This window comes from Neomonachus schauinslandi, chromosome 9 (genome assembly GCF_002201575.2).
Source record: "Neomonachus schauinslandi chromosome 9, ASM220157v2, whole genome shotgun sequence".
Lineage (NCBI taxonomy): Eukaryota > Metazoa > Chordata > Mammalia > Carnivora > Phocidae > Neomonachus > Neomonachus schauinslandi.
The window spans coordinates 71421148-71487820 of NC_058411.1; the positions used below are offsets into that span (position 1 = coordinate 71421148).

The 66673-nt window shown below is 51.1% G+C and overlaps 5 protein-coding genes and 2 non-coding genes across 16 annotated transcripts in view; 3 read left to right on the plus strand and 4 right to left on the minus strand.

Annotated features, from left to right (window-relative positions):
• Window positions 1–4919: 4919 nt before the first annotated feature.
• TRNAR-ACG lies at window positions 4920–4992 on the minus strand. The gene has a single exon. It is a non-coding gene; the product is annotated as a tRNA-Arg (tRNA).
• Window positions 4993–5275: 283 nt separating this feature from the next.
• PRMT5 (protein arginine methyltransferase 5) lies at window positions 5276–14259 on the plus strand. 7 transcript variants are annotated; one of them, XM_044918439.1, is made up of 17 exons: window positions 5276–5457; window positions 6152–6270; window positions 6586–6671; window positions 6839–6973; window positions 7359–7471; window positions 7617–7666; window positions 8734–8897; window positions 9377–9538; window positions 9713–9790; window positions 9883–9941; window positions 10029–10151; window positions 10238–10413; window positions 11340–11449; window positions 11696–11789; window positions 11972–12088; window positions 12299–12363; window positions 13722–14259. In XM_044918439.1, the coding sequence occupies exons 1-17, from the start codon at window positions 5348–5350 to the stop codon at window positions 13869–13871; spliced, it is 1911 nt and encodes a 636-aa protein (XP_044774374.1). In that variant the 5' UTR covers window positions 5276–5347; the 3' UTR covers window positions 13872–14259. The 7 variants fall into 7 exon arrangements, with proteins under 7 accessions (XP_044774374.1, XP_021550961.1, XP_044774375.1 ...); XM_021695286.2 differs by having other exon boundaries at window positions 5333–5457; window positions 13719–14259; XM_021695288.1 differs by having other exon boundaries at window positions 5425–5543; window positions 13719–14259.
• Window positions 14260–15555: 1296 nt separating this feature from the next.
• On the plus strand, window positions 15556–32454 carry RBM23 (RNA binding motif protein 23). Of its 3 annotated transcripts, XR_002480606.2 has the most exons (15): window positions 15631–15713; window positions 20142–20217; window positions 20812–20912; window positions 21603–21650; window positions 21771–21947; window positions 22206–22259; window positions 22408–22525; window positions 22623–22775; window positions 22861–22998; window positions 23403–23468; window positions 24949–25144; window positions 25235–25354; window positions 25447–25531; window positions 25615–25877; window positions 32429–32454. XR_002480606.2 is itself a non-coding variant. In XM_021695352.1 (14 exons), exons 2-14 carry the CDS (start codon window positions 20152–20154, stop codon window positions 25616–25618), a joined length of 1326 nt encoding a protein of 441 aa, XP_021551027.1. In that variant the 5' UTR covers window positions 15556–15713; window positions 20142–20151; the 3' UTR covers window positions 25619–26644. The 3 variants fall into 3 exon arrangements, 2 of the variants coding, with proteins under 2 accessions (XP_021551027.1, XP_021551026.1); XM_021695352.1 differs by lacking the exon at window positions 32429–32454 and having other exon boundaries at window positions 15556–15713; window positions 25615–26644; XM_021695351.2 differs by lacking the exon at window positions 32429–32454 and having other exon boundaries at window positions 25447–26644.
• Window positions 32455–36685: 4231 nt separating this feature from the next.
• Window positions 36686–40312, minus strand: REM2 (RRAD and GEM like GTPase 2). Its single transcript, XM_021695575.1, has 5 exons — window positions 40210–40312; window positions 38624–38965; window positions 38328–38401; window positions 37458–37665; window positions 36686–37054 (listed from the first exon to the last, which is right to left on the minus strand). The coding sequence occupies exons 1-5, from the start codon at window positions 40310–40312 to the stop codon at window positions 36759–36761; spliced, it is 1023 nt and encodes a 340-aa protein (XP_021551250.1). The 3' UTR covers window positions 36686–36758.
• A 4216-nt stretch (window positions 40313–44528) lies between these two features.
• Window positions 44529–50170, minus strand: LRP10 (LDL receptor related protein 10). The gene is made up of 7 exons (XM_021695301.2): window positions 49561–50170; window positions 49107–49151; window positions 48446–48581; window positions 47390–47580; window positions 46253–47270; window positions 45796–45925; window positions 44529–45666 (listed from the first exon to the last, which is right to left on the minus strand). Exons 1-7 carry the CDS (start codon window positions 49592–49594, stop codon window positions 45079–45081), a joined length of 2142 nt encoding a protein of 713 aa, XP_021550976.2. The 5' UTR covers window positions 49595–50170; the 3' UTR covers window positions 44529–45078.
• A 4929-nt stretch (window positions 50171–55099) lies between these two features.
• On the plus strand, window positions 55100–55203 carry LOC123325769. The gene has a single exon (XR_006540627.1). It is a non-coding gene; the product is annotated as a U6 spliceosomal RNA (small nuclear RNA).
• A 7249-nt stretch (window positions 55204–62452) lies between these two features.
• The window catches only part of MMP14 (matrix metallopeptidase 14), a 9993-nt gene continuing 5772 nt past the window's right edge, over window positions 62453–66673 (minus strand). The window contains exons 5-10 of one of the 2 annotated variants that reach the window (XM_021695783.2): window positions 66237–66398; window positions 65729–65889; window positions 65413–65551; window positions 65130–65280; window positions 64535–64650; window positions 62453–64188 (exon numbers count right to left, since the gene is read on the minus strand). In XM_021695783.2, the coding sequence (XP_021551458.1) occupies window positions 63854–64188; window positions 64535–64650; window positions 65130–65280; window positions 65413–65551; window positions 65729–65889; window positions 66237–66398 (1064 nt within the window). In that variant the 3' untranslated portion in view covers window positions 62453–63853. Of the gene's footprint in view, window positions 64189–64534; window positions 64651–65129; window positions 65281–65412; window positions 65552–65728; window positions 65890–66232; window positions 66399–66673 lie in introns of both variants that reach the window. The other variant, XM_044918461.1, reaches the window with a different exon arrangement.

Below are 66673 nucleotides of genomic sequence, written 5' to 3' on the forward strand. Positions count from 1 at the left end.
AGAGAGAATGAGAGAGAGGGAGTACATGAGAGGGGGGAGGGTCAGAGGGAGAAGCAGACTCGCTGCCGAGCAGGGAGCCCGATGCGGGACTCGATCCAGGGACTCCAGGATCATGACCTGATCCGAAGGCAGTCGCTTAACCAACTGAGCCACCCAGGCGCCCCAGATGATTTTATTATTACAAATTAAATCATATATTTAATCACAAACATGTATACACATATAACTGGTCTGTTTCTGGGCCACTGGTTTAGCTCTTTTATTCTATCCTTATACCAACTGAACGTTGTAGCCCTTTATTTATATACTGCTTATTTCATAAAAGGTTTAAGGTAAAGGGCTTAAAATATAGAGTCAGTTCCTTCTCCTTTCTCCTCTTTTTTTTGAATTTTCTTTACTTTTCTTGTCTGATCTTTATTGCAGATGAACAGTAGAATCATTTTATCAAGTAAAAAAAGATTCCATTAGAGTTGTGATTGAATGTTGTAAAAGCGAGAAATTAATTTGGTAAGAATTAACATCTTTATAACATTCCTTTTTTTTTTTTTTAAGAACACGGCTTGTCTCTCCATTTTCTTCATTGTATCTCTCAGCAAAACTCTGTAATTTTCTTTATATAGGTTCCTCACATTTTGCAGGAAGGTGGCCAGCTAAGCATTTTATAGCAGCATTATTGTTACCATTGTGAATGAGAAAAAACTAATCACAGTACCAAAGGCTTATTGTGTGCAGGGTAGGTTCTCAATGTTTTACTATTTTTAACTAATTTAAACTTAACTAATCCTCCTAACAGCTTTATGAGATAAGAACTATCATTTACATTCTCATTTTATAGAGAAGGAAACTGAGGCCAGAGAGATTATGTTCATGTAGTTAGTAAGTGGATGAACAGAGCTTTAACCATCTGGCTCCACAGTCCATGATCTCAACTATCATGTTATTGGGATATTTTTATTAATTATGTCTTCTGACTGGTTATTCTCAGCATTTAAAAGGTTACAGATTTATATTGTATTTGTCATGTATCAAGTACTTTTCTGAATTCTATTATTAATTCTCATCATTTTAACATTGATTCTCATGGATTCTCTATGTATACAATCATATCATCTACAAACTGATAAATTTGTCTCTCTCTTTCCAAAAGTTATAACCCCCTTTTAAAATTTCCAGCCTATTGTATTTGATTTTTCAGACTAATACTAAATAACACAGTGATGAGACTAGACATTCTTGTTTTTACACAAATTGTTGACTTCATATATATACATGTGTTTATATATGAAGAATATTAAGACTATTAGGAGTGTTTATAGCAAATGGAATTGACTTGCCACATTCTCTTTGGTGACTATTAAAATGATCAGATGTTTTTCTTGTTTGGTTTATTTTTGACCTTTTATATAAATAAATTTCCTAATACCTAATCTTGTCTTAAGTCCCAAGATTAAACCCTAGTTGGTTTTTATGTAATTATTATATTAATATACTGCTGTCTTTTATATGTTAATCTTAAATATTTTAGGATATTTACATTTATATTCATAAGTGAGATTGGTCTACAGGGTTTTTTGGTGGGGGGCTTCTGCTGACAGGTTTTGATATTCGGTATATTCTGGCTTCGTAAACAAATCAGGTAGTTTTCCATCTTTTTCTGTGTTCCAGAACAATTTCTACTTTCTATTCGTTTTGACAGATAAACACTGTATAATAGAGCTGACAAGGAAGAGAATGCAAATCGGTACAGATTATTTTGCCTCAGTAACTCTGCCACTTTGGTAGCTGCAGGACAGCCTTGATTGCACAGAAGCAATTTGGAGCAGTAGGAGGGTCAAACGGGCCTTTATTTTGGTGTGGAAGTCTAGCTGGCTGGGCAGGCACAGAGGTGAGTGAAGGGGCGCTGGGGAGGGAGGCAAGTGCTGAGGGAGAAGTGGAGGACCAGAGATGAAGGGAGTGTTTACAATGGGCTGGAGGTGTTTAAACAAGGTCACAAAAACAGGATCAGGTAAAAGAACTGGGCCTGGAGGTGAGGAATGTGAGGGGAGGGGGGTTGAGGGGCAAGGGAAGAATTATCTGCGAGAGGATACTCTTTCCTTTCAGAAAAGTTTCCAAGGTTCTGCCTGTTGGTCACTGGTTCCTGTTGAAGAAAGTCCCATTATTTGTCACCCAGGGTATTTGACCCTCTGTCCTACCATCTCCTATCTTTTCATCTCAGCCAAGGCTTGCATCCAGTAGGCCTTCCATCAGCAACTTACATGCTTCTGAGCACGAGTTCACCATGGAGGGCAGAGCAGAGGGAGGCCAATCAGAAGACAGACTTCCCCAATTCTGACTTTATCCTTAGGGCCAAGTCCTTTACAAGGTGCTCTATTTCTTTTTCACTCCTTCGCTTCTGCTTCTCTCCAGCTCATATAGGCAGCCCCACAGTACCTGCTGTTTTTAGAAGTCACAGGAAAGTGCTGTCGGAAAGGCGGGGAGCATGGTGGTACAGAATTACTGGGAACTGTTCAGCATCATGCTTGCCATAGAGCTGAGGCCCATTCTGAATGACAAAACAAAGGCATCACAGACAAATGAAATTCAGCCATGTGAAGTTATTTTAAGGTCAGCCAGAAATTCCAGGCTCTTTTTGCACAAGTTCTTTTGAAAATTACTTTAACCGATGGCAAAACTGACATTACTTTTCACAGATATTCCTCTCTCCCTCTTACCCATGGATGGGTTAGTTAACAACCAACAGAGCAGCCACCAGCTTGACATCAGGAGGAAGACGCCAGGAGCACAGATGGTCCACAGCCCAGATAATTAGCTTCTGAAGAAGAAACAACATCTAGTAAGTCTTCTCCGAATGGAGAGTTTAGTTGGGCACAGCTGGGGCAGAGAACAAGCTGGCCTCCTCAAAATTCTTTTTTACCTCTTAAAATGTCGGCGGAGCATTCACCCACTTCCTGTGGACAACCATCTACTCATAAGACCTGCAGGGAAGAATTCCAAATAAATATTGTTGACACTCCACCCTAAAGGAGGGTAAGCATAACTCCCTACTCCTTAAGTGTGGGATGCACATGGTGACTTCCTTCCAATGAGCACAGGATGGAAGGGCGTGGGGAGAGTATAATTTTACAATGGAGGAACCTGATAAACACTGCTTTTGCCAGGTGATAAAGGTCAACATCAACAGTCATAAATTGTGTTGATAGTATGTACTATTGATATGATAGTATGAAAATGACACTTTGTGATCTTCCTCCCCAAACCCATAATCCCAGTCTAATCATGAAAAAACAATCAGACAAATTCCAGTAGCGGGGCATCCTATAGTATGCCTGACCATTTGTTCTCAAAACTATCAAGGCCACGAAAAACGAGGAACAACTGAGAAACCTGACGCAGTCCAGAGGAGCCTAGGAGACATAACAGCTATATGTAATATGGTATCGTGGATAGGATCTTGGAACAGAAAGAGGATATTAGGTAAACACTAAGGAAATCTGAATAAACTATGGACTTTAGTTAATAATAATGTATCAGCATTGGTTCATGAAGTGTAATAACATTACATTAACCATACATGTTAAGATGTTAATAACAGAGAAACCTGTGGGGAGCTATATGGGAACTTGCTGTACTATCTGTGCAAATTTTCTGTAAATCTAAAGCTGTTTTAAGAAATAAAGCCTAGGGATGCCTAGGTGTCTCAGTCGGTTGAGTGTCTGCCTTTGGCTCCGGTCATGATCCTGAGGTCCTGGGATGGAGTCCGCATCCGGCTCTTTGCTAAGTGGGGAGCCTGCTTCTCCCCGACTGACACTCCCCCTGCTTGTACTCTCTCTCTCTGACAAATGAATAAAATAAAATCTTAAAAAAAAAAAAGCCTAGTAGTAGTTGTTGTTGGTAGTAGCTGTAGTAGTAATATCTGCAAGAATCAAATGAAGACTAAGATGGGACAAAAGCACTTCCAACCCCTTTAGGCTTCATAGGCATTTCCTTAAGTTGTTTGGCTTTCGGACTTTCATCCTTCTGGAGCACTTACATTGCACCCAGGGTTCTTTAGAGCTTATCCTATCCACACACTTACCATGTTTCCAAGGACTTTGTCCCCGACGGGCCAGGATAATCTCATTCAGTCTCGTGGCTTCTGTCACTACCTCTCTTCTGGCCATTTCCAAATCTGGTCTGGCTCACCTCACTGCTCATCCAACTCTCTATTACACAGCGCCCCCTAGGCGTCCAATTAATTCAGCATTTCCAAACCCGAACTCTCTCTTTTCCCTAAACCCACTTCCTTCTTGTTTCACTCACAGAGAGGCCAGAACCCAGACTCCTCTTTCTTACGGCTCCCTGCCAGGCAGTCCCTAAGTTCTGTCAACGCTTCCTTCTTTGGGCCTTTTGTACTGTGTTCTCCTTTCTATCCCCGCTGCCAGGCCCTCAACACCTTTGGGCTCTCTGCCTTCAAGTATTCCCTTTCTCTTCCCTGTGTCTTTCCTTGCTTCATTCCTCTCCTTCCGTTCCGTCCCTCTAACAAGAATGAAGATATTTTCCCAGGCCTCCGCCAGGCAGTTCATCACTCCTCTCTGCTGTAATGCCTCACTATGAATGAATGTGTGTGTATGTGTTTATTTACCTTTTGTGTTTGAGATACAGCATCATGAGGAATTAGTGGCTGAGTTGACACAAACTATTTGTAAATATACTAAGGCCCATACAAAGCCCATTTTAAGAGCACCAGCCACTCTGAATTAGTTAACGGAAAAAGCTGCCATAAGAAGGCCGCAGAACTCAATGAAATTAAGACCTGAAAAATGAAGGCGTGAAAAGATAACAAGGAAACTTCCGAAAGTGTAAGGAAAGGAAGGGAGACTTAAAAGATGCTGCTTACGACCATATAACCATGGGATGCAATAAAGAAGCTTCAGTCCCACCGAGCCAGCCAGGAGTCGAACCTGGAATCTTCTGATCCGTAGTCAGACGCGTTATCCATTGCGCCACTGGCCCTGAGACGAGTACACGGTTCTCAGTGATGATACTTCAAGCTTATACTGCGGGGTTTCATGGGACGTGTAGTCCCTTAACGGAGGTCTATGAGTGCACGAAGCATTATGGGAGATTGAAGTTCGTCGAGAACCAGCCCCTGAGATTGGTGGATCTTCCGGAGGCACGTCGTACGTCACTATGCAGCCCGCGGATTGGCGGGAAGAGCCACTCCCCACCCCTCAGTCTCCTGCTGTGAAGCCGTGGAAGACGCTCTGGTTGTTAGGGCGACTCATCCCGCCTTCCGGGGGCTTTTTTCTGGTTTTGTGATTGGCTGCTAATATCAAGGAATCCCGGCGTGGACAGCGCGAGGGAAAAGATGGCGGCGATGGCGGTCGGAGGTGCCGGTGGGAGCCGCGTGTCCAGCGGGAGGGACCTGAACTGCGTCCCCGAAATAGCTGACACTTTGGGGGCTGTGGCCAAGCAGGGGTGAGGGCCCAGACCTCCGCAAGCGGAATGCGGGCTCCGAACTCGGGGACGAAGAGGGACAGACTAGTCATCCCCGAGAGGCAGGGGTGAGGGGGTCGGAGTGGGTAAGATTAGGGCGGGAGAAACCATTACTCCTTGGGGGAGGATGGAGAAGCCTTAGGCCCTGGAGCGTGAGAAAAATCAACAAAACAAAACAAAACAAAAGAAAACCCAAACAAACAAAAACTTGCTGGGGCGTATGGTCGCTGAGCCCCAAAGTCACGGGAGTTGTCAGGTAAACTCAAAAAGGACTAGAGACCTCTAAGGCCCCGGAGAGCGGGATTATAGTCTGAGAGTGGGGGGGAGCGTTAGAGGGTTAGGGAGAGAAGAGATAAACCTTGAGGGGGAAGGCATGGGCGGTACTGGGGCAAATCTGGATGTAACAATCTTGGAAAACCGGTGACAGCAGAGTAGAAAATCCACTTGGCGTGGGTTTTTATCTTTTCTCCTTTTCCATGCCTGTGTTTTGGGGAGAAACAGGCACAGTACAGCGGAAGTGATAGGCCCCAAGGTGGGCTGAACTCAGCAGTCCAGTCAGATGACTGATGGCAGCTGAAAGGGTTGTGCAGAATTGAGATAGCCTAATCCAGTTGCTTGGATCTTTAGGCACTGCTGCTCTCTTTACATGACGATTCTGGGTCTGTCGCGGTTGTAGGTTTGATTTCCTCTGCATGCCTGTCTTCCACCCGCGTTTCAAGAGGGAGTTCACTCAGGAACCTGCTAAGAATCGGCCTGGCCCCCAGACACGATCAGACCTACTGCTGTCAGGAAGGGGTAGGGACCATCCCATATGCCCCTTAATTATTAGAGGCAGTAACAACTTCTGCTCTAACAGTGCCCTCATTCTCCTCCTTTCCTGACTTGGATATATTGGTTAGTCCTGGGACATAGATAACTCTTCTTGTTTTCTTCTTGCTTACCTGCTAAAAAAGCCTTAGCCTGTTTTGCATCAGGCTATCCCACATCTGTGATAGAAAAAGTCTTTGTCGCTCATCTCTACTCTCTGTTCCCTGTTAAGAACTAGAAATTGAACAAGTAAAGTGCTGAACCTCATTTAGTCTTTGTCTTTCTTGGATGGGGGGAGTGCAGACTGGAATACGCTAATTGTGGGAAAGCTATCTCCATGGATTCGTCCAGACTCAAAAGTGGAGAAGATCCGCAGGAACTCCGAGGCGGTAAGACTGTTTGACCTCTCCACTGGATCTTTCTAGAGATCAGGTCCGTAACCCGGCTGGGTGCAGAGAGCAGTTTTTCCTCCCATAACTTAGTAAATCTAATATAATACAACTAAAGCTATTTGGGTTGCTAGCTCTTAACCTTTTCCTCTTGATCTCCATTCCAGGCCATGTTACAGGAGCTGAATTTTGGGGCATATTTGGGTCTTCCAGCTTTCCTGCTGCCCCTAAATCAGGAAGATAACACAAACTTGGCCAGGGTTTTGACCAACCACATCCACACTGGCCACCACTCATCCATGGTATGGCCGAGGGCCTCATTTCCTGCTGCTTATTGTGATAGTCAGGCTGTGCTAGGTACCTTCTTGTTCCTAGCCATTCAGTAAAGGGTGCATTTGGCAGAACTGAAGTGTCAGTACTGCCTACCACCATCTAAAAGTAGTAAGCAGAGGGATAGAAAACATACAGAATGTACAGTTATTTCTAGAAATTTACAGTTGCAATAATGAACAGGGGAGATATTTACATAAGGATATATACAAGATATGAGTACGTGTACGTATAATCACAAGTTGGGAAAAAACATAAAAGGATTAACTTGAGATCTGGATCAAGATCATTGAAGGAAGCTTTTGGACCCAGTGAGTTCAAAATAGACTTCTAAGTAGGGTACTTGTTCATGTGCAGTTCTGGATGCGGGTACCCTTGGTGGCTCCAGAGGACCTTAGAGATGATATCATTGAGAATGCACCAAGTACACACACAGAGGAGTATAGTGGAGAGGAGAAGACATGGATGTGGTATGTCTCCTTTTGCTGCTGTACCAGGGCAAAGGGTAGGGGGAGGGGAAGTACAGGGTGGATCCTGTAGGGTGGTCTCCTCCCCCTATGGTGATTGGTGGGCCGTATATATTGACTGTATTTTGCTGTATTTGACCCTGGACAGGTGGCACAACTTCCGGACCTTGTGTGACTATAGCAAGAGGATTGCGGTGGGTAAGTCCACAAGGGTCCTGGGATAGGTGTCCTTTCTCAGACCTCCTGTGAATAAGAATCAGGAGTTACAGAGATGCCAAGTGAAGTGTGTGCATTTTTGATAACTGTGTACTTCTGGCGACTTTACAGTTTAAAATACTACTTTTTATCAATTTTTATAAAAATGCAGAATTTTGTTTTGCTTTTTTTTTAAAGCTATGTTGTTAGCACACAGAACACTTCATTATTGTTTTAGGGGAAGGGGACATGTCACTAATAGAGTATCTCCGAAGCTAGATTAATACTGGGGGGGGGGGATACTTTTCCCTTCTAGTTTTGAGAAACTTCCTCTTGGTTCCCAGGACGAGGGATTCCTTGGTGTTGACACACATTAGCCACCTTGGCACAGATGCCTTGTGGTGTGGAAAAACTAAAATTCATTTTTTACATTTTCTTCTCCCTCTCTGCCTTCAACATAGACTTGACTCCCTTAAACCCAGGGACCTGTTGGAACCTGACCCCAAAACATGGTTCCTAGTTTGTCAGGCAATATGGGCTTTGCAGTGTCACCATGGAGATGGCATCCCTCAGAAGAGTTCCTTTTTTAGCTTGTGGATCTTCAGATTGAAAATTCTGCTATTTTCATTTGATTTCCTGAAAGTCAGGGTCAGCTTGTGAAAAGTTGTTAACATGCTAAATGTGAACTGTCAACCCTCATTCTAAACTCCCTGTTCAGAGCATCACATAAAGACTTCATTGGGTTTTATAGTAAGCTCTCTGATTTTGGTAGTCCACTGAGGAAGGGAGTTTGAAAGTAGTTGTATACTGTTGAGGATTGTCTGCCCACGTCCTGCCTGAAATACCATGATTGTTTATGAAAAGTATCTTTAGTGAAGCTGGATACAATTAAAAAAAAAAAAAGAAAAAGAATCAGGAGTTTCATGTATACTTGGCTGCTGGGCAGTTTTGCTACTCTCTGTATGCCTCAGTGGGCCTTGCTCTTAGGGAGTAAACAGATCTTGCACAAAAAAGCACAAAGGAAAGCCATCTTGCCTAGCAGTAGGTAACTGGTCTTTATCTTTTCGTAGCTCTTGAAATTGGGGCTGACCTCCCATCTAATCATGTCATTGATCGTTGGCTTGGGGAGCCCATCAAAGCAGCCATTCTCCCCACCAGCATTTTCCTGACCAATAAGAAGGGATTTCCTGTTCTTTCTAAGATGCACCAGAGGCTGATCTTCCGGCTCCTCAAGGTGGGTGGTAGAAGGGTTTCAAAGGTACTCCAGCTAATCCTCTTGCCTTACTCACATGTGTGTGATGCTTTTTTTCCTGTGGAGCTTTCTTTTCCTCTCTGGTTTCTGGAGAGCAATTTCAGCATAGTTGGAGGTCTTGAGAACAAAGACGCAAATGGCAGTAAGAGTCCCAGAAACATTTTAAAAGGAACCAGATCTCATGAGAACTTTACAGAACGTTTCATTTAAGATGTTATAGCACGGATCCATGGAGCTGTTTGAGCCAGGATGATGCTTATATGACATAGGAGGGACATAGGAGGGCTTTATGAGTGTATTGAAGCCTCATGCTGTTCTCTTGATACCTGGAGGGATTTGTTGAACTAGAAGACTGCTGGTCCAGGTCTTATTTTACACTAGGGTTCTTTGGCCATAAACCATAACAGTATCCCAGAATCTTGGTTCGAGGACTGCGTCTGATGGTCTGACCTCTCTCACAGTTGGAAGTACAGTTCATCATCACAGGCACCAATCACCACTCAGAGAAGGAGTTCTGCTCTTATCTCCAGTACCTGGAATACTTGAGTCAGAACCGTCCTCCACCCAATGCCTACGAACTCTTTGCCAAGGGCTATGAAGACTATCTGCAGTCCCCACTCCAGGTGGGTCTGGAGTATGCTGAGAGGAGGGAGCTTGGGGGGGAAATGTCTCTGGCAGTAGCTGCCCTAAAATCCTACCAAAGCTCAGGAGGCAGTGGTAAAGTTTTTGGTATTCTGGTACATTGACCCTGCCAGAAACTGGCTGCCTAACTTTGCCTTTTTCCTCTCGTTCATTAGCCACTGATGGACAATCTGGAATCTCAGACATATGAAGTGTTTGAAAAGGACCCCATCAAATACTCTCAGTATCAGCAGGTATAGGGTGGGTCTGGGTCAAGTATAGGGCCGGGATGACCTGGGAGAAGATGGGATTGTAGCCACGAGTTCTTCTCTCCCTCCTTCTCCAGGCCATCTATAAATGTCTGTTAGATCGAGTGCCAGATGAAGAGAAGGATACCAATGTGCAGTGAGTGCTTTTCCCCATAATCCCAGAGATTTGCATAGTTACTTCTTTATCTGCCGAGTCAGCTGACACTTCCCCTTTCTTTCTCAGGGTGCTAATGGTGCTGGGAGCAGGCCGGGGTCCCCTGGTGAACGCTTCCCTGCGGGCAGCCAAGCAGGCTGACCGGCGGATAAAGCTGTACGCTGTGGAGAAGAACCCAAATGCCGTGGTGACGTGAGCAGCAACATCCTTGCTGGAAAGTTTGTCTCCAGTGCCAGTTTTTCTTATCAGTGTCCTCACTTGCATTATCTTTATCTTAGGTTAGAGAACTGGCAGTTTGAAGAATGGGGAAGCCAGGTGACGGTAGTCTCATCGGACATGCGGGAATGGGTGGCTCCAGAGAAAGCAGACATCATCGTCAGTGAGCTTCTAGGCTCCTTCGCTGACAATGAACTGTCACCTGAGTGCCTGGATGGAGCCCAACACTTCCTAAAAGGTGCCTCCAGGCTGGCATGTACTGAGTAAGGGGAATGGATTATCAGCTAGGAAGGCTGTGGCAGGTTGTGGGGGCTGGGGTGGGGGTGGGGGATAGGGCAGTAGCAGCGGAGAAGGTTGCAAGGTTTAGGGGAAGGTGGGTTGGATTTGGGTCAGTGCCCTTAGCAAATGAAGTAATCTTTCTGAACCTCAGCATTCCCATCTGTAAAATGACAGGAGTGGACTAGAGCAGAGTTTCTCAGTCTGAGGTCTGTGGATTCCCTGCACTGACATGATATGTACCTTGGGCTTAGCTTTCATCCAGATCTCAAAGGGCTTTTATGACCCCACAGAAGACTACTAGATTAGAATATCTTAGGTTCTTTCCATTTTTTTTTTTTAAAGATTTTATTTATTCATTTGAGACACATAGATACAGAGGGAGAGAGAGAGAGCATGAGCAGGGAGAGAGGCAGAGACAGAGGGAGAGGGAGAAGCAGTCTCCCTGCTGAGCCAGGAGCCCGATGTGGGGCTTGATCCCAGGACCCTGGGATCATGACCTGAGCCGAAGGCAGACGCTTAACCATCTGAGCCACCCAGGCGCCCCTGGTTCTTTCCAGTTTTAATCTTGTAAATTAACCTAGAAGTAGAATCTCCTGTGACAGGAGTTGGGAGTAGATTGGCCTGGGAATGTGACAATATGGAGCAGCCTGGGTCTGTTTTTTGGGATTTTTTGTTTTGTTTTGTTATAATTTTTATTTTAAGTAGGCCTCATGCCCAACACAGGGCTTGAACTCACAACCCTGAGATCAAGAGTTGCACGCTCCACCAACTGAGCCAGCCAGGTGCCCCTGCCTGGTCTGTTTTGATGTGGGAAGTTTGAACCTTCAGTTAGTCAGACACACCATTTCATCCCTTGGGAACTTTTATGACCCTCCTGCTCTGCAGATGACGGTGTGAGCATCCCTGGGGAGTACACCTCCTTTCTGGCTCCCATCTCCTCCTCCAAGCTGTACAATGAGGTCCGAGCCTGTCGGGAAAAGGACCGAGACCCTGAGGTAAAAAGCCACCCTCTTCTGGAGAGCTCTATTCTCTTTAGTCCTCTTTTTTTTTTCTATATTAGCATCAACTGTTTTCTTCTACTGGAGAAGATGAAGAGGTGAAGGAGATGGGAATGTGGGAAAGTGGTTGAATTGAAAATGTTTTTATCCTTTTCTGTGTCCTGGAGGCTCAGGCTTCCTTCCCTGGGAGAGTGGATATGTCTTGCCTATGTGCTCCAGCTCTTGCTTGGTCTCTTGGGACAGGCCCAGTTTGAGATGCCTTACGTGGTGCGGCTACACAACTTCCACCAGCTATCTGCGCCCCAGCCCTGTTTCACCTTCAGCCATCCCAATAGAGGTGGGTTCCTGTGTGGCTGTCCTCTGATTGGATGGGTGAGAGCTTACCTTCTGCGTTCTTTTGCTATCCTGGGTAGGGTAGGGTAGCTGTCTCTAGGCTTCCCTTCTTAGTTCTTGCTCTTGCTTTCCCAAGTTCTCTGGAGCTTCTGGTCCCTTATCATCCACACATCTCTTCCCTAACAGATCCTCTGATTGACAACAACCGCTACTGTACCTTGGAGTTTCCCGTGGAGGTGAACACAGTGCTACATGGCTTTGCAGGCTACTTTGAGACTGTGCTTTATCAGGACATCACCCTGAGTGAGTGTCTGGGGCAATGGATGGCAGGGTTAGGGTATATTATCTGGGCAGCTTATGTACATGTTTCACTTAGAGTCACAGGGAGCCCAGGAATCAGTGAATGTGGGTCTTTGATTACTTATTTCTCTGTTCACAGAAGACACTCCCCTCAGCCCAGGCAAAAAGTAGAGTCACAGAGACCTCAATTTTTCATTATTTTTTTTCACACAGGTATCCGTCCAGAGACTCACTCTCCTGGGATGTTCTCATGGTTTCCCATCCTCTTCCCCATTAAGGTAGGAATCACCTTTAACACTCAGTGGGTTAAGGAGTGACTTTTGCCATTGGTGTTCTGCCCCTTCCCTCCTGTCAGGATGATGCTTGACTGTGACCCACGTTCTAGTGCTCCCACATGCTCTTGGAGCCCTGTTGTAGGTTTGAGATGTCTTCAGTGCCCTTCTACTTGGCTTCCCCACAGCTCCTGTCTACTCTTCTGTCCAGTCTCTACCTTAGCTAGAGTCATCTTTTTAAAACCCAAATCTCATCATATTTCTGTCCTGCTTAAAATCCTTCAACGACTTTGGGCTGCCTGGGTGGTGCAGTCAATTAAGTGTCTGACTCTCGCTCTCGGCTCAGGTTGTGATTTCAGGATCCTGTGGGCTCCGCGTTAAGCATGGAGTCTGCCTGGGATTCTCTCTCTCTCCCTGCCCCTCCCACTTTTGCACACGCGCTTTCTTTCTCTCAAATAAATACATCTTCAAAAGCAAAACAAAACAAAAAAAACAACCCTTCAATGACCTCCTACTGCCCTCAGGATAAAGATTTAACATTGTAAGACTTGGTGTGATCTAGTTTTAGTGTGTCTTTTCAGCTACTGTCCCCTTGATTACATTGCCATCAGCCCTATGGATCTTCTTTTTTTTTAAATTGAAATATAATTAACAGTGTATTAGTTTCAGGTGTAGAACATAATGATTCAGTAAATCTGTACATTACTCAGTGCTCATCATGATTCTAATACCTTGTCTTCTTTCCTGCTTCAGGCTTTCACACCTTTCTCCTTTGTCTGAAAAGTTCTTTGTTCATCTCTTCACCCAGTTAACTTATCTTCCAGGTCCCCTTAAACATTCCTCTTGTCCGATAACTTTCCCTGACCACCGGGACTAGGTGTGCACTTCCTCTCATAGGTGCTCTTGTAGTGCATGTTCTCTGCATGTTCACGGCGCTCCTCACACTTTCAGTTATCTGTTCAATGTCTGATGGTTCAGTTCTGATTATTCATTCTAAAAGACTTCAGATTGGGGCGCCTGGGTGGCTCAGTCGTTAAGCGTCTGCCTTTGGCTCAGGTCATGATCCCAGGGTTCTGGGATCGAGCCCCGCATCGGGCTCCCTGCTCAGTGGGGAGCCTGCTTCTCCCTCTCCCACTCCCGCTGCTTCTGTTCCCTCTCTTGCTGTGTCTCTCTCTGTCAAATAAATAAATAAAATCTTTAAAAAATAAAAACAAAAAAGAATTAAACAAACACTTCAAATAAACTTCATGAGGGTTGGAACGTCACGTTTTATCCTCTTCTCTCCACGCTTAGCTCAGTAGTACATTGCCACATACAGTTCATCAGCTCTACCCTGAACCTTCCTGTCTTTCTTCTTGCAGCAGCCCATTACGGTACGTGAAGGCCAGACCATCTGTGTGCGTTTCTGGCGATGCAGCAATTCCAAGAAGGTGTGGTATGAGTGGGCTGTGACAGCACCAGTCTGTTCTGCTATTCACAACCCCACAGGCCGCTCATACACCATCGGCCTCTAGCCCTGCCTGCAAGTGTTCAGAGCCTTGGAAGCAGCTTCAAGTTCTGCTCCTGTGGCACAGAAAGTGCAGTACAGCTGTGGGCTGTGATTCCCCTTGCCCATCGGAGTGGAGCATTTCAGTCTGCTTTCCTGCCTTACATCAAGGTGGGCAAAGGATGAGAATTAATTGCAGGGCTCAAGCCACCAATCTGTGAAGACTTCAGGCCAGGGTGGGAGGAATTAGTGCTGGATCTGAAGCTACTCCAACAGGCACTTGGCCTCAAGCGCTCCCTGGAATAGCCCCGAGAACATGTGGATTGAACACATTTTCAGCCCTTTCCCTGCCCATCTCTGTTCCTGTTATGATGGTTTTGTGTGGGAGGAAATAAAAATAAAGTGAAGTTACAGCCTTTTCCTGCTCCAGCCCTGCTGCCCCGCGCCTCTGCTTTCTCACACCTTACTTAAACCTAGGCATATTCAATCTATGCCTTTATCCAAGACCCAAAGGGTCCTCACTTTGTTTCCTATTTAGGAAGCTTAATGGTCACTCTTGGACTCCTGGGTCTAGGTTTTCCCGACCAGCTGCAAAAAGGTCTTGTCCATTAAGACCTGTGATTAGTCTTTTCTCTGGGGAGGAAAGATTGCCCCGATGGAGAAAGATGGGAGTAGTGAGTGAAGCCAGCTTCCCTTCCACTTTCCTGACAGCTACCTCTTGGGAGGGAAATGGAAGCCATGCAGGCATCTCCAGCAAGAAGCCACCTGTTTTGTTTGAATAAAGTCACATGGTTAGATTTTGAAGTCAGGAGTCCCAATTCTCCATTTTACAGAGGAGGAATTTGAAACTGACACAAAGTTATAATGTCAGTATTCAAATCAAGACTGGAACACAGATCCTCAGACTCTGTGGCTCTCCGGATGTTCTAACCAGCTATGTTTCTGGCAGCTAATACATTGGGCAATTAAAGTATGGGGCTTCTGGAAGCCCTTGGAACGTGAGAGTGGACATCGGTTCCTGCTCTTTCTGGTTAGAGGGCTGAGTATTGCTGCACCCAAGGAGTCACCTGAGAAACCTCCAACTTTATTTTTACAATGGGAGGTGTGTGCCTGTGGGACCAGGCAATGACCATAAGCCAGACTGTGAAAGAAGACAAACGTGTGGCAAGACTTGTGTTTCCCGGGGCCCAAGCACTGAGGGCAGGAGGAGATAGTTGGGAGGGTTGTCAGCCCGCTCAGAATGGGGATGTCCGGTCCAGCATCCTTCTGACGTGAAACACTTGCAGTTGCCCTCCCCGAGGCTGTCGCGGCTAAGCAGGACACGTGACCCTCTTAGGACATACAGAGAGTGGCAAAGAAGTCAATTGTACTTCCTTGTTGGCTCCGCCCGCGGCGCTGGCCTAGTCACCTGGAGCGGGGAGTGGGGCAGGAGAGTCCTCTCTGGTTCTTTGCCCACGTTCACCGCCTTCCGCATGTCACCTAACCAATGAGAGGGCGATGGGCGGCCGCCTTAAGACGCTTCCACTCTCGGAGAGGTTAGCCAATCCATGGGAACTTGATGGTTGCTAAGAAACATTTGAGTTTGGCTCCACCCATGCTTAGGGTTTTGGCCAATGAAAATCTGTACTTTGGACTGTTGCCGCGAAACCAGTGATTAGTTCCACAGCCTGAATGTTTCGGCGCCTGCGCAGATTGGGGAAAGTTCTGGAAGACAGTGGAGCTGTCGCCATTTTGCGGGAAGACTTGCAGCTCCGGCTGCGGTGCTGCTTTTACTGCTGAGACTCTGGAAAATATCCGTGCTTCGCGTCCCCAATACACCCAAAGGAACGGCGGAAACCGGGACCCCCCCCCGTGCGGGGACCCGGAACTGGTGAGAAACCCCGAAACCCGGTCCCCCCGCGACGTCACCTATGCGTGACGTTGCCGCACGGCGCCGCCCCCTGACGTCACAGGCAGAAAATGGCGTCAAGAGCAGAATCAGGCAAACTTAAGAAAGTATTTTTGTTTACTTTGGTCTGGAAGTGTTCGCTCCTTCAGTGTAGCCCGCTGGCATGACTTTAGGGCTCGGCATCCTCGTGGCCGTATCTCTTAAAGATGAAGATGCTGTCTCAAGGATCCCAGTGACCGATCTCTTAACAGGTCCCTGCAGCCGTGACGTTTAGGGTCGCCCGTACTGGGGCGGGGATGGGGGGAGCATCGACCCACCGCGGTTTGAGAGGGCTCGCAGGATGGGTTTTCAGCTCTTAGTACTACTCCTCCGAGAGAGGTTAGGGAACTGAGACACTGAGACTTACTTCTCAATCTTCAGGCTCTGGAAGACTCCTGTTCATTGTGTTGGCCTCTGGGCTTTTTCCTGGTTCCTTCTTTTGACCACACGTTCCGTGGCGGTACTACAGGAGTATAGTGAGGCCACATATGGGTGTTAGCATTGGGACACTGGCCCTTGCAGGGACGGTGCGAATTGGTTACTTATAGGACCATTTTTTAAAGTGTAGCCTTGGCTTGTTACACAGCAGGAATGTATTTTACCTTTCTCATTGTTCCTGTTATTTATTTTTTCCTCATTGTTCCTATTCTTAATAAGCTGCCTTCAGTTTGGAGGTGTTTGTACCCAGCTCTGTGACTGGACCCATCACTCCCTGGGACTCAGCATGTGAATTTTGCCTGAACTGAGCTGACAGTGGTTCTTCACTCTCCTTTGTCCCTTCAGCAGTGAGGCCTAAGTGTTTGTTGGGGTCTTGACTATGCTATGACAAAGTCCAGACCCTTGCGTGGTTGTGGGCCCACCCCTAATGCAGTTTTTGGAGCAGGGATGGAAGAAGGCTCTATAGTTTTTTAGTGCATGGGATTGATGGACTTTGACCCTTGATTTAGAACATGGGAAGAGTTTGAAAACTGCCAACTTGAAAATGCATAGGGTTTGGGACTTCACTGCTTCTAGGACATCTGAAAAGATACACCAGACCGAGTGAGATTTCAGGTTTCAAAATGTGCTCATGTTCTGTATGTCTGTGCTTAAATAGATTCATTCATTTCTGAGTACCTGAGTGAAAACTTTACTCCATAGGTGGTGGCTCATTTGTCAACTTGAGTGAAAGTTTTTGTGCATGTGTTAAGTTAATCCTATCCTGTACTCTAGCAATCAACAAAGAGCAATTATTGAAATCAGAAGCATTTCATTCGGGGAGGAAAAAGCAGATTTTAAAAAATAAAGAGGAGTTGTATGACATTTAGAAAACTTGTATAGACTTGGCACTTGGCTGGCTCAGTTGGAGAGCATAGGACTCTTGACCTTGGGGGTGTGAGTTCTAGCAATATGTTGGATGTAGAGATTACTTAAATAAATAAATACTTTTAGAGAAAAAAAAAGAAAAACTTGCATAGACTTGGCAGGCAAAATGACTGGAAAGAACAGAAATTGTAGATTGAAACCTTTTATTTATTTATTTATTTATTTATTTATTTATTTTTTTTAGATTTTATTTATTTATTTGAGAGAGAGAGAATGAGAGAGACAGAGAGCACATGAGAGGGGGGAGGGTCAGAGGGAGAAGCAGGCTCCCCGCCGAGCAGGGAGCCCGATGCGGGACTCGATCCAGGGACTCCAGGATCATGACCTGAGCCGAAGGCAGTCGCTTAACCAACTGAGCCACCCAGGCGCCCTGAAACCTTTTATTTTTAAAAATCATTTTTCCACAATCAAATATTATAATAAGCTTAGTCCTGATATTTTGAAGTATATGCTGCTTCATATCTAGAAGCCACATAATAAGGTGTGACTAACGGGACTAATGCTTTTGATAAACCTTTCAGAATAGTAATTCCTTAGATGACTGTGTATTTAAAGTAGACATCTTGGGGGGGGGCGGTGCCTCAGTGGCTCAGTGTCGATTAAGCCGCTGCCTTCGGCTCAGGTCATGATCCCTGGGTCCTGGGATGGGGCCTTGCAAGCGAGGAGCCTGCTTCTCCCTCTCCCTCTGTCTCCCAGCTTGTGCTCTCACTCTGTCAAATAAATTAAAAAAAAAATCTTTTAAAAAATAAAAGTAGACATCTTGGGGCACCTAGCTGGCTCAGTCAGTAGAACATGGGACTCTTGATCTCGGGTTGTAAATTCGAGTACCACGTTGGAGGTAGAGATTATTTAAAAACAAAATCTTAAAAAAAAACAAAAACTGGATATCTCGGTATGCTGTGTACTCTTCTTTTTAAAATTTAAGGCTGAATTATAAAGTACAGGAGAGAGAGGTAACCTGATAGAATTGACAAGACGTTAGACTTTGGGTCAGGAGACCTTAATCAAGAGTCAGCGCCTCCATTTAAGCTTTGTGGTTCTGGGCAGTTCACAAAACCTGTTTTTTCATCGTGCATTGGACCTGATAGCTGTTTTTAGCATATGTTACCTTTGATTGTTAAATAAATGTACAGTGTTATTATAATAAGCGATTGAGTTCACTGTTTTTATTTTAAGATTTTATTTTTAAGTAATTTGTACACTCAACATGGGGTTGGAACGCACAACCCTGAGATCAAGAGTCGTAAGCTCTACTGACTGAGCCAGCCAGGTGCCCCAAGTTCACTGGTTCTTAGACACACCTATTTGATTTTAATTTGGTTTCCATTTTAAGTCTTAAATTTGGCTCCAGGTAATTTTTGTTTTGCTCTTTCCAAGAATCTTGTCTCTGTAACAGGCTTAGTACAGTACCTAGCAATATTAGGTACTGTAGGAGTGATTAGTCATATTTTTATATTACTTATTTTATATTAGTTATTACTTTTGTATACCTGTTTTATTCTTAAATCACCAAAATAGGCTATGGGCTCTGAGGGCAACAAGGACAGGATCAGTGGATGATGCATTAGCTGCTTTAAAGAGGACAAAGGTCTTGTGGATATGGAAAGTCTGATTATGATTAGCCTCCTTGCACAGAAGTTCTTCAGGTTAGTCGGAGGTTTTTTTTGTTTTTTGGTCAGCTTTATTGAGGTATAATTGACATAAAATAAAGCTGTCCACATTAAGGTGTACAGTTTGATGGGTTTTGATGTTTAAATACCCATGAAACCATCACCGCCAAAAGTTTCTTCTGCCCTTTTGTAATCCTTTCTTCCTAGCCCCTCTCCACCTCCTCCTATCCCTAGGCAACCACTGATCTGCTTTCTGCCAGTACAGTTTAGTTTACATTTCCTAGAATTTTTTCCTATAAATGGAAGCACACAGTATATTTTTGTCTTATTTCCTTCACTCAGCGTAATTATTTTAAGATTCATGCGTGTTGTGTATATTGATAATTTGAGACCAATATTTTTTGAATAATTTATCCTATTGATTTTGTTTGATGTCTTGTTTTTCTTTTTTCGTTTTAAGATTTTATTTATGTATTTGACAGAGAGAGCTCGAGTGCGTGCACAAGCAGGGTGAGCAGCAGGCAGAGGGAGAGAGAGAAGCAGACTTCCCGCTGAGCAGGGAGCCGAGCAGGGGCTCTATCCCAGGACCCTGGGATCATGACCTGAGCTAAAGGCAGACATAACTGACTAAGCCACCCAGGTGCCCCGATATCTTCTGGGTTTCTTTTTTTATTATTACTATTTTTTTATTTGATGGGCCTGAGGTGGACAGACTTAGGAAAGATGATTGCTAGCTGTGAAAGCTTGGGGGAGGCAGGAAGTCTTACCCTTCCTGCCTAGACAGGCTTCAAGGGTGGAATTGGTTAAGCCTGTCTTAATCATTATCTTTCTGAGTTACCTGAATTCTAGTTGGTGTTATATGGGAAATGCTTAGCGATGAGTCCCCTAATTACTGATGTTTGTGTGGGGGATGTGGGGAAGAGCTTAGGGCAGATCTGCATTCTGGTGTTGTTTTGTCTTGTTCCTGATTTTTAGTCTTACATCCTTACCTTTTTATTGGAAATATGTGCTTATTTCTATGATTTAAGTTTAAACCAGTTATTTATACAGAATTTTGAACTGTAGAATGGAGGCCTAGTGTCCATTGTCAAGTGAATAGTAATTTTGAATGCCAACACTTTTTCTTCACAGGACAGGATCTGTATTGTATTTTGTTTCTATCTAGATATTTATTTTCCTTCTAGACACTTTACCTTTTCGAAGCCACAGAGCAAAACTAGTTCAGATTTAAAGTGTGCAAAAATAAACCTAGAGTAAGCAACAGCCAAGAAGATGTGGAATTCAAGAAACAGAACTGTATATTCTCAAGTCTATGTCTTGGAGAAGGAAGGGAATGTAGGGTGCCAGAAGGGGAGGAAAAATATGAGGTTCTTACATATCCACGTCCTCTCCTCAGGTCTGCCACGATGGCGTCCGATGACTTTGATATAGTGATTGAGGCCATGCTGGAGGCTCCCTATAAAAAAGAGGAGGTAATATTCCCCATCTTACTGCTGGAATTGGGTTAGTAAGAAGAAGCAGTTATAGATCATCAGTTTCAATACTTTATAAATTCTTTTTCCCTGCTTGTTTATTATGTATCGTGGCTATTCGTGCAAGTCATAGTTTTTTAGTAAGCCCCACTCTCCAGCTTCCGTACTCAGAGGCATGCTGGCAGAGGCAGTCCCAAAGCTGGGGCAAGGGGCGGGAGGAGGTGGGGGGGGAGCAGAATGTGCTGGGAATAAGTGCTCTGCTCAGAACTCTCAATGACACAGTAGAAAGTCAGTGTATCTCAGACCTAAATAATTTCTCACTCTCCTGGGAAATGGATGTCAGTGGAACAAATGTTGGGTAGCTCAAGTTTTGACATCAAAATCTGTCACTCTGAGCTCTTCTTTTTGGGTGGTTTCCTTCCTTCTTATTCCCTTTGTTAGGAGATCCGGGTGCTCAGAAACTGGCTAGATAATTGTGAACTTTGATTTCACAAGCTTTCTTCTCTGTCCACTTTTGTTCTTTTGTTGCCCAATGGAATGTGTATGTGTCTGCCACCTTGTACCTGGTGACATTTTTCCTGGCAAACCCCTCAGGATGAACAGCAAAGGAAAGAGGTTAAAAAAGATGGCCCTAGCAACACCAGCACGAGCAGTAGCAGCACCAGTGGGAGCAGCGCCAGTGGGGAGGCAAGCAAGTAAGTGTGGCATGAGGAAGTGGGTCGGCATCTTGGGCAAGGGAAGCAACTGCGTCCGTCGGAGAAATAGCCAGAGCCAGGGAGGTGGTTGCTTGTAAGACTGCTGATTTTTAGTGATGGCTCTACTGGGTCCTGGGAATCATGGTGACTTGGTTTAATGATCTTCTAGTCTTCACATTCCAGCATAGACTTGCGGCTCTCTTCTACCATCATCATTCTGTTTCAATTGAATAAAATAGCCAGGGGACCCCTGATTTGGAAACAACAACTTTTGCTGGGCTTTGGGGGGAAATGGCCACTTCAGATGCCTGACGGCATTCAGGGCTGTGTGCAAGTTGGTGCTGCTGTGAACTCCTGCCAGGTCATCTTGGGCTCTTTGGTCTTTTTTTTTTTTTTTTTTAAAGATGTTATTTATTTATTTGACAGGGACACGGCGAGAGAGGGAACACAGAAAAGGGAGTGGGAGAGGGAGAAGCAGGCTTCCCGCGGAGCAGGGAGCCTGATGTGGGGCTCGATCCCAGGACCCTGGATCATGACCTGAGCTGAAGGCAGACGCTTAACGACTGAGCCACCCAGGCGTCCCGGGCTCTTTGGTCTTTTACTGCTGTTCCACCTGGCCTTTCCGTCGTTCGTTTTCCTTGGGGGAGAGAAGATCTTCTTGATAATGAGAATTTATCTACTCCTTCACAGGAAGAAGAGGAGTCGGAGCCATAGTAAAAGCAGGGATAGAAAGCGCAGGTCAGTAGTTCTGGGGGCTTTGGGGCTTTGAGAATTACTCTAAATGGGAGAGCTATCCCTCGGAGGCCGGAAGAGGTTGGTTTGCCCTTTAGCAAACTCAGTAGCGCCTCGCACCTGTAGCCGCAGTCGGGAGCGGGACCGGCACAGGCGGAGAAGCAGTCGGAGCCGAAGTCGAGACCGGCAGCGTCGCCACCGCAGCCGGAGCCGGGACCGGCGGCACAGCAGTGAGACACGCAGTCGGGACCGGCGGCGTGAGGACCGCGTGCGCTACAGGAGCCCGCCGCTTGTATCGCCTGGGTATCGCCTCTTGCTCATACGATGGTGGCCTTTGTGTTGGGGTCTGGGTAGACCCCCCGCGCTGTGGTTCCTGCCTGCGGGTGCTCACAACCCGATGTGGCGGGCAGGAGACCCTGGTACTGGAGGGGTGGTGGTGACAATTCCCACGTGAGATGAGGTGCTGGAATCTGGTTTTCTCGTGCCGGAAGACCAAGCAGTGGACCAGCGCAGGTGAAATCGGATGACACGATTTTCCGTTTGTCGTTCTCTGTTCCATAGGCGCAGGTACGCACACAGTAAGAGTCCTCATTTCAGAGAAAAGAGCCCAGTCAGGTGAGTTGATACTCTTCCAGGGACTGTGAGGTATGACTAGAAAGCCGTTTGAGCCAGAATACAGGAATGTGTGGTACTGGAGGGGAGCTGGAGAACAATAACCATGTATCGGGAGCGGGCGTCTCACCAGATTGTACTCGCTCTTCAGGGAGCCCACTAATAATCTGAGTCCCGAGGAGCGTGATGCCCGCACAGTTTTCTGTATGCAGTTAGCTGCCCGCATTCGGCCTCGGGACCTGGAGGACTTTTTCTCTGCTGTCGGCAAGGTAACCCTCCTCCTGCCTTAGCTTTCTCCCACGTATAGCTGTCTTCTGTGCATTCTCCTTTATGCCCAACTCAGGATTTCCTTCTTGCCCTGGATAGGTTCGTGATGTCCGAATCATCTCTGATCGGAACTCCCGGCGTTCTAAGGGCATCGCCTACGTGGAATTCTGTGAAATCCAGTGTGTGCCGCTGGCCATTGGGCTGACTGGGCAACGGCTGCTTGGAGTGCCCATCATTGTCCAGGCTTCACAGGTGAGCATGTTGCAAAGCTGACATGAGAAGATGGCCTTGGTGGGAGGGGGTGTGGGATGTGATCCATTGGTTCCTCCTTGCCTAGGCTGAGAAAAACCGACTGGCAGCCATGGCCAACAACCTGCAGAAGGGCAACAGCGGGCCGATGCGCCTCTATGTGGGCTCCCTGCACTTCAATATCACGGAGGACATGCTCCGGGGCATCTTTGAGCCCTTTGGCAAAGTGAGTAGAAAGTGAAGGAAAACTCTGAAGGGAATTGGAGAAAGTGGGGAGGGTGAGCCTGTCTCTTCTGCCTGACCACGATTAACCCACTGCATCCATCAGGACGAGCGGATGGGTCCGTGCCGGCAGAGTTAGGCTCCATCTTCATATTCCAAGTGCTCAGTATGCAGATGAGTTAGGCACCGTGAGCTCAAATAATGGGGTCCAGATTCAGTAAGATGAGCCAGGAAAGGTGTTTTGGAAAGAGGTGGTCTTTGTCTCTTTTTAAAGAGAAGATTTGGAGAGTTAGAACTGTTAGAGGTAGTTAGAGGTACAAAGTTAGAGGTAGTTTGAACAGTCAGGCAGGAAAGATCAAAGGTGGGGGTTAGCCCAAAGATTGCTAATAATTTCTTTCTCTTATACAGATTGATAATATTGTCTTGATGAAGGACTCAGATACAGGCCGTTCTAAAGGTTATGGTTTCATTACGGTGAGTCTCTGGTCTTTAACTTTTGAATTTCAGTGTGGGTTTGTCCACTTGTCTGATTTTGCAGCTTAGCTTCATCCTCCTCCTTTAGGAACTGTCTAAATGACCCATAAGCCCTGGTGCCTGAAGCCTGGACTAGCCTTCTGCCCCTTGAGATGAGTGCATTGCTTGAGATCTTGACTTTGCTCCTGCACACTGTCTGTGGCCCTGGTATGGGGGTGTCCAGGAGTTCAACCAGCTTCCCTGGTGCCGCAACTTGCTCTTTGGGTAATAGAAATGATTTCAGGCTGCAGCTAAAAGGTTGGGGGCATGATGAGGGAGGTTAGGTGTGGGCTTTTATAGACATGGTATGTTTTCAAGGTAGAAGCAGGAATAGGGATTTATTTATTTTTTCTGGCAGTACCCCATCTGAAGCAGTTTCTCCATTGAGAAGTATGTTTATATTCAGAGACCGCTATAGGGAGAATAGCGAGGCCATGTCTTACCTTTTCCTGACACTCCCAACAAAATTGCTTCCAGTTCCCATAACTGGTTCTTCTAGCCCTGTGTGACTCCAGGCTGAGGACTGGCTGCCGGCCACAGAGTCTCATAGAAGCTGATTATTTTCTAGATTCAGTCCAGGCAGCATACACCCCCCCGCAGTTGCCTGCAGGGCAGAGGGGAGATAGGTTGTGTTCTACCAGGGGTATTGCTCACCTCAGAAGTATCCAGTGAAGGCAGGCCACCACCTACACCACCTGCCTAGGAATTGTCAGTACCACGTGCCAGGCCCCAGGGCAGGTGCTACCAGAGGAAACAAAGCCAGCCCTGGTGTTCATGGTGGCAAGTACCTCTTCTAACTCCTTGGTGACTCAGATGCAGAAAACCTTTTGTGAGGCTTTTTTGCCCTCGTGCTGCCACCTTTTCGGTCAATACCCTTGACACTTCAACAGCAGACTGGAATCTTCTCTGTACCAGGCTGCTCCCATGCTGCTGGGCGGTAGAGCTCTGATCATTAGCGCTGGTGGAGGCGTAGGGGTGGGGTGCAGTCTTGCTCCCCATGCCAGGGTGCACTCCCTCCTGCGGCTGGGCTCTGGAGTTCCAGATTCCTACTTCTTGACTGAGAATTGAAACCGACTAGTCCTGAGGGCTGCAATTAGAAAAGCCCAGGAACCTTGACTCTCAGGCTGTCTTTCTTCCATTGATACGCTCATTTGTGAAGCAGCGTGTAAGGGTAGGCCACCCTATAGATAACAGACTTTTTGCGTTATTAGGTTCTTAGCGCAGCTGGAAGTTGGAAGTGATTGCCATTGAGTCAGTTGGAAAAGGTCCTTTTCACATGATCATTTTGGGGGGATGGGGGTCACATTCCCTGGGACAGAACAATTTGTGCCACAGTGAGCATGCAATGTCCTGGGATAGCAGGACTAGGTGGTGGTAGCAGGGCTTTGTGAGCATGTCCGTGGCCAGGAAGTGACTGATACACAGCCCGGGTTTCTTGTAGTTCTCAGACTCTGAGTGTGCCCGGCGGGCCCTGGAACAACTGAATGGCTTTGAGCTTGCTGGCCGACCTATGAGAGTTGGCCATGTGACCGAGCGACTGGATGGTGGCACAGACATCACTTTTCCGGATGGGGACCAGGAGCTGGATCTGGGATCTGCAGGTGGACGTTTGCAGCTCATGGCCAAATTGACAGAAGGTGGAGAGAGTTTCTCTGCAGAGTGAAGAATGTGGGGTGGAATTTCAGATCAGGAGTTGGGACTAATACCAACTTCTCTGTCCCTTTTAGGCTCCGGAATCCAGCTGCCTAGCACAGCTGCAGCTGCTGCCGCCGCCGCCCAGGCTGCTGCCGCCTTGCAACTGAACAGGACGGTTCCCTTGGGGGCCCTGAACCCTGCGGCTCTGACTGGTAGACTTGGACTTGGGAAAGGGAGGAGGGGTTGGGGCCTGGAAAGAGGGAATGCTCTGTGCTCACTAACTCGTCGTGCCTCTCTCTTGCAGCTCTGAGTCCAGCCCTGAACCTTGCCTCCCAGGCAATCGCCTCCCAGTGCTTCCAGCTTTCCAGCCTCTTTACCCCTCAGACCATGTGAGTCTCAGGGTCTGGCTCAGTTTAGCCTTTGGTTATTTTCTTTCCTTTAGCTTCCCACTGATCTCTTCTCCTTGCCATAGGTAAATCAGTGGCACAGTACACTGCCTCCCTGTGCCTCTGGGTCCTGCCACTCCCTTCTCCACATCGACCTTTCCATGGCGCCTTCTCCATTTTGTGGACCAAGCCATCCTGAGCGCATGGACGTTGGCTCTGCGGGAATTGGGGCCACCCTTGGACTCGGGAAGAGCTCCTGCCCAGGGCCCCATTGGGAACGGACTCTGCTGAGCAAAGCCATTAGTCGAAGAGGACAGAATCTGCACCAATTGAACACCTGTTTCTCCGCGTATGTTGTTTTCTGGGATGACCTTCATTGCTCTTTCCAACCACCTCTTGGTGATTCCTCGATTCTTCCCCCATTGGGAAGGCCCTAGGGCATTAACTGAAGGAACTAACCTCTCTCCTCTTCCTATATCTTTTCCCTACAATCTGTTGAGGAAAACCCTTAAGATCTCTGGTCCAAGAGGACTTTGGAGTTTGGGGTTGGGGGCAGTGAACCTTGAAGATGTTGGCTTGCTGCTGCACAGGCCTGGAAGATAGCGTGGACATGCGCATTGTGAAGCCTGCCTTAAGCCTCAGCCTGGGGCCAGAACTGCATCTTGCTGGGAGGTGTGGGAGTGATCTATCCTGCCAGTGTCCTGCCAGGCATTTTGGATGGTTTAGGGCTGGGGCTTTCAGAAGTTCAGTGAAAGGTGGGATACCTTTCCAGTATCTTCCATCTTCCTTTGTATAGTTGTCCTTCCTCCCAGGTCCTTCCTGTGGCGCAGGGTGGAAGGACGGAGAGGAGGCTGCTACTCTCTACCATTTCCCATGTGCCTCTACCATGGGCTCAACCCCAGCTATTAAAGCTGCTCCTGTCCCCTGCCTGGGCACATGTGAGCCCTTTTCATTGGTTTTTATACCCCTGTGTCTGTGTACATAAAATCTATATATATATGTATGTGTGTATACGTATATGCACACACATCTGCATATGTATGTACGCATGTGCATACGTACATATAAACTTTGTATAAAAGGCAAGCTCCACTGTTGTGGTGGCTTCTGCCCATATGTGTGTGGTCTCTGTCCGTTGGTGTGTCTGATGTTAATAACTTCTCATGAGCCAGAACCGTGAATGGTTCTAGGGATATAAAACATTTGTAATGCCTTTATGTTTTTTCCCTTTATTTTCATTTTGTTTTACCTAACCTTCCTTAGAAATTAAAATGGACAGAAGGCACACACCTGGATGGAGTTCCCCATCTGTCTGCATTATACTCTCAGCCCCGTGGGTCTCCTCCATATGTCTTCATCTTAACTATTCCCCGCCCCCTCCCCATCTTAAATATTTCTGAACCTACCTTGTCACTGGACACACTAACAGTCTGTCTCTGTGCTTAAGGAAAGATCTTGTCTTCCCACCAGATGGCAGTGTGACGGTAGCACATTTTGCACCTTCGGCTAGAGGTGTTTCGTGATCTTGAGGAGTTTAAGTGCCAGAGAAGCCTCCTCAGTTCACCAGTCTTACCATTAGTCTCAGTGCCCGCCTTTGGCCGTTTTGTAATGGAACTTCCAGTCCAGTATCCACAGGGGTTTGGGCCTCATACATCAGGGCTCCCCAGGCCCGAAGTCCGCTATTCCTCAGTCAGTCCCCTCAACTCTTGCTTTTCATATGTGACTCTGCTTGGGATGACACAGGCTTGGGACCAGTGAATTCCAGAATGCTGAGTATTCCAGGAATTGTCCTGAGGAAGGAGATGCGCACATCTTCCTCCACCTGCTTTGTAAGGCTTATGACAAGGGGCCTGCCTAGGAACCTGGCTCACTAGGTAGGGACCAGCCTAGAGAAGAATGTCTGAAGTTCAGGGGCAGAGCTCTGTGGGACTCCTTCATTCTCTACCCGTCTCTATGGCAACAGAATGTTAAGACTTTATTGTCATGCTAAAAATACGGATAATTGCTGTTAGGTTTTAATTTGTCAGCTCTCAGACTCCTAAGCAGAGTGATGGTTTTTCGTGATACTAGCTTCTGGGGTTGCTTTTCACACTGAAGTATTAGGTACTTGACACCTGCTTGTGGCAGAAAAGGCCACTGGGACCCAGAACGAGCTCTTGATCTCCCCTCAGCGCCACCTGCTATACTCTTGCTTCTGTTGCCTTTGCCGCCACCCCCACCCGTTCCCTGTCCTGGTTTGCTCTCTGGGCCCAGGGGGAGGGAAGGAGGATGCATTGTTTTTAGGTAATAGCTGGCTAGGGCCCAGTCCCCCTATAGTTATTGATTTGGCTGCTAATGCATCCTGAAAAACAGTGTGGACCATTTTTGTTAGTTATCCTGAGGCTCGGGACCAGGCTTCTGCAGAGCAGTCTTGAACTCCTCCAAACTGTAAATACCCACAGGCTTTGCCTGCCTCCCTGCCCTCATCAGATGGGTGCCCGTCTCTGCTTGGCTTCCTTTCATTCCCATGCCTGCCTACCTTGGCCTGCATTCACTTTGCTTCCTTCCACCTCAGTTCTCCCCCCAACCCTTCTTAGCTCCTCATACAGCCTCTTGCTGGGGGAGAGACAGTGCTGGAAGTGAGGAAACATCTAAGACAACTACTCTAGTCTAACCCATATAAGGTGACAGCAGCTAGTGGGTGACAGCCAGAATCACCACATGTGACTCAGTGCCTTCTAGTTACTCATCCCTGCATTGGGGGTGGTTGGAGTAGAGAGGAGGGGGCAGCAAACAGCCTCCTAAGGTGAAGGAAACCTTCCTGAGCCTCTTTTGCCTGGGCCTAGCGGCTCAGGTGTGTAGAGAGGCTGGCCCAGATCCTCTTCTAGCGCAGAGTTGCCCAGCTGTCCTCAGTTCTAAACAGGAGACTTTCACCTGACTTAGGCTTCTGTCTTCTCTAAGGCAGTGGTATTTCCTCCTTGTTCTTTAAACTTAACGTGTGCTTGAAATTGAGTTTCTGCCTACTTCCTTCTTAGGCTCCCAACAGCCCCCAGATGTGAGTGACCAGGGGAAGCAGGGGTTTGCCCTTTGAACCTTTAGTCCTGGTGCTTATGAGGAAGGGAAAGGAGTTTACAACTTGAAGGGAGATGGTGAACCACAGCCTCTCCTTTCTCTGTTACAGAAGCAGTGTGGTGAGAATGAGGAAGTAATGGACGGTGAGGAGAGGCTGTGCTGGCTCCGAAAAGTGGGAGGTGGTATGATGGTAATTGTCGGCATTGGTGCAGGGCTGTTGCGGGTTAGGCATTGTTCTAGTCACTTCCTGTGCACTGAGTTCTTAATCTTCACAACGACCCTCTGAGGTAGACTCTGACCATCTTTACTTTACGAACAAGGAAACGGACACCCAAAGAGGGTAAGTAACCTGCCTTGTCATTACACAGCAAGTTTGGGATTCCAATCCAGGCAGTCTAGCTTCAGATTCCTAGATCCTAATCTGAGCTTGCCCCTCCTGGGAGCCAAGGCCTGGGAGTCGCTTTTTCCACCTCTGTACCCAGAGTTCTCAGTATGTCCTGAACTTTGCCACTTCCATGTTTGCTCATCTTGTTCTCTCTGCCCCTCTTCTGCTAGTCGGAATCCTCCCCTTTAAGACTCTGAAGCTTTGCTAGTTGATTTCCCTTTTCAGGATTCTTTGTCCTGTTACAAGTCTCATTCTGCCTTTATTTACAGTTCTGTATAAACTCTATTAGCAGATGATTATAGCCCGATAAGGCCAGCCATAGACATGTCTTCTTCATTATTGCTTTGCTTTGCACGTATTAGGTGTCTGTCGAATTAATTCCCTTTCTGTTCAAGTCAGAGCTAAGCTCTCCGATGCCCGTCCCTTCTAGCCTGCTTTCCCTGGCATCCTCCATTCCTTCCTCACCCCTCCAGGAGAGAAGGCAGCTTTTACTCTTTTTGGTGTTACCATGGTAGCCTCTGATGCTTTCTGTCAAAAATGCTGCTTGCCATCCAACAGAGACTGATGTTTCTATGGCAACCAGGTGAAGTCGCTAGTCAGCTGGATGCAGGAAAGGAATTCTGGTCTCAGAACTGGGTCTGAACCTTCTGGCTTCAAACATCCCTTCTCTTCCCTCCCAACTTTTGCACTTTATATCCAGGACGGATTTGCTCTCCGTGTGCTCTTGGTGGAGAGAGCTCTGTGAGAGGTGAAGCAGACCAATTTAAATCATCTGGGAAGGTGGAGGCAAGGAAAGAGCTGATCAAAGCTCACTTTAAAAGTTGGATGAGTTCTGTTAGCTTTCCCACATGATCTCCTCTCAAGAGCCCTTAAGGAGTTGGCTGCAGTTACTGGAGGGCCATTAAGCAGTTATTTTTGAGGGCAATGGTAGATGGATGAGGGGCCTGAAGACTGGAAAGGAGCCAGTCCGTGCTGGCTTGCAGGGAGGGGAAGCAGTGACCTTGGAAATCAGAGACTTGTCGAACTCTAGCCAATGTTCCAGGAAGGAAGGGAGCTTTCATCGACTTTCAAGCATCGTGAAAGCCTACTTGTTTAGAATGGGTAGTGCTGAAATGGGTAGTGCTGAAAATTAGCCTTTTCTGAACTCCTGGGCCCATCCAAGCCAGGGGGCCTTCACCCTCCCAACAGAATGGCCCCGCTCCGGAGCAACGCCACATGCTCCAGATGGCTCTGCTGTCACAAACTGGCTGAGTAAGCTGGGCGGTTTGTCACTGTGACTTGGACCCCTCATGTGTGAAAAGGAAAAGCTAACAGTAGCACCTGTCTCAGGGACGGTGTGAGGCTGAAATGAAACAGTCCGTGGAGAGGGCTTGGAACCCGAGAGCTTGTCATTACTACCGGCCATCATCATTCCCGTTCCTCCGAATGCCGACACACTGCACTTCCTACCTGACCTCAGAGAATGCTCCGCATAGGCGGGGAGAGAAGTGAGGGTGGCGATGGTGAAAGCAAATCTTCATTGTTCTGGACCGAAGTCCCCAGCTCACACGGTCCTGGGTCACCGGCAGCCTAGATTTCAGAAAAACAAGTCCCACTGGCTCAATCCCTTTTTGTGCCTGAAACTATAAATCAGAGGGGGCACCTGGGTGGCTCAGTCAGTTAAGCGCCTGCCTTTGGCTTAGGTCATGACCGAGCCCCGTGTCAGGCTCCCTGAGCCTGCTTCTCCCTCTCTTGCCCCCCCCCCGCTCTCTCTTGAGTAAGTAAAATCTTAAAAAAAAGGCCAAGGTGATTTTCTCCCTAGCCACCCTGTCAGGTACCTTCAGCATACCTCTTGCCCTTTGCTTTGGCCAGGGAAACCCCGCAGTGTTCTCTGCTGCCACCCTTTGCTTAGTGCCCCTCCTCACCTGCCACAGGTGTCCTGTAGCACCTGCCATCCCTGGTCTCCAGAGCTCTGACGACTTCCTTTCAGAGAAATACTTTAAATCAGCACAGGTCCTCTGCCTAAAGACAAATTAGAACTGGGACAAAAAAATGGAAAACTGTGCAGTATAATACCATCACTTAGGCTTCAGTTGCCATCTTCCTTCCTCTTCCCCCAATACCCCTCAAAACAACAGATCTAATAATAGGGGCTACCTATGAGGGTTACCTGTGAGTCCTTTGGAGGCAAGTTGGACCTTGTAGACGGCAACTTAAAAATGTTTTTCTTTTTTCTTTTTATTATTTATTAAAGATTATATTTATCTATTTGAGAGAGCATGAGCAGGGGGAGGGGCAGAGGGAGAGGGAGAAGCAGACTCCCCACTGAGTGGGGAGCCCAAAGCGGGGGTCCATCCCAGGACCCTGAGATCATGACCTGAGCCCAAGGCAGACACTTAACCAACTGAACCACCCAGGTGCCCCTCTTTTTATTTATTTTTTAAAGTAATCTCTACACCCATTGTGAGGCTCGAACTCATAACCCTAAGATGAAGAGTCACATGCTCTACCAACTGAGCCAGCCAGGTGCCCCTTAGATTTGTATCTCCGGGGTGCTGCTGTGCTTTGAGTAGTCAACAAGCTGTCTGGGTACCTGAATAAGGGATCAGGACACAGACTGTAAAAGACCATTACTTCCATGGCTCATTTCTATATTTGACAAATTACAAAGATACTTGCATTTGCATTTAGTCCTCATGACCATCCTACAAGGTAGGTATTGTTACCTTTACTTTATAATTGGGAGAGCTGAGGTCCAGAAAGGCAGAGAGATTGAGAGTGACTTTCTCTATCCAGAAAATAGTGGGACTGAGTACTAACTAAAACGCTTGCAAGGCTCCCACTGAGTTTGTATTCGCACCTTGGGTACCAGGCCACCAAACCATGGAGCATGGCCATCAAGAGTCAAATAGATGAGGGGCACTTGGCTGGCTCAGTTGGTGGAGGGTGTAACTCCTAATCTCAGGGTTGTGAGTTTGAGCCCCACGTTGGGGGTAAAGATTACCAAAAAAGAAAAAGAAAAAAAATAGACGTGCCTTGAGCATATCCATCAGAGAGCCACCAAGATGATAAAGGACTAAGAAGCAGGATGCTCTTATCTGGTTTTGGGGCCCCTTGACAACTCAGCTGTACCATCCCCTCAAGTTTTGCTGCCTTCTCACAGGGAGGGTCTTTATATCACGCAGTGGGCTGCCCACCATGTCTCGTGTCTCCTGTGCATTTGCTCACGTAGTTTCCCCACGGAGTTTTTTTCTTCTTTCCCCCATCTAGCTACAGCCTGCATATATCCTTCAAGACCCAGTTCCTAAAATCTGTCTCCAAATTCGGTTTCTTCTGTTCAGAATTCTTAGCGCACATGACATAGCCCCCAGATAGTCAAAATGTCCAGTTTGCTGCTGTTGACCCCCTTGTCCCTTCTCTCCAGCTCAATTGTAAGCTCCCGGAGGGCAGGAGTAGTGTCTTACCTGTATTTGTTTTTCCCATAGGGCCCAGTGCAGTGACTGGCATTTGGCAGTACTTGAGGGGAACAACAGGTATTTGTGGATGGATGTCCAGGAAAAATGGACTTAGATTGATGTGGATAGAACTGTTAGATTACTGAGATGATGTATGCATGGGTGGGCTTTCTGGGAGTGAGGGTTTAACCGAGAAGACTTGTGAAATCCCCTTCTGTGACTGGCAAGCTTTTCGAAGAGGAGAGACCTTGCCCCAGTCTCTCTAGAGAGGGTTAGATGCAGCAGGGCATAAAGGCCCAACTCTGAGCAGAGGCTAGAGCAGAGGGATGCCTTCAAGACACAGGACCGGCGTTGCCTCCGGCCCCTCAGAGCAAAGCACACACACATCCTGCTGTTGGCCCATCAGGACGCCTTGTGAGCCAGGGACTGCGGGGGTGGCAGGGGCTGGCTCGTAAAGGGGCGCAGACAAAATCACAGTGGTTAAGAGGAGCACGAGGGCGGAGAAGACCTTACCTGGCAGAAGCAGCTCAGGCCCCAGGGCCCTTTGCTGATCTCTCCCACCAGCGGATCAGCAGCCCGTGCGACTCTGCCTCCATCAGAGAGAGGGAGAAGAATGGCCTGGCTCTCAGAGAAGACCCCACCTTCCAAGTCTGGGGGGAGCGTGGCTTCAGCTTCCGTCTGTTCTGAGCTCGTCCCTGTAGGCGTCTGGAGGGAACGCACAGATGGGTTGGGCTGATGGGGCTGGCTGAGTGAGGAGGAGGGAGGCTTGTGGTGTGTGTGGCACCCCTCACAGGGGAGGCTCTGCCACCACCATCTTCAGTATGCATATTGGAAGCTTCAGACACAAGAAAGGCACTGGGCCTTTTTCCTCATCTTTTCCTTTGGCTACATTTGACCAAGCCCTCTTCCCGGGGCGCCTGGCCGGCTCAGTCAGTAGAACACACTACTCTTGATCTCAGGGTGGAGAGTTTGAGGCCCACTGTGGGCATAGGGTTCACTTAAAAAAACCAGAGCCCTCCTCCCTTGGCAGAACCACCGCATGTTCAATTCCGGTTCTTGCGGTGCCTCGGTGGCGGCTGCGTCTCCACCTGCCTCATCTGCTTATCCCCAGGACCCTCTCTCTGGTCTCTCTTCTTTCTCTGCAACTTCAAGACTTTGTTTTAAGTTATTTCCTTTTTGAACAGGTGATATATACCATAGTTAAACATTCGAACAGAAGAAAAAGCATCCAGTGAAAAGTAAACCTCTCACACTGGTCCTCCACCCACCCAGTTTCCCCATCCCAACAGCAATCAGTACCACCCTGGGTTGTAATTTGTTGGGTCACAGACCCCTTTGGCAATCTGGTAAAATCTGTGAACCCTATTCTCAGATGCACGACTGCACAAACACATCAAATTGTCCCACTTCACAAACATCACAGACCTCTAAGGCCCATGTGTGGTTTGAAGCTAAGGATCCCAGCCTGTACTGTATCCTCTTCCTTAGTGCCTCCTTTAGCATAATTTGTGGGTCCTGGTGCAAAATAAAAATGCAGGGCTTGGGGAGCCTGGGTGGCTCAGTTGGTTAAGCATCTGCCTTCAGCTCAGGTCATGATCCCAGGGTCCTGGGATCGAGTCCCTCATTGGGCTCCCTGTTCATTGGAGAGCCTGCTTCTCCCTCTTCCTCTGCTGCTCCCCTTGCTTGTGCTCTCTCTCTTTCTGTCAAATAAATACATAAAATATTTTAAAAGTAAAGATGCAGGGCTCCTTGTTCAAAGATGTTCAAGACCGCGACAGCAGTGCATCAGACCAAGCATGGGGTGCTGTGTGACGCAGCTCATCATTTCCTCTGGCTCCTCTACTACCATCTTTACGGGGATTATTCTCATAGCTGTGTCTCTCACCCTAACTTGTTCTGAATTTCAGACCCAGCTGTTCAGGGAGCTGCTGAAACTCTATATGGATGTTCTTCTACCATCTCAAATTCAAGGGTCTCCAAAATGGAGCCAGTTACCTACTTCCTCCTCTGCCCCCTAACACCCAGTTCCTCACCATTCTCCTACCACCTGCGACTCCTGCCTGCACCCAGCCACTCAGTTGCCAAGTTCCACCAATTCTGACTCACACCCCTGGTGCCTCTCCCTGCCACCACCGTCTCCCTTGGGATGGCCCTTCATTACCCTCCATATGTATTACTGTTAATCACCCCCTCAACTTAGCTCCTCAGGCCTTGCCTCCGCTGCTCCAATCCATGCACACCTCCCCCAGCCTCCTCTTCCCAAGGACCATCCTGATCGTGTCACTTTCATACTCAAGGACCTTTGGTGACTCACTGCAGGCTTGGGCACAAACTCCTTTGCTTGCCATTTAAGGTACTTAAAAGTAGGGTTCTAAACCTCCATGCTCATCTCCTACCCCTCCTCTTAATGTCCCTGAGGTTTCAACCCAATGGTAGAACCATCTGTCCTTCAATGGGCTGAGTGTGCTTTTTTGCATGTTACATTAGGAAGTGCCTCTGTTCATGGTCCCCAGAGTTTAGCCCTGGCTATTCCCTCATAGCCACATAATCTCTGGCCCATTCACCACAGCCACTGCCCATGGCCCTGCCCGTCATGTCCCCTACATTTCTTCTAGCGACCTTCTTCCTCTTCTCCTTACTAGAAGGGGAACCTTGGATGCAAACCTGGATAAAATCATTAAGTATATGAGTGGGATCCCTGCTCTGTCGCTTCCTGACCTCAAGCAAGTTACTTAAACTGTTTCTTCTACAATAAAAGGCACAGTAACACCTTATATAGTCATTAGAGAATTAACAGAGAAAGCAAATAAAGTCCTAAGGATAACGTCACTATTCATACTATCGTCTCATAACCACCCATGCTGAGCTGGTCCCCCTTGGCTCCTTCCCAGCTGCAGGGATCAGGAGACATCTCATCCCTCTTTCCATCAAGTTCTGGGAACCTGGGTGGGGTGGAGTGGAGGCCTGGCCCTCAGGTGCTCAAGTAGCTGTGCTGTAGTTTGGGGTGAGGGGAGCTGTTGCCTCTGCTCTCTTTGTTCAGACTCGTGGCTCAGGCAGCAGTAGGCGTGGGTGTCCCCAGGGGGAGGCACTGACAGCTTCAGTTCTCACACAGGCTTTGCAGGTGACAGTTGGGGTGGTGGGGGCCTGCCAAGGGAGGTGCGGGCCATCATCATGCCCCAGCTGATGGGTCTCCCTGGTAAATGTGGGCCCCACCTGAAACCAGCCCCACCTGAAACCAGCTGGGGGTAGCTCTGGGTGCTAAATGTAGCCTCCAGCTTACTCTGCAGCATAAGGTGAGGTAAGGTGATGAGGTCTAGAGTCTGTGGATTTGGTCCCGTTGTGTCAGTAAGTTACTAAAACTTCTAGCAATTCTTTGCTTCTCTCCGGGTTGTTTGCTCATATGCAAAGGGATCAGTTCGACCCAGTTATCTCTAAGGGCCTGTGGCTCCTTATCACAGACTACACCAGGACTAAGTCAGTTCTGGAGCCTCCGTGGAGATTTAGGTTCCTTGCTCCTCTGGTCCTAAGCTTTGTCTGTAACTGTTTCCATCTACAACTATCCCTTCTGTGGGGCTTTTGAGAACAGAGTCAAAATGAGCAAATGTAGAAAAGTTCTTTATTGAAAAGGGAAGGGTGGCTCCCTTGCTGGGGCCTCCTGGGCCCTGGCCAAAAGGGGCGGTGCCACCTGCTCAGCTCTTCACAATGGCATCTGAAGGCAAAAGTCTGTCCAAACCTTACCTTTAATAACCTTAAAAGGGAAGTGCCGCGGTGTGGTGGTGAATCACAGAATCAATTCTGAAAAACAGCACTTCCAGGCCCTTGCCTTTAAAAACTTCTTAAAGGCAAAGTGGACAAGTGCAGCAACTAAGAGCCAGCACGTTTTAGGAAAAGTCTCAAAGAAGCGTCTCCGTGTCTTTACCTTTAAGGATTTCTTAAAGGTGAGGCGTATCGGCGCAGAGTACAAAGGTGAACTGGAAAGGGGTCTACAAAGCACTTTCCAGTTCTCGCTTTTAGGATCTCTTTACAGGAGAGGTGGTCAAGCGTGACTTACTAAAAGTCAAAATGGCTCGCGGAACTATAGCCCGTCCTGCCCTCCAGAAGCCGCCTGGCCCTCCGGCCGCAGCGCGCCCGCCCGCAGGTCTGCGTCCTCGCCTTCTAGGCGCTCAGGGGCGGGAAGGTAGCCAGGGCACGCGCGGTGGCGGGGCTGGGGGCGACGCGCGCCGGCGGCTGGGCGCCCTGGGCGTTTTTGGTTTCCTAGACGGTCTTCGCAGAGGAAGCCGGACGGGGGGCGGGGCGGGGCGAGGGGGCGAGCTGAGGGCGCGGTGACCATGGCGACCGTGGTGACCATGACGACCGCGGCTCAGAGCACGGAGAGGTCGTGACACGACCTGGAGCGCTGCTTGAAGAACTTGGCGTTGCGCGGCACCAGGTTGGCCAGGAAGCGCTTGGCCTTCTTGGTGAGGCTCTCGCGGCGCGCGGGCGGCGGGGGGCCGTCGGGGCAGCCCCACTCGGGCCGCGGGCCCCCGGCGCGGCTCCGGCCCCGCCGCAGCCGGATCTGGCGCACCGCGCCCTCGAAGAGCTCCCGCGTGTTGTGGTGCAGCGCGGCCGACGTCTCGATGTGCTTGCAGCTCAGGGTCCCTGCCAGGTGCCGGCCCTCTGCGGGAGGGGACCGGTTGAGGCGCCCGCGGGCTGCACTGGGCCCGGAGCGGGGCGGGGCGGGGGGGGGGGGGGCCGGGGGGGGGGGGGGGGTGGTGCCCCGGGTGCAGCAGAAAGGGGTCGCGGTTCGTGAATCTCAACGGAGAACAAGGCAGGGATCACGTAGAGGGCGGTGGTGGTGCCAAGGGGAGGAGAGAAAGGGGCCTTGGAGAAGAGGTGAGGCCTAAAGAGAAGGGGTTCTCGGGCCCTAGGCATGGGCATTGAGAGTCTGCCCTTAGCCTGCTAAAGGCTAAAGGCCGTCGTTTGTGCACCGGGAGGGTAAAAGGGCCCTGTGGAGAGGAGGCGACCTGGAAGGGAGAGGGTCCCCTGAGATTGCAGGTATGATGAGGTACAGGATACTCACCCTCCAGTGAGACCTCCCGGGAGCGGGCCAGGTCGCTCTTGTTTCCAACGAGGATGACAGGGAGGTCGTGGTGGGGCCTCCCAGCCCGCAGCCTAAGTAGGGTCTCTGGAACTTTGGAGAAGCTCCGTCGGTCGGTGACTGAGAAGACGATGAGAAAGGCATCCCCGGTCTGAAGGCAGTGGTCCCGCAGCCACCCCCCTGCGTCCCCCTGCATATGGGCAGAGAGTGGTGGAATGTCAGGGCTGGAGGCGTGGGAGCACCTGCCCAGCACCTGCATCTCAAGGATGAGGCATCTGGATGTGAGGGAGAAGCCACCTGCCTAGGACCGCGGAGCTAGTTAATGGCAGAATCTCCATACCCTGGGGTGTGCTTGTGGAGGAGTGGGTGGTTTATAATGTGAGCCCCACATGGGAGAACTGGGGACACAGGCTCCTAGATTGGGGTAGCCCATCCTACTTTCTTATGCTTAAGTGCTCATTGTAACAGTGAATGCTCTTCAATTGTATGTAATCTGGCCTCTCATTTCTATGTAGTAACCATGTATGTTCAGATATTCACAAATCCTCACTTTTTCCCCTTCCCTGATATTCCAGGCCCTGAGCTCTTGTCCTGTCAGATCAGACTCTTCCAGACTGGAAAATGTATGGATGGGATTGATTTCAGGGTATTCAGCCTGGCTCACAGCTGCAGGGTTTGTCAAATTCAGATCCTAACTTCCCTCTGGGTCAGAAGTCCTGGAAAGAACTCAGTGCCCTGGCATGCGCATTGATGTGGGCCTTTGCTCTGGGAGAGGATACATGTGAAAGGTCAGGTTCTAGTACGTAGCCTTCAGCCACGCTCTGCTCCTCCCCAGCTCTCCTAGGTTCTCACCTGTTCCCAGATGTCATAAACAACTAGAGTCACTTCCTCCTTATCCACCATGATGCGTCTTTCATAGGTGTCCTCTGTTGGGAAATAAGGACAGGGAATAGAGCCCGTTAGGAGGCTCCCCAACACTTGTGAGACCTGGTAACCAGGGGCATCCCCTCCAGGGAGGTAACCGCAGCAAGCACTGGAGCAGTTTCTCTTAGGTTCTGGCCTCCAGGGGCTGCTCATGCCTTGAGCTCTTCCATCCCTGACTAGGGCTCCACAGGTGCCCTTGACCCTTACAGGGCTCCCCCAAATACCTGGGTTCTCCGGCTCATGAGCACTGTCTCCCTGGAGACCACCGAAAGTGCCTGCTAGGGTGCTCTTGCCCACGCCGCTCTCCCCTACCAGCATGACCTTGAAGATGCCATCCTTTTGGGTGGGGCCTGCCTCCCCTGAGCCCAAGGAGTCAGAGGAACCAGAGGATGAGGCTTGAGGTGGCCAGTCAAGTTCATCTATGGCCTGGGCGCGCCGCAGCTGGTGCTTGTAGGGGACAGGCATACTGCCTCTTCGTCTGGGGGCCCCTGGGGCAGGGGGTGGCCCACCCCGGTCCAACCCTGCCAACAGCTTCTCTGTCTTCTTCAGCAGTGAGGCATCTGTTTCTGCGGGGGGGCAAAGAGAAGGAAGCTATGAGTGGGGGGTATGCCTAGCCATCTGCAGAGGGCTCAATCCTGTCTGCTCTGGCCTCAGAGCCCCAGTGGATGACCATGACCCAGAAGGAGCTGAGAATATTTGGTCTGACCTCTGACACTGAACTCCCCCAGAAGCCTGCACTGGTGGGTCTCAAAGGAGCCGACTGAAGGCTTACCTAATGTGGTTCCAGCCACAACCTGTTCAAAACGTGCCCAATGCAGGGGCGGCTCGCACACCCACTCAGGCCTCACACTGACACACAGGCACACGCCCAGACTAGGTCTCTGGCCTGGGGGGCCTACCCCTCCTTCCACCAAGAGGCCCTGTCTTCTACTGCTTCTGGAACAGGTAGTCCCCCCAAATGGGGAGGTGTGAAGGGGAAGAGAAGCTGCCGCTGCTGCCCTGGTTCTGGGGGGTGGGTAGTGGTAGAGCCAAAAACTTCGTGGGGAGGCTGTTCCCAGGGAAGGGCCTTTGCTCCTTATGATGTGTTCGTTGGGCTTCCCCAACCACCCCTCCAGCCGAGTGTGAGAAGAGCTGCCTCTTATGGCCCGGTAGGTAGGTGAGCATCCCCCAGGGCATGGTTGTGTGTGAGAATCTTTTTGCATCTCTGGCAGTCCCTGGAGTCCCAGAGAATCTTCTGTGAGGTAGAGGGAGGGAGGGAGTGGGGGAGAGAGCGAGAGCAGAGAGCGGGAGCATGAGCGAGAGGGAGAGTGACAATGCATGGGTCAGGGTAACTGGAGGAAGAACGACAGACACAACAAAGGGGGATGGCGAGAGGCTGGAAATAGCCTGGGATCAATACTTGGCTGGCAGCCAGGGCCTCCAAGAGCCCGTGAAACCCTTCCAACAGGTCCCCAGGGCAGCCCCCAGCCTGTGATTCCCAGGCTGGTGGGCTGCCCCTTCCCTTTCCCCCATCCCTCCTGCCCATCCCAGCCTCTTGGGAATGAGGCTGACCTAGGAGCTGAGCACCAGTTTCCCCAGCGAAGCCCTGGGAGTGATGGGGGGAGGAGGCGTTTGGGCAGCACCCCCGCGGCCCCCAGCCCAGCCCAGCCTCAGTCCTGGTGTGAGCGGGAGGCTTCCCCACTTCCTGAGTTGCTCTTCCCCTTTGCTGTTTGGGTTCAAGCTCCGTCAACCTTCAGTTCTGACCTCCCCACCAGAGCTTCAGCTCCCACCCCCATGGTTTCAGCTGGAACCTGCCCAGCTCAGCCCTCACCTGGTGTGGGTGTCCCTGGGGGGGAGGCCCGGTGGCTGCCGGAGGGGCAGAGTGCTGTGGTTTCTGTGTCCGTGTCCATGTCGGTGTCAAGGTCCGTGTGCATCGGTGTGCGTGTGTGTGTGCGTGTGCAGCCCCGCGGCTTGCAGTACCCACTCCCTCACTCAGCAGCACTGTCAGCTTTTCCCTTAAATACCACCCCCATGCCCTCCTCCCCCCCACACCTGGGGAAATTGTCCCGCCCCCTGATGAGGTCACACATGCTAATGAGCAGTGATGTCAGCGGGATTCCCTCCTTTCTGCCTCCCCCTTCCTTTGTGTCGCTTCCCTCTGGGAGCACACACACTGCGGAGTCTGGTTTCGACCAGAACGAAGTCAGAGGGGCAAAAGAGACGGGGGTTCAGAGAAGCGGGGTGAGGGCTCAGCGGGTAAGGGAGCGGAGGATGGCAGGAGGCAAGGACCCAGGCACTGGGAGGTCTTTCTCCAGGAGCGGGGGACTGTGCGTCATTTGTCTGTGGACTCCCCGCCTCTGAGCCGTGTCCAGCTCAGAGTGGGTGCTCGGTGGCTACATGGAGGGCCTAGAGGCAGAAACCAAGAGATTCAGGGTCACCCTGGCACCAAGCTTCCCCATCACCCTTTCCTTCCCCATACCACCCCTTCTGGGCTAAAAGACCCATCACGGTAGCCATTTCCCAACTTGGTCCCTAGGCAGATGGGGGCTCTGAAGAAGGAGCGATGGCTGCCTGGTTCGGGCAGCTTCATTTTGTCACTAGGTTCAGGCGGGTGCAAACCATGTGGGGACTGCCTCCCCTTCTCTCGCGCCCTGCCAGGCCCACCAACCTAGTGCTAGGGGAGATTGAGCTAAGCCCTCTAGAAGTTCCCTATCCCCGCTCTCCTGCTCGCTGGGGCACCACCAGCCCTCCAGGGCTACACGACGATGTCTCCCTCTTTGTGGGAAGCCAGGATGGCTTTACAGCTCCTTTTCTGCCCGGTCCCTTTCCCTTCAGGCTCCAGCTCGTCTCTTTTCTTCCTGACGCTGCAAGCACCCAAACAGACCTTCCAATTCCCTGGCTTGTTCTCACCCCGTGTTTGTTGCCAGGTGCTGCGCTAAGCACCTTCCTGCTTTCTCTCCTGTCATCCTCCTGACCTGAAGGCTCAGAGTGGTAGGTGGCTGGCCTGTCCCCAGATCGATCGTGCAGTTGGAAAATGGGGACACCAGGATTCCCACCCTGATTTTTCCAATACCAAAGACTGTTTTTCATCTGCGATGCTGCCTTCTTTGTCTTAAATATTCCAGCTGTCTCCTATTATTGGGAAAGGTCTGTATGCTAATCTTCAGTGGGCTCCTCCAATGGAAGAGACGAAGAGTAATCTTGGACTGATGTGCACTGACCACTTATCTGGAGGTGAACTGCAGGGCAATGTTCGGGGTCTAGGGGAGACAGAAAGGACTCCTGAGCAACCACCATACTTACGCACTTTACTCAGTGGAGACTCTCCAGCCCTCAGTCACAGCCCACTTGGCCTTCCTTATTCACAATTTCAGTATGTCCCTGTGTGTTCCCATACATTTAGAGTAGCAAGGGACCCCTGAAAGCCTGGTAGCAAGGGAAGTAACGCTACAAAAAACTTTGAAAGCAGTCAGAAACATTTAAAAAGTGGTTGGAGGGCATTGGGCAGAAAGGCAAACAGCTTCCCTGACGGTGTTACAGCCTCTAAAGATTGCTATAGAGAGGCCGCTGGTTTCTGGGAGTGATCCTCAGCTCTCCAGAAAAATGTATATTCTATCGCAGATGTGCTGAAGAGGAGTATGTTTAGAATGATTTCCTTCCAAAATGAGTTTTAAAAGTTTTTAATTGTAAAGGGGTGAGCTTCACATATCTGGAAAACTCACTTAAGTGGTTGGATTCATTTCTAGGATACTAGATGAGAGTGAGTCAGGGCACAGCTGACCCCGGTGGGACTCAGCCAGCCTTGGGTCCTAGGAGCAGGCTGGGTTACACCTTGAACCACCGTCTCTCTTGTCCCACTAGTAAGAGGTTGTGCACTGGCCCCTGTCCCAGCTTCCTCAGGAATGGAAGGTCCTGTGGAATGGTGGGGCAAAGGTGAGATGTGGAACTGAACCAACCCAGGTTTAACTCTGTGTCTCCGTCGAAGCTGGGCTAGTCTCATCACTCCCTCTGGGACTGCTCCTGAACCTGTGAATTGGGTTGATGATGCTCATGGCACAGCCTTGTTATGAGGGTTCGCTATGCCTGAAAAAGGATCTGGCACCGGGCAGGTTACCCAACTCTCTTATGCTCCCACAACCTCAGGCAGTGTGGCTGGAGGTCCCTCTCCCCTCCCAGCAGGGCCTGGAGCTTGGTTCAGATCCATTCTCAAGGACTGAATTCTGGTCTGTGCTGTTATCTCAGATTCCCAGGGTGATCTCCATCTCATGCTGAGAACACCTCCCTCCTCCACAGCCAGAGCCTTGGCAAGAGTCCCACACCCTGATACTGGGTACTTTGGATGGCGGTGTCTCTGTCCTGATAGGATGTGAGGTGGTCCTGTTTCTTTTTCCTTAGACCACGGTGCAAGTAAACTTGGGTGACTGCTCCCCAAGGCTCCACCTCTCCTGGGTGGGACCCTCTTAGTTTCCCCATGCTGCCTGCACAAGGCTAATCCCGTCTCCACCAACCTGGGGCTTCACCGTGCCTGACACAAGTAGTGTTACCCCTTGCACCTTCTAGAGCATACACCCAGCACCTAGAGAAACTTCTTTTAGACTCAGGAATGCAGACACACAGCCCTTTCCAGTGAACTCTACCCTCAGGTCTTCCCCCTCTGGCTTTCTGAAGCATCCCACCTTGAGGAGCATTCTTTTACCTTAAATCTTTGTCCACATTCAAGTTACAAATACCACCAGGAGGTAAAAGGTCTGGAGCGGGAGAAGGGATGAAGCTATCGGCTGAGGGTTTTTTTGGGGGGGTGGCTATGAAGAAGAGAGGAGCAAGAGAGAGGCATAGACCACTGATGGGGAGGTGTGGGAGGGGAATCAGCACTCCCTGCTTCCCTGGGCCTGACACGGGGAAACTCAGGGACTGTTAGCACTTGGGAAGGCCCAAAGGGGTTAGAGTACACAAGGATGGGGATTTCTGAAGGCCCTTTCCCAATCTCTGGAGAGGGTCTGGAGTGAAAGGAATCTGGCTCTTTCCCAAGTCAAGATCCCATGATCCCACGACTGTGCCACATTCACCCTCTGCCACTTCCCTAGTCTCTTGCTCCCTGGGAGGAGGAACATGCAGTTGGTGCTAGGTGTGAGGATGCTAACAGGCTGTGATCAACAGGGCCCCTCCACCAGGGGGTGGGAAGAGGGCAGGCCTGCCAGGAAGGGTGAGGGTGAGCCTGACGGAGTCTGCTTCTGTTGGGGAATGCCTTACTTCCGCTTGTAGGGCACCATGCCCACCCCCATGGACTCTGACTGTATCCTTTGTCCCCGTTTTCATTTCAAACTCTGGGACAGCTTCTGTCACTTCACTCACCAGAGGCTGGGCTCCAACGTTTCTCACAGATTATTCCCTCCTCCATCACCTTCTCCAGCTCTTCAACTCCGGCCACTGCTTACACTCCCGCCCCTTTTCTCAGGTCTGGGGTCCAGCCTCCAGCCCTAGTCCTCACAGCAGCTTAGTTTGCTTATCCTGTGGATGCTCACCCTTCCGAGAATCCACAACTCTATTCCAACTACTGACAACATTCTTTAGAGTCTAGTTTGAGCCCTCTTCTAGGAAGACCCTTTGGATTTGGTCAAAGTGATGCCAGCATCTTCAACCCCGAATGTTTATGATTTTTCTCTCGATTTATCTTTGTCTGCTCTGAGGCATCCTGGCTGAGAGTTCATCTGTCTTGCCTAAGCCAGACTGTAAGTGCTTGGTGGGGGTGGAAGGTGGAGGCCAGGAGTCGTGGCTCCTATGTTCCACTAGGGACATTCTGCTTCTGTGATCTGTGCTCTGGGAGGACTCCATAAATGGGAACCTTCCCAGCTACAGGGCCCAGCTGGCTCACCAGACTTCTGGCCTGGCGGTGAGTAAAGAGGCTTGGTGCTTACCGCTGGTGTCACTCACTGTAGAGCTGAGCCCCAGGGGGGTAGGTGGGGTTGGTGGAGAGAATTGATCCTTAGGGTTCTGGGAACTTTCTTACCCTCTGAGCGGTATAAAAACCAAGGGTGTGTGGTTAGTAGGAGGAGGGCAGGAGTAGGAGGGCAGACCAGAGGCCTTGGTAGGGAGGAGCACGGTGAGGCGAATATCAGCTGAGACGGGTAGAGACAGGGCTCCGGTCATAGCTCATTTACAAAAATCTGAAATTTCTTGTTCTTTTATTTTCAACCTTGACTTTCTGGGCAATGACCTAGCTATGGGACAAAAGCATTTTTTGTGCTCTTTTTATGAGCCAGGCCCCGCAGGAAGGATCACAGTTGGCAAAACCTCAGGCTCTGCCCAAATCCTTCCCCTGGGGGCTGGAGGTCTCCAGCCAACTGACATTCTGGTGCTTAAAGGCCACTTTTGGGGAGGGGTTTCGTAAGGATGGAGTGTCCAGGCCCATGACCCTTTAAGAAATTTACTTTTTAAAAAAAGCCACATGAGTGGTGGTGGTGTGGGGAGACGGTGGCGGTAGAGAGACTGTGGTCTCTGGGCATGGCAGAGGGAGCTCTGTGGGAGCCCTTTCCCCGCCTGAGAGATACCTAACTTTACAGCAGCTACACAGGGTCAACAGGAGGCTCACCAAGGCCCCTCAGACGGAGGGCCAGGGAGGGAAGTGGGGGAAGGGAAGCTGAGCTGCCCTCTAACGGGTTGTCGGCACTGCGACAGGAGCCCCCGAGGGCGCCAGGTCACCTCAGGCAAGCAGTGGCTCATCCTCCGCTTCCACCACCCAGAGCCCTGGCTCAGCCAGTGGCAACAGAAGCACATCATCTTCGTCCTCTGGAGACAGGGCTGTGGTATGGGGTTCAGGTGGGGTCCGAGTTGGTCCTGGGGGCCGAAGGCTAGGCAGGAGGCGGCCTCGCAGGGCCTGCACCACTCCAGACAACAGTGATGGCTCTAGGGGCACGGAGGGCAGTGGCCCTGGGGCCTCGGAGACAGTAGCGGGGGCCGGAGATGCGCTGGTGGATGGAAGGGGAGCCTTGACAGGCAGCGGGGGTGCTTGTCCCCCGTCCTGCCCACCCACCGCGCCCCCCTCATGGGCCGGACCTGTGTTGCCATCTAGAGCCTCAAGGGGAGCGGCAGAGGGGGTGACCTGGGATCTGGTCTCAGGGGTCCGGGCTGGGGGGTGGGCTCGAGGAAGCAGGCCCCAGCGGCGGAGCCGGCGCACGAGTCGGCGCACAGAGCGGCCCCGCTGGCGGCGGCGGGCACCTGAGGCAGCCCCTGGAGTCACGTCCTGGCGCAAGATCTGGAGCAGCGAGCGCAGGTTGCCGAGCACTGAGTTCTGCAAGGACAGGAGGCAGGGCCCGGAGTCAGAGTTGTGGCGAGGGCCAGGAGACTAAAAAAGGACAGTACGGTGGCAGTGCCCCGGGAGGCTTGGAAGCAGGAAGGACGAGGCCTGGGGGTCACTTACGTCGTTAGGGTTCTCCGTAGGGAAGTCCTCTACAGGCGGGATGGCGCCCTGGGCAATGAGCTGCCCGTAGGAGGGCGGCGCCTGCTGCTGCACAATCTCAGCCTCCATCCGGGACAGGGGGGCGAAGATGCTGGAAGGAACGAGGGCTGCTCAGCCACAGGCGGTGCCAGCCAGAGCAGCCTGTCCTAGCCCGGATGCGTCTCTTCCCTCTGCACCCAGGCCAGGACGACTGAGCGATGCCCTGGCTTTCCCAAAAGTCACCTGAGGTCCCCTCCTTCCTTGAGACTGCTTTCAGCATCTAGCCCCGTCCTCTCCTCAGAGGAGCACCCTGTCCCCCCCGCTGGACGAGTCCAGGAGCCAACCCATAAGCAGGGCACCAGAACCCGGCCCCGGCGTGGGCACCGTCATGGTCTCGCCCTCGGTCCACCCGGCCCGACAGCTGGCTGCACTCACTGACCTGTACTCCTGGGTGCGAATGGCATAGAGCTTGCAGGTGCAGCCCAGCGCGATGACCAGCAGCAGGCCGCACACCAGGCTGCCGATGACGGCGGCGGTAATGACCTTCCGGGGCAGGGCGTAGGAGCAGTCCCACTCATCGCTGCCGTCGGCGCAGTCTGGCTGCCCGTCGCACACCCACGTCTCATACACACACTTCTCGTCCCGGCAGCGGAAGTTGCCGGGCTGGCAGTGCCGGCAGCGTCTCTCGTCCGCTCCGTCAGCGCAGAAAGTCTGGTAGTTGCAGCGGTCGGCAGGCAGGTAGCAGGCGGTGGCCCCGGGCGTGCCGGCCGCCCCGCAGGGGAAGTGTCCGGGCGGGCAGCTGGGGCAGTTCTCCTCGTCCGTGCCGTCGGCACAGTCCCACGAGCCGTCGCAGCGCTGCGCCTCGCTGTAGCAGCGCTCCCCCAAGCCCTCGCTGGTCCCCAGGCCGGCGCCCAAGCCGCAGGGTCGATCCCAGGGCAGGCAGTAGCCCCGCACGTGGTAGGTGGCATTGAAGCCCCGGCCACTGCTCCTGGCGACCGTGTGGTAGGCCACGGTGGCCTGGCCCGACAGCGTCTCCACAGTGACAGCCTTGCCGTTGCTGAAGTGGGTGAGGCTGCGCAGCAGCCGGGAGGGCCTGGGAGGCCCGGGGCCATCATACACGTGTACGGCGTCTCCGTAGCCCAGGTCCAGGGCCGTGAAGCGCACGGCCAGGCGCCGGCCGTCATGGGGGTCCAGCAGCCAGAGGCAGGACTGGGGGTGGGAGGCCGAGGCCGGGTGTGCGTAGCCCGGGGAAGAGAAGACCCCGTAAAAGTCTTCCAGGGTGTGATTGCGGGGGGGGGTGGGGACAGGGGCCAGGGTCAGGTCGGGGAAGGGGTCCGAGCTACAACCTGCCTCATCAGAGCCATCGCCACAGGCGTCCATGCTGTCGCAGCGCTGGGCCAAGGGCACGCAGCGGTGGTTCAGGCACTGGAACTCCTCGGGCAGGCACATCAGCCAGTCTGCAGGAGGCACCGTGGAGAAGGGCTATGAGACACAGGAGCTGGGGGCATCCTCCCCTCCTCCCTGCGGCTTCTACTACCTGTTCTACTAGGCCCAGACACCTCCCTGTCCAGCATACCTTGGCTGTAGGAGAGCAGGAAGCCCTGGCCCATGGGTGCTCTGGCCCCGGCATAGCTGTAGGTGATGGTGACGTTGCCCCCAGGCAGCTGCAGAGGGCTGGCTGGTGCCTCACACAGGGAGAGCCGTGGCTGGAGAGGGGAGCGCAGGACTAAGCGCTCTGAGCCACAGGCCAGGTGCAGTTTTTGGAACCTACAGGGGTGGAGGAGAGCAGGACGTGAGGTTTTTTGTTTTTTTTTTTTAAGATTTTATTTTTAAGTAACCTCCACACCCAGTGTGGGGCTCGAACTCACAACCCAGACATCAAGAGTCCCACGCTCCACCCACCGAGCCGGCCAGGCGCCCCATGGACGTGAGATATTCTTGACCACCGCTGGCTTCTTCCTCTCCCAATGCTGTCAGGTCTCTTCTACCCCAAGAAGCACAAGCCCCTGCTCATCCACAATCCAAATCCAACAGCCAAATGAACTCAGCCGAATTCCTTCACAGTCAATGGCAGTAGTCCTGACAGAGGCCAGCAGCAGCATGGCATTCTGATACCTCCGCCTCTTCCCAGACTATCCTCTTTGCCCTTTCTGGGTAAATTCACGAGAGTGAACTCTGTGAAGCAAATAGCCAGATACTTAACATGGGCCCCAACCCTATGGTCCAAGGTCAGAGGAGACTGGGGAGACTTATACAGCTTAAAAGATCTGGGGAGGCTGAGGAAGGTTCTACGCTAACTAGGAATAGCTTCTGAAACCCAGGCGAGGATGTGCAATGGATTGAAGGACTCCTCAGAGCAGCCACATTGGAGCCCAAGGACTGTTTCTAGAGTGCCTGCTGTCCTTCAGAGAGGACCAGAATCCAAACTAGATGTCGGCCCCAGCTCGGCTCCAATTCACTGTGTCTGGGCCAGAACAAGCCAGGCTTTTAGGGCAGACTCGGCCAAATCAAATTCTACTCTTTCTCCCGTTGACAGGGATAAAAACTCCATGGAGAAGTAGTTCCTGAGGGCTTTCCCATGGTGAAAGAGGGAGGGGGACGGAGGGTAATAGGGTCTTGCCCTGCTTCTCACCTCACTGTTACGGTCTGCTCCCTGCTCCCCAGGATAAGCCAGGTGCAGTTGGCAGGGGCGCTGCGGCTGTCCCGGCCCAGGGGCCTCTGTAAGGTGCCCTGCACTTCCAAGAGCACTGCTGGAGGGTCCTCACAGGCTGGAGAGAGAGGAAGGTAAGGACACTGGTTGAGAGCCCATTACTGTCATACCCCCTGCCCCCAGGCTTGAGGCCTCTAAGGGCCTGAGCTCTTTAAGAAGGAGCAGAGAAAGCCCCCCTCTCCGTCCACACACCCACACCCACACTCTAGAATCATAGTCTTCAGTGGACCCCCTTCTTTCCCACATTTATTATAGCTTCACCTTAAGTATCAACACCACAAACGATCTGAGGTCTGCTTTGTGCCAGCCACCGGGCCAGGAGGAACAGGAAATACTGTCTCTACAATCAGGGAGACTACATCTGGCTAGGGAGATCAACTATAGATATTTGGAAAAAACCAAAATAGTACATAACTACCAGGTAAGAGCTCACACGGGGTCTGTTTCCCCGTTTGTAAAATAAGGATGGGTGATCTCCACTCTAAAACTATGACAGGTGCCAGAGGAATTCAGGGAAGAGAGAATCCTCATGAGTCTTCTCTTGCTACCAAGCCCTTGGGGCCCAGGGGCATCCTCTACTCACCAGGATTTGGGAAAATGATCCGGTCTGGATGTGCCAGAGCGCCTCCTAGAGGAAGAGCGAGAAAGCGCAGGGGAGTGAATCGCCCCTAGTTTTCTTCACCTGAGCAACTCAAGGAGGAAAGGTAGCCATCTGGGACTTCCGGGTAGTTTAAGGGAAGGGGCAGTGGAGCTGGGGGACGCTGCGCAGTGTGACCTCGAAGGAAGGTACGGCAGTACGGCCTGGGGGGTGGGCATGGCGATCTAGGGAAGCCCAAGGGAGGATGAGGGCTGAGGGGAGCGGCGGGCAGCTTCCCCGGGGTTGGGGCAGGCAGCGTCCGATGCGGCGGCAGGGGCTGGGAGACACCCGCAGGCAGGGGAAGTGAGGGGCGGCAGAGCAGGAAGGCAGTGAGTGCCCGGGCTCTGTGACAGCCCTAGGGGCGGGGTGCCGGGTGAGTAGTCTCGTTTCGGTTTCTTACCCAGGAGGAGGAAGAGGAGGGTGGTGGGCAGCATCCTGAGCCGTCCGGAGGTGCAGGAAGAATCCCGGAGCTTCTGTCGTCTATCCAGTGGGGAGGCGGCGCCGCTCCGGGCGTCCAGGCCCCCCACTGCCTCCTCCCCGAGGGGGCTGCATGGCCCGGGCTCCCCCACCCGCGCTCTGGATGCCAGGGCTGGGGGCGAGGAGGGGGCGGCCGTCCGGGAGCAGGGGCGGTGCCTCTCTCCAACTTCGGAGTTGTTTTCCCCGGCCGCCGCCGCGCTCTCTCCCGAGGCCGGCTCTCGAAGTCCCGAGACTCGGTTCGAGGCCCGGCGCTGGAGCGCGCCCTCGCCTAGAGCCCGCCCGCAGGCCGCGAGCGCTCCTGTCCAGGCCCGGCCGCCACCTGCCCGGGCTTGAAGCCACTTCCTCTTCGGGCCAAACTTTGCCGACGGTCAGCCCCCAGGGCCGGCCCGGGCGCCGCACAACTTCTCCAGCGCGTCCAGCCGGCGGGACGCGGCAGGGGTGCGGGGGAGGGGGACGGGAGGCTCGGCCCAGCTCCCCGGCCCTCGCCCGGGCGGTACCCCTGCCAGCCCAGGGGTTGGAGGAGCCGGGGCGGAGGGAGGGGGCGGGTGACGAGCCTGGCCCCACCCCTGCCAATCAACGCGCGCGCCCCGCCCACCCGCTCGCCTTAACCCCTTTCCGGCTCTGCTGGGACTCGTCAGACCCGCCCTCGGCTAGGCGCTCTGCCTCCGCTTTGAACTCTGCTTTTTTTCGGTCCTTTCGGGGTGGCACGTTTGTTACAGGACACGTTGGTCAGGGGACCACTGCTTATTCCGTCACTGTCATGTCTTTCCTTTGGACCCTTAAGCTGTCAGTACTTTTCTTGTTCCAGTGTCTGAGATCCGGCAGCGCTTTTTGTTGTGAGCCTCTATTATAGCAATTACCACACGGTGCTATAACTATTTGTTTACTCCTCTTTCCCGCCTCCGCCCCGCCCCTTCTCTGGAAGCAGAAACTTCCTGTAGGTTGGGGCCTAGACTGTTTACCTTTGCACCCACAGGGTTTCTTTCCTGCTGAGACACAGTAAGAATTACCAATAAATGTACCTTCGCCACTTGCCGACTCTGTGATCTTGAGAAAAACACTTAACATCTCTGTGCTTCTTGATTGTAAAATGGGGTTAATAGTGCTGACAGTTGTCATCAACATTTAGGGAGGTAATGCAAGTTGAGCATCTAGGAAGTGCTTTGTACCTTGCAACAATTATTATGATTAGTCACAGAAGATCTTTCTTATTTATGTGGGCTGCTATTACTTCTTATTCCTGTGGTACTGATAGGTAATATTAGTAAATAGTAACAATAGAAGAATTTGCTCTTTTAATCCTCCTCACAGTCTTTGTGAGGTAGAAGCTATTGTTACTTCCATTTTACAGATAAGGAAACTCAGGCATAGAGAGGCTAAGGATTTTGCCCAAGATCATAAATCTAGTAAATGCTGAAACAAGGGTTTGAACCTAGGCGATCTGCCCTGGACAGAGTGTACATTTGGATCCTTACTACTCTCTCCTCTCTACAAATGGTACAAAACACTTTTTTATCCATGACATTTGTTGTTGGCATCCGTTTTGATATTTTCAAAATTGGAACCATAGCAGGGCCTGAAACCATAGAGTTGGTCATAAAAAGGCCCTTCTTCCACTTGGACCTTGGTCCCGTGTCAAGGGATTTTGGTCCCTTGGTCTCTCTGTGCCCTCTGCTGTGCTCCCTCTCTGTACTCCCTCTCTGTGCAGCTCTAGGGATTAATGAGGAGTGAAATAGGATCCGGAGTGTGGAACAGGATGTCGAGCAAAGGGAAGCAGAGCTAAGAGGTTGGAAAAATTAAAAATATTTAAGTTCTAAAAGTGATCATGGAGGTTTTAGTTGAGTGCTGACTATGTGTTCTCTATGCTTGGTGGATGCCTGGAATTCTTTTTTTTAGGTTTTATTTATTCGTTTGAGACAGAGAACATGAGCAGGGGGAGAGGCAGAGGTAGAGGGAGAAGCAGAAGCAGACTCCCCACTGAGCGGGGAGCCAGAGGACAGTCATGAGATGATGAGATGTGGGGCTGGATCCCAGGACCCCAGGACCTGGAGATCATGACCTGAGCCAAAGGCAGCCGCTTAACCATCTGAGCCACCCAGGTGCCTTGGATGCCTGGAACTCTTAAGACTTCATTTGAACTTCAGGGAGCTTACTGTCTACTTGGAAAGAGAAATCAGATACACAAATGAAAGAAGCCAGAGAGCCATGAGGAGTACGCACGGGAGTGGGCATGTGGGGGAGTGAGGAATTTAGAAAGTAAGTGGAAAAGGTGGTAGTGAATTGGAAAGAGTTGTGGGATGCAGGGAAAGGAGGAAGGGAGCCCATGGTCTGGGATGCCCAGTAAATGAAAATTTGCCAAAAAATAAAGTCAAGATCTAGGCTGTTGGGAGCAATCATCATCATCAGGAAGAAATAGCACTAGGGTAGAAAAGAGTTTCATTCTGTAAGTATTTGTTAGAGTGCCTTCCAAGTGCAAGGCACTAAACTAGACAGTGGGGGTTCATATTTAAGAGTGAATTCAAGCCCCAAAACGATAGGAAAAAACTAAAGAGGACATAGTTGCTTAAAATGAGTTTAAGTTTTAATTAATCTAGTGAGTTTAAGTGTCCGGGCCCATATAAATCACATCCTAGACCATCAGGTACATTTAGGAATGAGCCTGTGGAGATGTTCTTGGAAATCTTTGAGGAATTTTGAGAAATAGTGGAAGTAGTGGAAAATGGGCAGATGTCTGGCTTTCAGAATGAACGTATCTAACTTTGGTAGACTGCTTGCCTATGGCAGGCACTGTTCTAAACACTTCACGTGTATTATCTCAGTTAATCCTCACCACACCTCACCCCTAGGAAGTAGGTGTTATTTTTGCCCTCCTTTTATAATTGAGGAAACTGAGTCATAGGTAGGTCAGATAACTTGCTCAAGATGAAACTTCTAGCACGTGCAGGAGCCACGGTGCTATGGTCTGAATGTTTGTATCCCCCAGCCCCCAGATTCATATATTGATTTCCTAACCCCAGAAGATGATAGTATTAGAAGGTGGGCCTTCAGGACATGTTAAGTCCATGAGATGGAGCCCACAATGGGACCAGTGCCTTTTATAAAAAAGGGGCCCTAGAGAGATCCCTCCCTGTCCACTATGAGAGGACACGGTGGGGAGGTGTGGCGGTGAACCAGGAAGAGAGCCCTCACTAGCAGGTGACCACGCTGGTGCTTTGATCTTGTGCTTCTCAGTCTCCAGAACTGTGAGCAATAAATCTACCCAGTTGGTGGTATTTTGTTATAGCAGCCCAAATGGCCTAAGACAGAGGCTTGCTACTGAGAAGTTGGGGTGCTGCTGTAACAAATGCCTAAAAATGTGGAAGTGGCTTTAGACCTGGGGAATGGTCAGAAGCCAGAGGTGCATGCTTAGAGAAAGCTACCATTGCTGTGAGAGGACCATTAGGGGCGATTCTTGTGAAGGCTCAGAAGGAGAGAGCTGTATAGACCTCAGTCTCCTTAGATTACCTAAGTGGTAGTGCACAGGATGTGGATAGAAATATAGATGGTCAAAGTCACTCTGACTGGGTCCCAGATGGAGATGAGGGACATGTTAATTGGAAACTGGAGGAAAGGAGATCCTTGATATAAATTGGCAAAGAGCTTGGCCGAATCGTGTTTGTGTCCTAGTATTTGTTGGAAGGTAGAACTCGTGAGTGATGAAATTGGATATTTGGCTGAAGAAGTTTCTTTTTTTAAATTTCTTTATTTTTTTTTTAAGATTTTATTTATTTATTTGACAGAGAGAGAGAGAGCGAGAGAGGGAACACAAGCAGGGGGAGTGGGAGAGGGAGAAGCAGGCTCCCCACTGAGCAGGGAGCCTGATGCGGGACTCGATGAGGGGCTCGATCCCAGCATGCTGGGATCATGACCTGAGCCGAAGGCAGACGCTTAACGATTGAGCCACCCACGCGCCCCTAAATTTTTTTATTCTTTTTAAAGTAATCTCTATACCCAATGTGGGGCGCAAACTCACCACCCCAAGATCAAGAGTCACATGCTGTACTGACTTAGCCAGCCAGGCGCCCCAGTTGGCTGAAGAAATTTCGAAGCGAAGTGTTGAAGCAGCCTGGTTTCCCTTGAATACTTGCAGTAAAATGCAAGAAGAGAAAAATGATTTAAAGGGGGAATTGTTCATCAAAAAGGATGCAGAACTAAAAACTTGGAAAGTTCTTATCACTCTCTAATATTCTATATATATTTTAGTCATTTATCATGTTTACTGCCTGCTCCTCCCACAAGAATGTAAGTTCCTGGGGCGCCTGGGTAGCTCAGTCATTAAGTGTCTGCCTTCAGCTCAGGTCATGATCCCGGGGTCCTGGGATCCAGTCCCGCATTGGGCTCCTTGCTCAGTGGGGAACCTGCTTCTCCCTCTGCCTGCTTTTCCCCCTGCTTGTGCATTCTTTCTCTCTCTTTCTCTGGCAAATAGATAAGTAAAATCTTAAAAAAAAAAAAAAAGAATGTAAGTTCCTTGGGGCAGGGATCTGTTTGTTTACTGGTGTATCCCCAGTGCCAAAAACAGTGTCTGACACAAAGTAGGTACTCGATAAATGTTTGCCGAATGAATGCCAGTCCTAGGCATCACACAGATCACATCTTTTAATTTGCACAACTACTCTTTCAAATATTAGCCCCATTTTAAAGATGAGGAAATGCAAGCTCTGTAAAGTGATAGAACTTGCCAGCCGCCAAACTAGTAAGTTGTAAAGCCTGGATTCCCACTTGGCTTGTGTAACTCCGGAGCCCTTGTTCCTAACCATCACGTGATACTACCTCTCTCTGTTCTGGAAGCTATGTTTTAAAAGATTGATACAATGGGGGCGCCTGGCTGGCTGAGTCGGTGAAGCACAAAGCTCCCCGGGTTGTGAGTTTGAGCCCCACATTGGGTGTAGAGATTACCTTAAAATAAAATCTTAAAAAAAAAGATTGATATAATGAATCAATCTAGAGGAGGGTGTTAGGACTGGTGAGGGGTCTCTAAGCCATGTCATATGATAAGCAGTTTATGGAACTAGAAAGTCTTTTCACCTAAAGAAAAGCTTAATTTGAGTGAGGGATTGAATATATGAAAAGTAGATCCAAATATTTGAAGAGCTATAGCATGGAACAAGAATTTGTTTGTTCTGTGCAGCCTGAAGGGCAGAGCCTGGAATTAAGAGAGCAAATAAGGAAAGTCAGTCTATTCCCTGCTTGAGGCACAGAAGCTGAGGGTACAGATAGGGTTGATGCAGAGGGCAGAGGTCCTGGACCTTCAGGATTCCTTGGCAACTCTGTGAATTTCGCATATCTTCCCAGAAAACAAGGGCAAAGAAGCTTCTAGAAGCAAGTTGTGTTCAATGCTAACATGAGGCCAACACAGTGAAAGCAGAGAGAAAACCTCAGGTGGGAGGAACGCGGTCATGAGGGCCCTTTCAGGAGAAGTTTCAGTGCTCAATTTGTCAGCACATATACTAAAATGGGAACAATACAGAAAAGATTAGCAGGGCCCTGTGCAAAGATGACACAAATTCATGAAGTGTTCCATATTTTTATTGTACACCTAAAACTAATATAACACTGTATGTTAATTAAACTTCAATTGTTTAAAAAAGATTATTTGAGAGAGAGAGAGAGAACATGAGCAGTGGGGAGGGGCAGAGAGAGAGGGAGAAGCAGACTCCCCGCTGAGGGGGAAGCCCCAAGAAGAAGATAAAGATGGGGCTTGATCCCAGGACCCTGAGATCATGACCTGAGCAGAGGGCAAACATAACCTACTGAGCCACCCAGGTGCTCCCCCCTTTTTTTAAAGGAGAAGTTTCAGGGGCGCCTGGGTGGCTCAGTTGGTTGGGCGTCTGCCTTCTGCTTGGGTCATGGTCCCAGGGTCCTGGGATCGAGTCCGCGTCGGGCTCCCTGCTTGGTGGGGAGCCTGCTTCTTCTTCTCCCTCTGCTGCTCCCCCTGCTTGTGTTCTCTTGCTCTCTCTGTCAAATAAATAAATTAAAAATCTTAAAAAAAAATAAAGGAGAAGGTTCAGTAAATGTCTGGGTTGCCTCCACAGATGTGGAGTTTAGCTTAAAAAGAAATGACTGATTGGAAAAAAAAAAAAGAAAGAAAGAAATGACTGGTTGGGGTGCCTGGCTGGCTCAGTCAGAGAGCATGCCACTCTTGATCTGGGGGTTGTGAGTTCGAACCCCATTTTGGGTGTAGAGATTACTTAAATGAATAAATAACTTTAAAAAACTTTTAAAAAATGACTAGTGAAGGAATGCAGACAGCTGTTGAAAAACTTTAGCTTGACAGAAAAGGGGGATATGAGGGAAATCATTCAAGGCTGCAGCAATATCCAGGAGAGAGCTTTTCAAGATGTGGAAACTTCTGTGTTTGAAGGGAGTGGGGATTAAAGACCCTGCCATGTGGTTATAGGAGCAAGTTTCCTTACACTTCGGAAAGAATGAGATGCTGGGTTGGAGACACACCTCGGAGGTTTGGAGCAACCTCAAATCATGTCCATTTTGGGGGTGTCTGGTAGATTACAAAGTTAAATACTAAGATGGTTTTGAAGATACTTAGTATATTTTATTAATTAATTAATTAATTAATTAATTTAGATTTTATTTTTTAAGTAATCATTAAACCCAACATGAGGCTTGAATTTAACAACCCCGAAATCAAGAGTCACATATTCTACTTAACTGAGCCAGCCAGGTGCCCCAATACTTGGTGTATTTTAAATGTTTCTATTTAACAAATGAAAACCCTTAGCATAAACACAGCAATAATATAGTGATAGTTACAAAATACCTACAGGCATTTTTTTTTTTTTAAGTACAAGATCGAAGAGCCCTATAAATGTGACACTGGGATTAAAGGATCCTCCTGGGGTGAGGATGAGGTTAGGGTGGGGATGAGGTTAGGAGGATGAGTGCAGGTTAGAGGCGCCCCAAGAGGAGGCATGACCTCCAAAGGCCTCAGGGAAGTGACACAGAAATGCCCACTCTCGGATAAAGGAGGCAGGGAGGCCGGCTTGCCTTGGCACTTCGGTCAAAGCATTCCGAGGTCGGGCGCAGGGGAAGGGCATCGTGGAGCGATCAGTGTCTGAGGCGTCCACAGGGGGGCAGCGTGGCGACTCGGAGGAGCTCTGAGAGGGCCCCGAAGTGGCCCCTTACTTCCTCCCACACCCCAACTCCACTCCCTCTTCCTTCCCGTTGTTATTCGAGGGCTGCCCACCAACCCCCGCAACAGGGACAGCTGAGGGAAACTCTGACTTTTTCTTCTCTGCAGCTGGAAGGCTAAGGCTTGTCATCCTGTTGCGCCCATAGTCCCACCCCTTTAAGTACAGGGTGCAAGTCCTGGGTGGAAACATGGAAAGTGGAAAGGGGGAAGGAACCGTCTGGCGCTATCCGGTATCCGTGGCCCGTGTCGGGGGCCTGGCTTGGCCCCTGCCTCTCAGGCTTGGTTCGCAGCGCCAACACCCAGCACAAGGGGGCGCTATCGCCCCGCAAACCCTGCCCGGCTGGTCTCTGCAGCAGAGTGGGGGGTGGCCAGCCGGAGAGTGGGGTGGGTGTTCTTCCGGGCCCCTTGTCCAGCTTTCCTCCACCCATAATTTAGATGCAGTTTTGTGCAGGCAAGGGGTGGGGGGGCTCTGGAACACTGGCTGGTAAGGTAGAGGAGAGACTCTGGGGACAACTGGCAGGTGTCAGGAGGAGAGAACTTTGTGTGGGCCCCCCAGGCCAGGGTCCAGAGCAGGCTGGCCTGAGGGTACCGCCTGAAGGATTGGTATTTCCAGAAGCGCTGGGTTAACACAACCCGATGCTGATCACTCCCAGATTAAGGGCAGGCTGTGGGGGACACATGAGGAGGCCATAGGGACAAATGTTTAGGAATTATGAACCCATTACCTTGATAGATTTTTCTTTCTTTTTTTAACTTTTTAAAGATTGAGGTGAAATATACAGTCAAGTTCATGAAATGTACTAAAACCTACAGCTCAATGATTTTTTACGTTACGTATACATAATACTTCTATACTTATGTGTACAGTACTTATATATTCCCAGCTACAGCTGTTTGCTTGTGTAATTCACAACTTTCACTGGCAATTTAAGTCAACAAACCTTTTTTTTCCCTTTTTTAAAGATTTTATTTATTTGTTTGTCAGAGAGAGAGCGCACAAGCAGGGGGAGCAGCAGGCAGAGGGAGAAGCAGGCTCCTGGCTGAGCTGGGAGCCCATTCGGGACTCAATCCCGGGACCCTGGGATCATGACCTGAGCCGAAGGCAGATGCTTAAATGACTGAGCCACCCAGGCGTCCCTTTAAGTCAACAAACTTTTTTTTTTTTTAAGATTTTATTTATCTATTCATGAGAGACAGAGAGAGAGGCAGAGGCAGAGGGAGAAGCAGGCTCCAGGGAGCCCAATGCGGGACTCAATCCCAGGACTCGAGGATCATAACCTGAGCTGAAGGCAGACGCCCAACTGACTGAGCCACCCAGGCATTCCTTTAAGTCAACAAACTTTTATTAAGGGACTCTTGCGTGCCTAGCACCATACTACTCCTTTGTAAGGAAGCGAGGACAGAACATGTTTGTCCCGTGGCTGTGGTGGGGTCAGTATTATTGTGAATCATAGTCATTCCTTGACAGAAGTATCCCATCAGTGCCCTGGAGGGCTGTGGCAGGCTGTGTGATCTGCTTGCAGTGGCCATATTTTTGGAATCCAAAGTGGGAGGAATTGTCTGCCATGTCTGAATACACTAATGCACAGAACCCCAGGAAGATAATATTATTGGATCCAGAATATACGGTCAGGGCAACCACACTACGAGCACAGAGCCAGACACTGAGTGGCCAAGGAGAGCATTTTTGGGAATTGATTTTGCTCTCTGGCCTGGTGCTCCATGTCTCTTGAAGCTGAGCAAAGGGTGACGTCTTTGACCACAGGCTGGATCGAAATGAGCTGGAGCTTGTCGCGTGTGTGTGAATCCGCTAGGCCTTTGGAGGCACCAGTCTTTTCCCCTCCCTTGTGGTCATCCTGGCCTTGCCCCACCCACACCCCATCCTGCCCCAAATCAGGGAAGTGCCCCTATTGGGAAGTGAAGTGTGTGAGCAGGATGTGACCCATGGTGAGGCAGCTCCCACACCTGGTCTGGTCCCTGAGTCAATGAGCTACTTCAGGAAGTCCTTCCGCCAATTCACTGCAGTGTGGACACCTCTTCTGGGCCATCTCTTGCCCCTCCCCACTCAGGTGTGGGTCTGTGGGGGCAGGAAACTGGTCTCCTCCTCCTCTAAGCCACAAAGGGCCCATTGGAGAAATAAGGTACCCTGGGGGAGTGGGGGAGTGCTGCCTCAGCATGGAGGTAGTGGAAGCTGCTCCCTTGGGGTGTGGCAACAGCCCTGCCCTGGGGTGCCCAATCCTGCCATAAAGGCCCTGGTTCCAGGACTGGTGAGGGACAGAGGAGGACAGAGGGGGCTGGGCCTGGCTGGGGAAGGCTGGCCTGGAAGGCGCTCAGCCTTCGGCCCTGGGCCAGGGTGGAAAGTATGTGTGTGAGCTCATTTGAAAGGTGGCTTCTGGCCAGTCAGGCCTGCCTCCTTTCCAGGCCCCAAGTGCCCAGCCCCCTTGAAGGCGGCCTCTGGGTCTCCCCAGTCTCCCAAGACGGTCTGAGGGACAAAGGCTGAAAGCCCCAGGTTAGGTGTGCAGGCATTGGTCTCCTAAAGGAAGTTAATTCCGATTTGGGGGCTGGGTAAGAAGGGGGTACAGGGCCTGCAGGACAATGGATTAGCCTTGACTGGGGTTCCCTTGGGGCCTTAGGGAACGAGAAGGCTCTCATCCTCCTAGGCCCTCGTCACAGCCATTCACCACCCCCATCCCTCCCCTAGCTGCTGCCATTCGTGCCACTCAGTCCTTCTGGCTTCTGAGTCCTTCCTGCTGCTTCCTTCCTTCCCTCAGAGTACCTGTCCCTGTCCCCCAAAAGGGAGGTGACTGCAGGCAAAGCTGGTTCCTGAGGGGGAGCCCTTCTGCCGCATTCCTACTCCCCATGCTGATGCTGCTGCACGGAACAAGAAGCGAGCACTCATGGGCTATCAGATCCCCAGAGCACACACTACCACACATACCCAGCCACACACGGGCCACACTGGAAGAGACACCCAGAGACACGGGCAGAATCTACCTACACAGGGAAGAAAAAAAAAAATCAGACAGACCTGAGTTTTCATTTTGGACTACCGAGCTACGACCTTAAGGAAGTCTTACCTGGGCCTCAGTTTCCAAACCTGTAACACAGGGGCAATGGTCATGCCTGTGTCATTAGGTGTCACGAGGACCTCAGCAAATGTTGGGTTTTTGACTACCTCCCTTTGGCTGGAAAGGGAAGTGGCAGTACGGAGGGGAAAGAGGACTGGGAAGGCTGTCAGCACTGGGAAGGCTGTCAGCGTGCAGAGAAGGGGCCTCAGGGGAGCGACAGTGAAGGACCAGCAGGCTGGGCAGGTTGTGAGTGAGGGGTCACTCTGCTCAGTCCTCTCTTCTCTAGAGGGCCCAGCTCATTCTTCAATCTTCCCTTCTCGTGTCGCTGACCCGGCACCTGGCTGGCAGCCTGGGAGGTGTGGGCCCCGCTGGTGGCAGGAGTCCTGGGGAAGGGAGTCTGTGGCTCCCCCCCTCAAACGTGTGGGGTGCCGTGGTGGGCCGACCAGTGCCTCTCCTCAGCGCTTGCCCCTGCTGCAGTCCCCTTTGAGGCCGCTTCCCTGGGTTCTGCCCAAAGCTCCTCGCAGATTCCCCTTGGCTCCCTCCTGGCTGCTCTAGCTCACATGTGCTGCTTTCGAATACAGGAACTTGGAACCTTAGAAACTGGGTCAGGCCCAACGGACAAAGCGGGGTAGGGCCAGTGAAAGCGGCCTTTTCAGGTCTCTCGGCAAGCAGCAGGGACCTCTGTTCTCCCCTCACCCTGCCTGACCCTGTGCGATCAGCAAGGCACCTCCCAGGGTCTCTGGCGGCCTCCCTGGGCTGGATCCTTCAGGCCCAGGGCACGTCAGAAGCACGGGACCTTGCCGGCCTCCACCCCACAATTCTCCCTGCTCGGGAAGCCTCTTCCACCTCTTTCCCCCTTTGTCTCTGGTCCTCCATTCCCATCTCTCCCCCTTGGCTTCAGAGAGCATCTTGTGATTCCAGAATCAGGGCCAAACAATTTCCTCGTGATGGGGAAACCGCACTCCAGCCGTGGCAGCCCTAGGCTCCCCCTCCTCTTCCCTCTGGCAGTCCCCCCCTCCCCAGGCTCCACGACTGGCTCCAGCTGTGTTTTGCAGAACTCCCGCTGGATAACATCTGTAATTGCCTCCAGATGTGGGCCACAAAAACACAAAGGGGCCATGAGCTCATCTTTGAGCTCCTTGCAACATGCATAGCCCCCTGCCTCCCCCCAACCCCAAGACAACCCCTGACTTTCCCAGGCCAGCTTCCCTGGGTCACCATCCCCTCCGGTGAGGGTGGCAGGGAGGTGGTGTCCAAATCCATTGAGATACACAGGCTGTGCCAAACAGCTGTTGGCAGGAGAGGTGGAGGAGGCCAGGCATAGGGTCAGGGTCCCTGGCTGGCAGAGAGGTGGGGTACCCCTTCTGCCAAAGCAATCACACCAACCAGCCCTGAAGAGCAGTTGGATAGAACCACCGGCCTTAGGTGGGGCCAGCGCTCTTGGAGGAAGGCCGAGGAGGGGGCCTGGGCTGGAGCCCAGGGAGGGCTGGGCTAAGGCAGGAAGGGAAGGGGAGGAAGAAAGAGGGCTGCTCCCCTTCAGCTGAGCTGACTCAGCAACTGAGCTATTCCTCCCTCCAGGCTGGTTTCGGAGGAAGGGTGGGTCGACAGCCTGGGAACCCTGTCTGGGGCAGCAGTTTCGAAGAAACAAAGCCTTGTTATTCTTCCCTTCCGACCTGACCATCTTGCCTCTCCTGGGCAATTGGGGTGAGATTCCTGTTTTGCCAGAGATAGGCTGCTCTTAATTAGCCACGGGCAACTGTCTGTCCTTCCTGGGTGTTCCTTCTGCCCCTGCAGCTGGAGCCCCCCAGGTCTAGAAGAGGCTTAGATGCGGAGGGCTTGGGGTAAAGGGCCTGCCTGAGGTCAAAGATGATCCTGGGAGTCCCCAGCAGCAGAAAGAGAGGTCTGAGGAAACGGAGGTTCTGTGGCCAGATCATGGGACAGGGTAATGCAATTTAGGAAGATTTTCCAAGTGGCCTCAGCTTGACCACTTCCTCTTGCCTTTGCAGCTCTGGGCCTCGAAGGTAACCCCTTAGCTGGGTTGGGAGAGAGTGGCTGGGCTCTGTGGACCACTTCCCTGCCTCCATGGAGTAGGTATGCCCTCCTTCCCAGCTATGGCCCTGAATCCCCATTGTCCACCAAGAATAAACATATTCCTTTATGAAAAATACCGAAACCCCACATCACAGAAAACACCGGTTACAGGCATACTTTCCATTCACCTCTCTGAGAGAAGGCAGCCACACAAAGAATGTGAAACACCATTTATTCTTTGTGGAAAGGTTGAACAAGGTCAAAAATGTCCTTAGAGGGCACTGACCCAGCCCCGCCCTGCAGGTTCCTGGGGTCGGATGCCTCTGCCCCCCCCCACCCCCACCCTTCCCATGCCCCTTGTTAACAAAAAGGAACGATTTGAAGGGAATTCATATATAATAATTATAATAAAAATATACATTAAACAAAACAAAAAAAAACCCCAAACAAGACAAATTTAGCCGAACTGCCAGCACCGTTCACCCCCCACACTCCCACCCCCCCCACCCCCCCCACCCTGACATTCCTTCCCTCTCCCTGCCCCCACAGGGTCTCACTCTCCCAAGTCCCCGGTACCATGACCACCTCTGGTGGCCAGAGGAGACTTTGAATGGGTGGGCTGGGTGGGGGAGAGGAGGCAGGACACCGGAAGGATGGGCTGAGGGGCAGGGGCATCAGGAAGTGAGGGGCTAACCTGACGAGACCCACCCAGGCACCTGCCCCCTCACTGAAGCCAGCTGAGGCTGCTGAGCGCTGCCGCCCCTGGTCGCCTCCCTAATTAGATGGCCACCCTCATGAAGGTCCCAAGTCACCAGTCCCTGGATGTGTATCATCTCTGCTCCTTTCTCTGGGCTCCCCACCCTTCCCATACGTGTACTCTGGTTGGAGGAAGGGCACCAACGTGGAGTAGGTGTGCCTTTCTCCGGCCCTTCCTCAGAGCTCCGATAAAATATGCTCTCCCCTGGGTACCACAGCCCACCTTGTGGTGTCCCTGCTGGCCTGGCCTGCCCGGCCCCCAGCCCTCCACTCCCACTGCACCTCCCCCAGTTAGCCTTTTGGTCCTGTCCTATCCCCCTGACTGCTCTGCCCCTTGGTCCCTATCCCAGCTGCCTGCATTTGAGCAAGATTCTTTTTCTGTGGCCTTCAGGCTCACCCCCAGGGCTCCAGACAGTCTCTCTCCTTGCCCCCCACCCCCACCCCGGTAGCTGCAGCCCCTGGTCTCAGCTCCTCTAACCCTGACATCCCCAGCCAAGGCTGACATTTGTGGGGGTAGGACCGTCAAGGGTTTCTACAGCTCCTTATGGCTCAGGCTCCTGGGCAAGTTCTTGGGGCCAGGCGGGGCAGAGGCAGATCTTTGCTGCGTAGGGGACTGACTCTGAGCTTTCCTCCCAAGGTCTTAGGGTGGCTGTATGGCCCTCCCCAACCACCCCCCCCAACCGCTCCTACTCTCTCAGGGTCGGTCTCCCCCTCAACAAGATGAGATTCCTTTAAGCCAGAAAGAGTGTTAGGAGGTTGCCAATGGGGTGCACCCGGGGGCTTGTGGGGCTGGAGTGCCCAGGAGCCTCCTGAGGTCAGAGTTCAGAGGTTAAAGTTACGTCAGGGAAAGGAAAAGGAGCAGATGACCCCATCTGACCTTTGCCAGCGAGGTCTGAGGGTCCTGCCTTCAAGTGCAGAGCCAAGACATTCAGATGGGGCTGGACACACACCAAGCTACAGAGGCCCCTGGGCGGACAGGGGACCCATGGAGGGAAGAAGCAATGCCAGGGCTGAGGTTGAGAGAGGCGGTGGCGGGACAAAGAAGCAGGGAGGTGGGGGGCGGGGTGGGGAGGGGGGCCTGGGACAGGTGGGAGCGGCCCACCCACCACCACCTGCTGCCGCTGGCCGTCGGAGGCCAAGTCCTCGTGGTAGGAGTGGGCGGGCGGCAGTGGGGGTCAGACCTTGTCCAGCAGGGAGCGCTGGCAATACAGCAGTCGTTTTGGGGTCCCGTGGCGTCTGAAGAAGACGACGGCGAGCCCCACTGCCAGCACCAGGAGCAGCAGCAGCACGGGCAGAACCACAGCGGCCGCGCTCACCGCCCCGCTGCCCTCTTCGTCCACCTCGATGATGATCACCTCCGTCTCCTCCTCCGTCCCCTCGTCTGGCCGGCCGCCCGCCGCGGGGCAGCCCATCCAGTCCCGCAGGGCTGACTTGGGGTAGCCTGGCTCTACCTTCAGCTTCTGGTTGTTGAACTTCCAGTACTTGTTGCCCTTGTAGAAGTACGTGAAGACTGCAGGGGGCAGCAAGAAGGCGGCGGGTAAAAGCCACAGAGAGGGAAGAGCGGAAAGAAAATCTGTGAGTCCTGCGAGCCAGCTGAGTTCATCCCTCAGCCTCTGGGAACATCAGTGGCCTCAGCTGTAAACCGGGCTAGTTCTAGTACCAGGCTGGAAGGGCGCTGGGGCTTGGGGATCTGATGTGCGGAAAGCACTTTGCTCAGAGCCTGGCACAAGGCAAGGGTTCCCGCGTCCTTGTCAACACTGCTTTCCCGACCATACTGTCCTGTCCGGCTTGCCGCCCCTTCTCCCTTAGCCCGCTGTCCCCATCCTCCCCTCACGGACACCTCCCTCGCCCCTCACCTTCATCGCTGCCCATGAAGGACCCTCTGGGAGACTCAGGGATTCCTTCCCAGACCTTGATATTTTTGGGGTACTCGCTGTCCACTGCCCTGAGCTCCTCGTTGAAACGGTAGTACCTGGGGGAGAGGAGGGGAGGGGAAGCAGTCGGGCACTGGGCCTGTCCTCAGAGGGTAGCGGGGCCCAGGACTAAATTCACCAGTGAGCAAAGGGTGGCTACGGACAGGGCGCGGGACAGGGGTTTTGAGTAATGAGGGCCTGCAGCTGGAAGTGGCAGAAGGTGGGGGTGGATGGGAGGTCCCAGGCTGCAAGGAGCCGCCACTAGCCTTTAATGACAGTGCCTGGCAGCTGGGGTGGAGGCACGGTGCTGGGGGCAGGAGGCGCCAAATGACCAGGTCTGCAGTGGTGACCCGGTCACTTCCCACTCACTCGGCACCTAATGGAGGCTGTCTGTTGCTAGGCAACAGCAGAGGCTCAGGCAGCAACTAACTTGTCCAGGGAACCATCCCCGGGGTAGGTGGGTCTTTCTCCAGAATCGAGGGAATCTGGTGGTGGTGTCTGAGGGGGGAGGCCTGGGGCCAAGGGGCTGAGGTCTCACTTGTTTCCCCGGAAGAAGTAGGTCTTTCCATTGGGCATCCAGAAGAGAGCGGCATCAATTTTGTCAGTAGGCAGTCCTCGGCCCAGCTCCTTGATGTGCTTGGGGTAGCCAGGTTCCAGGGAAGCTTCATCGAACACCCAGTGCTTGTCTCCTGCAGAGGAGAAAGGAGGGCAGGATCAGGGTTCCCCTGGGGCTCTTGGGTCTTCGGAGGAGTTGAGTGGAACCCACTCCTCCCAGAAGACTCTTCCCATGGCCAGAGAACGTGGGCAGAATGCCTGGTTACCTTTGAAGAAGACAAACTTGCCATCTTTCCTCTCGTAGGCAGTGTTGATAGATGCAGGCAGGCCCCGCCAGAACTGTCCGATGGGCATGGGGTATCCATCCATCACTTGGTTATTCCTTACCCTCCAGAACCAGCGCTCCTAGAAGGCGTCGAGGTGGGGACAGTACATTCTGTCTTATAGCTAGTCCTCTGGCTTGGTCCCCAAAGCTTCCCACTGTCTCAGTTCTAGTTCTCAGTCCTCCTGTTGCTGTTTCCACCCAGCCTGCTGGGCTTAGAGCCCTCCCATCCCCCACAGCGGCCCCCTTCTTCCTCTCACCTTGAAGACAAACATCTCCCCTCGGAGCACAGCCACGGTGTCAAAGTTCCCGTCACAGATGTTGGGCCCATAGGTGGGGTTTTTGGGCTTATCGGGGACAGAGGGCCTGGAGGTCGTCCTGGGTTGAGGGGGCATCTTGGTGGGGGACCCTGACTGACTCCCTGGTGTAGAGAACATGAGAGGCACTTCAGACTTTGTGGCTCAGAGGGGGAGGACAGAACAGGCGTATGGGCAGACAATCCCCTTGGAAAGGTGTGGATGGCCCTTTGCAGGGAGGCTGAAGCAATCAGGTGGGAAAGGACAGGAAAGGTGGACTCAAAAGTGGGAGAAGAATAAAACATGTAGAAGAAATAATGTAAAAAAAAGAAAAAAGTGGGAGTGGGTGGTGGGTGGAGGCAGGGTCAGGTGAGGTTGGGGGCAGACCGTAGGGCGTGGGGGAAGGGAAGGGATGCACAGGTCAGAGAGACCAGGAGGGGAGAAGGAGCAGATGTGGGCATAGATTACTCGCCGTAAAGTTGCTGGATGCCCCGGCGGTCATCATCGGGCAGCACGAAGTTCTCTGTGTCCATCCACTGGTAAAAGGGCGCCATGATGGCCGAGGGATCGTTGGAATGCTCAAGGCCCAGGGCATGGCCCAGCTCGTGCACAGCCACCAGAAAGATGTCATTCCCTGGAGTGATGGGGAGGATGATGAGGGCAGCCTGGGTCCCTTCCCTCAGACTCCCTGCTTTCCCACCAGAGGCTTCGTTTTCACACCTGAGCCTGCTTGTCATGTTTTCTACCCCAAAAGCCACAAAGCCAGTCAGCAATCTATTCTGGATGGAGGTGAGAGGGTGCTCTGGGGCCAGATACCAATCCCAGGAAGGCGTGTATTAAGGGAAGTTGAGGTCCCATCTGGGCCCCAGGTTCTCCCAGGAGCTAGAGGTGACATTTGCCCAGAGAAGT

What these genes read in the sequence shown, in the direction of transcription:
- PRMT5 (XM_021695286.2), top strand. Translation starts at nt 5,348, where the DNA reads ATGGCGGCGATGGCGGTCGGAGGTGCCGGTGGGAGCCGCGTGTCCAGC. An exon ending in AATACTCTCAGTATCAGCAG is followed by an intron (nt 9,791 to 9,882) that starts GTATAGGGTGGG and finishes CTCCTTCTCCAG; the next exon opens with GCCATCTATAAATGTCTGTT. An exon ending in GAGAAGGATACCAATGTGCA is followed by an intron (nt 9,942 to 10,028) that starts GTGAGTGCTTTT and finishes TTTCTTTCTCAG; the next exon opens with GGTGCTAATGGTGCTGGGAG.
- RBM23 (XM_021695352.1), top strand. Translation starts at nt 20,152, where the DNA reads ATGGCGTCCGATGACTTTGATATAGTGATTGAGGCCATGCTGGAGGCT. An exon ending in CCGCCGCTTGTATCGCCTGG is followed by an intron (nt 21,948 to 22,205) that starts GTATCGCCTCTT and finishes TCTGTTCCATAG; the next exon opens with GCGCAGGTACGCACACAGTA. An exon ending in TCATTGTCCAGGCTTCACAG is followed by an intron (nt 22,776 to 22,860) that starts GTGAGCATGTTG and finishes CTCCTTGCCTAG; the next exon opens with GCTGAGAAAAACCGACTGGC.
- REM2 (XM_021695575.1), bottom strand. Translation starts at nt 40,312, where the DNA reads ATGCACACGGACCTTGACACCGACATGGACACGGACACAGAAACCACA. An exon ending in CCCAGGGACACCCACACCAG is followed by an intron (nt 38,966 to 40,209) that starts GTGAGGGCTGAG and finishes GCCCCCCCGCAG; the next exon opens with AAACAGATGCCTCACTGCTG. An exon ending in TTTATGACATCTGGGAACAG is followed by an intron (nt 37,666 to 38,327) that starts GTGAGAACCTAG and finishes GCCCATATGCAG; the next exon opens with GGGGACGCAGGGGGGTGGCT.
- LRP10 (XM_021695301.2), bottom strand. Translation starts at nt 49,594, where the DNA reads ATGCTGCCCACCACCCTCCTCTTCCTCCTCCTGG. An exon ending in ATTCGCACCCAGGAGTACAG is followed by an intron (nt 45,926 to 46,252) that starts GTCAGTGAGTGC and finishes CGTTCCTTCCAG; the next exon opens with CATCTTCGCCCCCCTGTCCC. An exon ending in CTACGGAGAACCCTAACGAC is followed by an intron (nt 45,667 to 45,795) that starts GTAAGTGACCCC and finishes CTGTCCTTGCAG; the next exon opens with AACTCAGTGCTCGGCAACCT.